Source organism: the organism of the source record quoted next, unplaced genomic scaffold (assembly GCF_019419815.1).
Source record: "Pyrus x bretschneideri cultivar Hongxiangsu unplaced genomic scaffold, Pyrus_bretschneideri_v1 Contig4, whole genome shotgun sequence".
In the NCBI taxonomy this organism is placed as follows: Eukaryota; Viridiplantae; Streptophyta; class Magnoliopsida; order Rosales; family Rosaceae; genus Pyrus; species Pyrus x bretschneideri.
This window is the reverse complement of record NW_025999723.1, coordinates 9,002,864-9,074,952: the sequence shown is the minus strand read 5'-3', so window position 1 is coordinate 9,074,952 and position 72,089 is coordinate 9,002,864. Positions and strand designations below refer to the sequence as shown.

Here is a 72,089-nt window from a genome sequence, read left to right as displayed (position 1 = left end):
CATTTGTAGTTTACATTACACTTCTAGAACAACATACTAAAATTTCATTTCAATCCCACGGTCGGATCTTCGCCAATCATAACATTCGAGTGGCGGTCGACGTTTTAATTTACTATCTTACAAATCCAATTCGGGAATATCCATACGTCAGATTCCGATCTATAAGTTCCTAAGGTTCCCAAATATTACGTACTATAATGTACTAAAGTTTGGTGACGATCCAAAGGTCGGATCGTCGATTCATATTTTGACCAAATAGTGTATCGTAGTGAATTTAGGTTCAAATGACCAAACTACGTTGTACGAATATCAAATCTGAAATCAAGACATCTAATTTAGCTTAAAATAACATCGTCGACCCTCTGGCCATGTGCCCCTAGGCCAAAGTCCAATTTGGCCAGGAAACACCTGAATTCTCCCATGAACGACCGGAACCCTAGGTGTGGGCGTGCTTCGATTCAACCACCACCGGTGCTCCGCTGCCCCCAAACCTGTTTGGGCTCTATTCCTGACCTCTAAAGGAGTGTTTTGGTGATGAGCATCGAGTGTATTTCATTCGGAATTGGCGGATTGCCACCAAGAGTCCCACGGTACTATCGCCACCGTACACCATGAAAAGGCCTCGTTGGTTTGAATTTTTGGATGATCAACTAAGGAGGAAGGACATGATGATATTTGCAGGTGATGGGGAGTCATGATTCGCCGGAAATAATGGCGAATATAGCCAAAATTGGCTCGGGGAGGTCCGGGTTCTCCTCGGGTCGAACGGGTCACAAGGATGAAGGGCACGAGTGTGGTGCGCCTCACTTCCCTCCTTTCCCTCCTTGATCTCCCTTCCTGATTGGATTCCCCCGATTCCCCTTTTTTTTCTTCTTAATTGGTTCCCCTTCTTCTTGCTTCCTCCCTTTTCTTTTCTGCCATCGGGCAGTTTTCTTTATTTATTTATTTTTTTTCCACCAAAACCATATAAAAAGGGTATTACATTCGACCCCATTAAAATAAATCTCGTCCTCGAGATTTCAACCATCGAAGAACGTAAAGGAATTTAGAATTAATCCCACCATTCCATTTATAGTGAATAAAATCATAACCTCTGTCTATGATTTTATTCAAGTTAAAAATAAATAACTCAACGAAGAAATCATTATGATTCTCACACATTTTCTCAGTTTTCCAACCACATTCTTTGGTAAGGAAAAATACTAGAACTTCTAGCCACACACATTGGCAAAATAAATATCAGAAATTCCAGTCACACGAATTGAAATTTTCAATCATAATTATTGGTAATACCACTTACCATTACTTTTGGCAACACCAATATCAGGGATTCTGGTCATAAGCAACATTGGCCAAATCAAATGTCAAATTTCAAGCCATGACTATCGTGGCCTAACAAAATATCAGAATTTCACGCCATAATTCATCAATGGCAAACAAATATCAAGATACCAAACCACAACTACCATTGGCTAAATAAATACTAACATATTTGACCATACTCATTGGCAAAACCACTTACCATCCCTGGCTATACACAGCCGTTACCTCGGTCTTGCCTAAAAATTTGTAGTTATAAGCACTAGGGATATCAACATCAGAAAATTTTGCCATTTTCATTCTTGACAAACAAATATCAAAAATTCAAACCATAGCCCTCATCGGCCAAATAATTATCACAATACCAAGCCATAATCATCAGTGGCTAAGTGCATTTCCTCATTTCAAGCCAAATCACTCAAATTGGTAAATCAAATATAAGAAATTCCCACCATATCATTGGAATTTGAAATCATAATCACTCGTAAAATCACTTACCATTATTGGCTATACACAGCCGTTACCTCGATTCCCTCTCAGAACTCGGGTGCCAACATAATCCAACGTGAGGACCGGTTCCGTGGCCAATTACCCTCATTTCAATCTGACCACAATAGCACGAAGTAGGGTAACGAGAGTGTCTATTTAATCCTACACCCCAGAACCATTTACCCTCCCCACGGGATATGGTACTAGTCTGGTCGTGTAGGCCTCTAGAGGTTTAGGGGATCGAAACCCAAGGCAGCGCGCGGTGCCCCTCACTCCTAGTAACTCTTAATCTAGGAGTGTCCATTTCCAACGGCCATACCACATAGACTATCCCTTAGGAGTAGTTTGACTATATAACACCCTCTAAAGTTTTAGGGAATCGAAACCCAGGGAAACCTCACAGTCCCTTTCACTCTCACATCATCCAAATCATCCATAGAACCTGCATTCACAACTCACAGGAACTCGTACTCACAACCACACAGGTGAGCAATCCACAATACATATACGTAACTCACATATTCATAGAAATTATGAAATATTGCAACCACAATGCAAAACATAATTTCCACTAACAAAATTCCATTATCTCCATGGAAATTGCACCAAATCACAATGCGCATCATATATGTATCTCACATATGTATCACACGGATGTCACTTTAATCACAAAAATTATGAAATATTGCAACCACAATGCATATCACAATTCACACCAACGAGAACTCAAGAAGGTTGCATAATATGGAGCAAGATCATTTGCTCTGATACCAATTTGTAACGACCCGAGATTTCTAATTTGAAAGCTAATTACTAAGATAGGCCCCAAATTCATTTTCTTAGCAAATTTTACTAAAAGATCAATCTTAGGTATTTTATTATGGCTGCATCTAGCCTTCTCATTAGACTTCCTACGTACCCTACTAAGGGATCAAGCCATTTGTAGTTCACATTACGCTTCTAGAACAACATACTAAAATTTCATTTAGATCCAACGGTCGGATCTCCGCCAATCAAAACATTCGAGTGGCGGTCGATGTTTTAATTTACTATCTTGCAAATCCAATTTGGGAATATCCGTACGTCAGATTTCGATCTGTAAGTTCCTAAGGTCCCTAAATATTACGTACTATAATGTACTAAAGTTTGGTGACGATCCAACGGTCGGATCGTCGATTCATATTTTGACCAAGTAGTGTATCGTAGTGAATTTAGGTTCAAACGACCAAACTACGTCATATGAATATCAAATATAAAATCAAGATATCTAATTTAGCTTAAAATAGCATCGTCGCCCCTCTGGCCACGCGTCGTCGTGGGTGGCGGTGAGCCGCCCTGACTCGTCTAAAAATTTCAACTATTTCTAAAAATTACCAAATTTTACAGGCAAGTAGATCTAAATGAGAGGAGGAATTTTCATACCTGGACCAAAGTCCAATTCGGCCGGGAAAAGCCAAAATTTTCCCTCGAACGGCTGGAACCCTAGGTGTGGGTATGCTTGGATTCGACAACCACCAGTGCTCCGCTGCCCCCAAACCTGTTTGGGCTTTGTTCCTAACCTCTAAAGGACTTTTTGGTGATGAAGATTGAGTGTATTTCATTTAGAATTCGCAGATTGCCACCAAGAGTCCCACGGCTCTGTCGTCGCAAGTATACCATGAAAATGCCTCATTTGCTTCAAATTTCTAGGTGATCAACTAAAAAGGAGGGGGTGTGATAATGTTTGCAAGTGATGGGGAGTCATGATTTGCCGGAAATAATGGCAAATATCGCCAAAATTGGCTCGGGGAGGTCTGGGTTCTCGGGTTGAACGGGGCCCAGGGATGAAGGGCATGGGTGTGGTGCGTCTCACTTCCCTCTTTTCCCTCCCTGATCTCCCTTCCTAATGTTAACCAATGCATTAAAGTTTCGACGTGCCAGGGCATATGTGGCATGGGCCACGTATCGTATAAATTGTGCACATGGTGTGTGACTCAACAAAATCGGACGAGTCATCAAGAAAAACACGTGTCAACACTTGGTGTACAGGAATTATTTGATTTTAATTAAATTAAATAAAATATTAATTGATTGAGACAAATCACGGACTGGCCCACAAATCGAGTCTTGGTTTTTTCGTCAATTAATCAAGCCCACAATCAAGCCTAAATTCATCAGTGAGCAAGGTTTTGAGAGTCTATCAATAGGAAGCTCCAAGGCAAAGAAAAGGGTCCAGAAATCATTTCAAGCCCAGATGTTGAAGCATTGAAATTTTGAAGCTCTAAAGCACCCAAACCCCAAAAACACTCAAACACTCAGGAAGACTTGGAAAATCCTTCGTGTTCTTCATCAAATCCTGTGAAGAACCATCAATCACCCCTACATGTGCCAATTCTTCCATTGCCAAGACTAAAACCTTGCGGCATTCGTTCATCCAAGATCAAGTTATCATGATCCCTAGATCAACAACACTACACATCTACACATTTTGGAGATCGAATAAGAAGATCAAGTTGTAAAGTGATTGTAACCTTACAAATTCATTAATACACCTAATTATTTTGTACACGTGTTCTTGTCTCATTTGTGGCAAGAAATTCATGTTTACAAATTTGGCACTCCCGGTGAGACTATCTCTACCTCTCATCTTTTTCTCCGTTTAGAAGTCAAGACATCCAAGCACATTCCAAACTCAATGGCATCAAAGAAGGGACAAGCCGTTCTCGTAACCAAGAGCCTGAGCATTTCTACTGCAAGTGGAGAATCCATTAGCATCACAACAAAGAGCAAGGCGAAGGCGGTCGCTACTCTTCAACATGCCACTTCAAAGTTGGTGTTGATGAGGAAGCAAAGGGAACGTCAGAGGCACGAGCCCGTTATCAGCCTAACCTCGTTAGGCACACCGAAACATGCTGCTATGGCACACACGAGGACACCTTAGAACAGAAAGCAAGGTTCGTTCATGTCAAAAGGTTCACGAGAGCATTCATTGTCACTAGCTTTGAACGCAGACTTAAGTGTGAGAGCTTATTGTGGATCACCAACCAACAACCACTGCACAGAGACTTCATCGACACCCTCGATGTTTAGAAGAGAGTCACATCCTTTGGTTGCACATCTTCATATCTCCTGTTTGCCGCAACCACACATATTCCATTCGAGTCCCTAATAACTAGGGATGGTTCGGTATGGAATCCCATACCGAGACCCTTGTCCCAATTCCCAAACCGAAATTTTTGGGAATCCCAATTTTCCGGAATCCTGAAATAGTTTTGGGATTTCGGGACAAATCGGGAATCCTGAAATGGTTTTGGGCTTTTGGTCTAAATTTGACATATTATGCTTTTGGGCTAAAATCCAACCTTTTATATTGAAAAATTGACATATAGGCAGGTTCTGTGATAACCACAAATCAAGAGTAGTGAAACTGTGATAGATCGAATGTCATGGTTCTGTCTTGGGTTTTGTTTTCTTTTCCCTTTATAGCTTTAATTTTTTCTTTTGTTTCAGTTTATAGAAAGAAAAAAGTCATGATCTTACATTCTTGACAAGTTTTGCAGGTTCAGGTTTCCCTGTTTCTATGGTCCGTGCCTTTTTTCTTTTCATTGCAGCTTACCATGGAATTTGTTACGAGCCAAAGTTTCAATAATTAAATTACAAACCAAAAGCAAAAAAGCAAAGCTTAAAGTTTATGAAGATTGTTGGCCTCTTTGGTCCCTTGATCTTGTTGATGCTTGTGGTTGCTCCCTTCTTGTTGGTACTTGTACTCTTCCCCTTGATGTTGATGGTTAAGCCCTTCCCCTTACAATGGGTGGTCGTGGAGGTAGTGATTGATTTTGACGTTGTTGAACTTGAACTTGAGGTGGTCGAGGAGGTGGAGGTGTCATTTTATTTTCTTGTGTTGTATTCTCCTCACCTCCCAAATTAGCCATGCCTAAAACAATAAACCACAAATCATTTACATTGAATTATAGACAAATAGATAATAAATACTAAGAAAATAAAAGAGGAAATTAAATTGTTTACTTAATTCTTTTTAAGCGTTCAAGCTCCTTGTAGAAATGGAATTCGTCAAGTGTAGGCTCCTTGTAGAAACAAAATTCCTTTCCTCTAAGCCAATCACTAGTACACACTAAAGCCTCAACCGTTTTAGGTGTTAAGGAAGTTCTAAAAGGATCAACAAATTTTCCACCAAGACTAAAGGCATTCTCACTAGTAACGGTGCTACTAGGAAGGGCCAATACATCCTTAGCAACTTTACTAAGAGTTGGATATTAAGCATAATTTCCTTTCCACCAATCCAAAAGATTGAAACCCTCATATGTTAGGCTTGGATGTGGATCATTGAAGTACATATTCATTTCATTGGCTATCTCATTTTGTTGTGCCTCCGCTCTCTTTCGTTGGATCTTCTTTGTCATCCTTGAAGCAACATCAATATCTATGATCAAACCCCCCACATCATCTAGTATCACACTTGATCTTTGCTCCACATTTGAGATAACACTACTACTAGTACTACTACTACTACTAAGGACCATTCCCTCCTTATATGCATTATACAACTTGGTTACATAGCCTTTAACCCTTACTTTTTCCTCCCTTATTTTGTCCCATCCATAGCTGAGCTCTTCTAGATTTGTCTCCAACATATCAAATTTGTACCTCGGGTCGAGTGTTTGGGCTATAAAGAGAATAGGATTCACCTTTTCAATGTGACCCCAATATTTGTCAAACTTGAGCTTCATTGAGGTAGCCGCACTTTGCAAAATGGCATTAGAGGCGTTTAAAATTTGTTCTTGTATCTCCACTTGCAAGGCAATCACTATGCTAAGTATTAAGTGTGACGTTGGAGTAAGGGTTGCACTCAATGTCAAGGCGGCATCATAAAACTTTTTAAGAAAGTGAGCAAAACTCATTGACCTTTCCCAATCATCCATCTCCGGAGGATCCACCCATTTGGCCTTTCTTGTCACCCCATCAACCTCTTTCGAGACCTTCTATTTAAAGTAAGCAATGAAATAGCCACACTCAAAGGCCATCTTAGAGAACACTTCTTTAAACTTCAAAGCACTATTAAGCATTTCATACGTGGCATTCCACCTTGTGACAACATCAAAATGATACTTGACATCCTATCAAATCTCAACAAGACACAATATTCCCTAAAATACTCCAACCTTGCCGGGGATGAGTGTATAAACTTCACACAATTTCTTATGGCATCAATATCACAACTAAGCTCCGTTATTCCATCCTTAACTATCAAATTGAGGATGTGACAAGCGCACCTCATGTGCAAGTGAGCCCCATCAAGTAAAAGAGTACCATTTGACTTGAGTCTTCTTTTCATGTATGCAATGACGGTGTCATTTGCACTAGCATTGTCAACGGTAATGCTAAACACCTTGTATATGCCCCCAATCATTCAAGTAAACCTCTAGACATCTTCCAATATCATCACTCTTGTGACAAGTAACTTGGACAAAGTTTAAGATCCTCTTATGCAACCCCTAATTAGTGTCCAAAAAATGGGCCGTGATGACCATGTAGTTTATCATTTGAATCGAGGTCTAAGTGTCGATTGTAATACTCACTCTCAACCCCTCAATCACACTTTTTATTTTTGCCTTCTCTTCAACATACAACTCCAAAACCACACCGCTACCTTATGTCTATTAGGAAGTTTGTACTTTGGATTCAAGTCATGAATAAAATCTAGAAAATCTTCTTGATCAACCACCCTAAAAGGCAACTTCGCTATTATAATCCACCTCACACATCTCCTATCAAGTCTTTTTTGATTGAAAATGTGAGTGATAACCAGACCTCTCATCATCGCTTGTGTCAATGTAGGTTGGTTCAGATCCACATTCTCAAAAAAACTAGAACCCGGGCATTTCCTTAAATGCTTAAGAATTCCCGCCGTCCTATGAGTTCTAGGGTGTGCCGGTACTAAGAGTTTGCAATGCTTGCATTCGGCCATGAATGATTTCTCCCCATGATTATCGATGATTGTTAATCTCTTAGCATCATTCCACGCCGGACTTGGACCCTTTATCCTATTGCCCTTTTTTTCGAGGAAGACCTTCCCATTGTCTCACTACTTCTTCTACTTCTTCTTCCCACTCTTCCCCCTCTTCCCCTTCTTCTTATATTTGTTCTAATGCAATATCCTCCTCCATATCCGAATCATCATCCCAACAATCTTCATAATAATCATTATGCAAATAATCTGGAGGTGAGGGAGTGCCTAGTTGAAGGGTACCACTAGGTTGGGTTTGTTTTTGTTTTCCTAATATCGAGACCATATGTGTACTAGATTGACTACTAGATCCGTCCATCCTAACAAATAAAATAACAATGCACATTAATATATCACAACCACAGTTCAGCATATATCCAAATTCCAATCAATAAATAAAATAAATGGTTCAAAAATTTGAGCATTCAACATAGAAGTATCATGTATTGGAACTAGGAAGCAAATAAAAACTAGCTCGTTTCTAAACTAGGAGAATATAAGTAGCCCCACCCCTACAAAGATAAATTAGATAATACAAACATGAAAGCTGGAACCTACATACAAGATTTTTCAACACTTACTTGTAGCGCTTGTATGCTAAACCTTTAAACGCTGCTCGAGCATTAGCAGGTTCAAGAAAAACAACTTGAAGAATAATAATTCAAGAAAATAATTAGTAAAGAATCACTCTTTAACAACACAACATCATAATAGACTAATATGATTAGTAATCTAGAAGTTTCTTCCTCTCTGCAGTATTAAAAGATTGGGAGAACAAAAGTACATAATGAGGCATGATCAACCAAGTGTCAAGGAGTAGTTGAAAAACTCAACTAATTAAAAAACCAAAAGCAAAGTGTCCAATTTCCTAAAACATTACAAAACTGCTCTCTTTTACTCTCCTTGCCCAAACCGCAGCTTAATCAAGTGTACCACAACACATTTCTTCAATTATTCTTCTCACTTATTAGTAAATAGTGGAGCTCTCGTATTTGGCATTAGTTAAGGAATGGAACCAGGAAACACGATTAATTTGCATTTAAATGTACATGATCGTAGACTAAATATTCATGTCATCAAATTGGTTTGAACCAAAAGCATCAGTATTTGAAATTGAATCATAAAAACTTAAACAGTTAGGGGCTAGCAAACCTACAGACTTTGTAATGTCATGTCTCAGTGACAGGATGCTATGTCAATTAGTTTAGTCATCTTGATGAGTAAGCATCTTATTTGTCAATTAGCTAACTAACAGTTAATTATGTGATTAGCAATTAGTTAATTCATGGGTCTTTAGCTGAACTTGCAGCCAGCTATATATAGTTGAGTTAAGTGAATGATATGCGAGAGTTCTTAAATGTGATTCTGTTTCTCTTTCAGTGTCAAGGTTTAAACAGGGTTCTATTATTCTACATAGCAAGCTATAATGGAATCAGGAAAGCTGATCATCTAAAACATTTTGACTAAACTAACAATATCGTTAGCAGTTAAAACTTAAAACCATTTGAAAACTTCAAAGCAGAATCTACCAACAAAAAAAAGACGCTACAAAATTAATTCCAAACCCTAAATTAAATTTCAAAAGGAAGACAAAAATTAGATTTCAAAACACTAAATTAATTACAATGAACGGTTGAAATAATTCTCTTATAATTAAAAAATAATATATATATATATATATATATAATATTTAATTTCGGTTTGGTTTTGGAATACCTAAAATATGGAGATGCAAAACCGAATCCCGTACCGAAAATTTCGGGAATTTTGGTTTAGGATCGGGATTTTTTTGGTTTGGTTTGGGATTTTTGGGATTTTTTTCCAGCCCTACTAATAACAATTCCCACTCTTCCGATCTTCAGCTTCTTGTCCCATGCACCATCCACATTTACCTTAAGACGTCCCGGGGGAGGCTGAGACCATCTTGGAACACCTGAACAGTGACCTGTCGTAGCAGGATTAGCATTAACACGCATGAAGTGCTACCACCAATCCATTGCCCTTTCCACAACAGCAAATGGAGAAAGGTTAGGATCATCCCCCAAGAATTTAAGGTTTCTTGTTGTCCAAATTGCCCAGAGTGTCATCAACAAACAATCGAAATCACTCATTTTGAGGTGTTTCGCCATAGTAAGAGCCCACTCTTTGAGATAACCCCTAAGGACGACCAGAGGTTGCAAGCGCAACGGTAGGCTCGCCAAATACCTTTCGCAAATTGGCACTCAGTCATTATATGCCAAGTGGACTCAGGTTCCACCCCACAAAAGGTGCACATCAGGTGTATGGGAACATGCTTATTACGAAGATTAAGCCCTGTGGGAATGATATTAGAAATAATACGTCAGGCCGTCATTTTCACCTTGGGAGGTACATTTGTAGTCCAGAGCTTGTCCTAGAAAGATTCAAAAGGTGGATCCCCATTAGAAGAGGACAAAGTGAACTTCACAAGCAGAGTCCACCTATGAGCTAAATGGTAGGCATTCTTTATTGAGAATAGCCCACGTTTGTCGTAGTGCCAGATTAGTTTGTCTTCAATTCTACGATAGCTCAAAGGAATAGATCTTATTGCCTCAAGCTCCCCATAAGAAACAAATGGTTGAAAGCCCTCAAGATTCCACCGTCTCTCAGCAGTGATGAGTTCACTGACCAAATTGAGGTTGCACGTCTCGAGTTTGTTCTAAAAAAGTTAGAACCGAGAAGGGAGTGGTATCCATCGGTCGTACCAAATATGAACTGAACTTCAATCACCAATTTGCCAATGTGAGCCTCTTCGGATAACTTCCCTTGCTGCACAGAGACTACGCCACATGGCCGAAGCATTAGTTCTTATAGATGTTTCCAAGAATGACGAATTTGGAAAATACTTAGCCTTGAGAACTTGTGCGACAAGAGATGAAGGATTGAGAATGATTCTCCATCTTTGTTTAGCAAGGAGGCCAAGACTGAAAGCATACGAATCTTGAAACCCAAGTCCCCCCCTCATTCTTAGGAAAACAAAGCCTATCCTAGGCCATCCAGTGAATTTTTCTCGAGTTTTCAGTTTCGTTCCACCAAAAAGACGCAATAAGTTGGTGGGGTTCGTCATAAAAGTACATATGCAACAAGAAGCAATTCATAGAGTACAGTGGGATTGCTTGAGCCACTACTTTGACAAGCAACTCCTTTCCGACAGCACTTATGCATCTACCTTTCCAGCTTTGAAGCTTTTTCCAAAGTCGTTCTTCAGTCGGTGTGTATATGTTTATATTTATATGTGGCACAAAGCAGCATGTGGAGTCTAATGCTCCAATTGGGTCTTTTAAATGAAGCCGGATTCTTTGCCTATAAATATTAGGCACTCATTGGGAGAGCAAAAAGGAAACAAGCCGAAGCCTGGATATCCAAAAATCTCTCAAACACCCAAACAATCGTGTTCTTCATCAAGCTCGTGGAGAATCAACAAGTATAACAAACACGTGCCGATTCATCCACCACCAAAGCCAAAGACCACCCACCATGTGAAACCACTCATGGTCTCATTTCATTTAGGATCAAGCGTCGACGACCCTTGAAGAAATCACAAGTCTAATTCAAGATCAAGTGTCCACCACCCTTAAATCAAATTTAGCTCCAAAGAAATGAAGTAAATTCAGACCTTTGGAGGAAACCAGAAAGCTCTCTAGCTAAAGCAAACACCTGTGTTCTTCATCAAGCTCGTGAAAAATGAACAAGTACAACAAATACGTGTCGATTCATCCCCAATAAAGCTGAAGATCATAGCCACTTGAAACTACTCGTGGTCCCAATTTGTTCAAGATCAAGCCTCGACGGCCCTTGAAGAAATCACAGGTCCAATTCAAGATCAAATGTGCACCACCCTTGAATCAAATTAAACTTCAAAAAGCTATCTAGCCAAAGCAAAAACTTGTGTTCTTCATCAAGCTCGTGGAAAATCAACAAGCACAACAAACGTTTGTCGATTCATCCACTACAAAAGCCGAAGATCACTAGCCACGTGAAAATCCTCGTGGTCCCGTTTCATTCAAGACTAAGCCTCGATGGCCCTTGAAGAAACCTCCAGCCCAATTTAAGACCAAGCCTTGACAGTCCTTGAAGAAATTTCCAGCCTAATTCAAGATCAAGCATCGATGGCCTTTGAATTAACACCTACATTGAGCGACTTCAAAGCATAGTCGTCAAATACATTCATGTGAGGGACTTCAAAACATATCTTATACACGTGACAAGCACATGTATATGACATACCTTAAAGTGGGGGCATTTGTAGACATCGAAATTTCAATGAAACAAATGTTCACCAATGCATTAAAGTTTCGACGTGACAGGGTATACGTGGCATGCACCACGTGTCACACAAATTGTACACATGGCGTGTGACTCAACAAAATTGGACAAGTCATCAAGAAGGATAAGTGTCAACACTTGGTGAAAAGGAATGATTTGATTTTAATTAAATTAAATCAAATATTAATTAATGGAGACAAATCACGAACTGGCCCACAAATCGAGTCTTGGTTCCTTCGTCAATTAGTCAAGCCCACAATCAAGGCCAAATCCATCAATGGGCAAGGCTTGGAGAGTCTATAAATAGGAGGCTCCAAGACAAAGAAAAGGGTCCATAAATCATTTCACGCCCAGACGCTGAAGCTTTGAAATTCTGAAGCTCTAAAGCACTCAACCCCCCCTCCCCCCAAAAAACACTCAAACACTCAAGAAGACTTGGAAAATCCTTCGTGTTCTTCGTCAAATCCCGTGAAGAACAAACACCCTTACACGTGCCGGTTCCTCCATTGCCAAGAGCCAAAACCTTGCGGCATTCGTTCATAAAAGATCAAGTCATTGTGACCCTTGGATCAATGACACTACACATCTACACATTTTAGAGATCAAATCGGACGATCAAGTTGTACAAAGATTATAACCCTACAAATTCATTAATACAAACAATTATTTTGTACACGTGTTATTGTCTCATTTGTCATAGGAAATTCGTGTTTATAAGGCATGTAAAATACCCTTACTGTAGCGAAGGCCACATAATGCTTGGCCTTGAAGGGAATTTGGCATGCAGGCTGGGGAAGGGAAGTGGATCTGATATCCAATTTCTGATCAGAGCCTATAGATCTAAGCACATAATGGGGGTGGGAATGGAATATCACTGCTAAGGAGGAGGGGTGAAGGAAAAGTAAAAGACAAAAAGAAGTAAAAACATGAGAAAAACTCCAGATAAGTGGCATGGGGCCCAAATCTGAGACAAGCTCAGAGAAATTGTGGTCAAGCTCAAGGAAAATTGAAAAAGGGAAGGAAGTGGAGGAGGGCAGAGGAGGTAAGAGGGAAAAAATGAGGGTGTAGCAGGCTACGAGGGGGGGAGGATGAAAAAGGGGTTGATGTAAGAGAAAATGGGCAAAGGAGATGGGAGGGAAAAAGGGAGCATCCAACGGGCTTCGAGGAGGGAAGGAGGAGAGAAGGGTTAGCACCAGCACCCAAGCCAAAGGCTAGGGCCAATGGCAAATGAGCTTCTAGGTTTGTCTGCAGAGAGAGACTTTTTTTCTTCACACATTTTCTCTCTAAGCTTCCATTTCATCTTCTGATTTGCCATCCGAACTTGTATGCTATTTTTACTTACCCATTCCATGTACATCCTAAGTAAAGGTGACTTCAGCGAGATTATGAGTTTAATAAAGTGTGCTTAATCGACAATGGATGCTGGCCTAGATTCTGAGGTTGCTAGTGTTAAAAGAAGATGATAAGAATTTGTCCACCGATATTGATCAGTGGTCATCATCTCAATATATGGATCAACTGGCTAATCAACTTAAGTCCACCGACCACTCATCTCATCTGTTTTCATTGTCCAGGGGGCAAAGAGTTCAAGTGAAAGAGGAAAGCACTTTTAATTTTGACATGGTTAGTACCTTTTGATCCTTATTCTCCAAGGGAAAGCTAAGCATAGCGTGCAAAAATTTTTTAATTGCTGATAAAACCACCCACATGTCATATTTTCCTACCCACCTGTTAATAAAAACTTTAATGACATATTTAACCACTTGTCAAAAGACTTTAAAAACCCTATTTAAAACTAAGTTAATATATTTTTGACAAAAAAAAAAAAAAAAAGCTAAAAAGTAGGATGAAGGTCCAGCCCGTTCTCTTCCTACCCCAACCCTAACACTGTCTTCCCCCTTCTCTCTTCTCTCTCATTTATCTCTTCTCCGTCCCCCTCTCTCCCCCAAAACTCTCTCCATCCATCCCTTTTTCTCTTCCTAATTTTCAATTGCAACACAAAATGTGGTAAGACATTTAGTTTTGATGTGGTATTGTGTTAAATATAGATTTGGTGCGGGAGACAGATAGAGAGCTAGGAAGACAAAAGAGAAATAAAATAGGTATGTCACTGCACAGGAGAAGCACAAATGCTTTTAGAAACAGGGAAGAGAGCATGAGATAGTTAAAAAAGCAACCAACACTTGTGAGTATGTGATAACCTAACACTCCGTAGTAGCTACCAATAGAAAACAAATCAAACCTAAGACCCAAAAGAGAGAGAGAAGTGACAAGTGCCAACCCAATGACGAGGACAATTTTCAAGCAAGACAAGATTTTAGACTCATCATTATATGCATTGAGTTGTAGTAGTTTTCTAAATATATGAAGGCGAGGAGGAACCACAACCTAAAATCTTGGAAAACCATGCTAAATGCCGTAAAAACAAAGGGCAGCATAAAAGAAAAGGAGCTGCCGCCAGCAGAGGTTGTGCCTGATTTGTCGTCGTCGGCTAGGGTGGGTGGTGTTGTGGCTGTTGGTTTGTATTTTTAGCTTTTTAGTCCTTTTGTTCTTACTTTTTACAACTTAAGCTAGTAGGGATAGTTTTAATTCTTTTAATGAATTTAGGTGTATTCAATCAAGATTTTAAGTGATTCTCTAAAATTTAATGTGTATTCAATCAGGATTTTAAGACAGTTTATTAAAATCCTTAGAAATCCGGATGTATTCAATTAGGATTTTAAAGAAGTTTATAACATTACAGGTGTATCCAATTAGAATTTGATTTTAAAGAATTTGAAAAGGTTGAGGAATTAGAGGGGAATTGAAGAGATTTCGTACTGTATTTTAAACATCCACAAATTTTACCTCTCTCCATGAGATTTCAAGAGAATTGAATCAAAGGGGGGGTGTATTCAATTAGGATTTTGAAAGAGTTTTAGGGAATTTAAATCTATAGAATTTGAGAGAGTTTGAGAGAAAAAAAAAAAAAAAAAGAATTCCCAGAGATTTTGATTGAATTAATTATAACTTCCAGAGAATTCACTTGAATTGTGAGAGAATTCTTTACATGGGGTTAGAGAATTTCAGAGTATTTGATCAACAATTTCCTTATCTTTACAAGCCAAAATCAGTTTTCATCCTACTAATACCAAATCACAATACCAAGTTCACATGCAAAGTTTTTAACGAGCTATCAAAGTGAAATTAAACATTGGCATCCAAAATCTTGAAAGTTAAGGCTTACAAAATAAACTAGCAAAGTTTTTCAAATATAAATTGCATACTCCAATCCATAAAAACAATTAATTCTCTATTTCTCATCTTTGAATGCTATCACTCATAGCATCTGTCCACATATTTGTAGCTATGCCAGCTCTCCATGCATTAGCAATCTGTCATTGTGGCTCTTGAGTTTGATTACCTAATTCACCATCATTTTTTTCATCTTCAGATTCATCATCTTCTAGTTCGATTAGGAATTCATCAGAACGACACTCCTTGCGAAGAAAGTTGTGCAACCCTACACAAGCTAACACTAACTCTGCTTGTGTTTTAATTGGAAATGGAGGTGCAGACTTAAAAATTGTGAATCTCCCATTTATAATCTTATTAGATGATGCATTATAATAAAACAATGAGACATGACAATAAAATCATAACATGATAATAGGGATTACAAGTCTAAGGAAGCTCAAAAATCATTCCAATCACACATTTACATATCAAGGTGAGTTCTGAATATTAGGACGATAGTTCAGAAGAATATTTATGATACCATAAAGAATGCCAATAAATACAAGCCCAAGTACAGGCTGATCAGGAATATCTATACATTTAACATCTATACAAACTTGAGAATTCCAAACCCTAGTTACAATAATTACTAATAGATTGACATATTATTAAAAAGCATAAATGATGTTGAATGTTTGATGTATTTTTCATATATGAAACCATTACACGATGCAACATATATGGGAGAAGAAAAACGTGAAGAAGAAAGGAGGACCATGGCATCTAAGCCAATCATAATGATGACCTCCAATCCCACTAATCTTAATCTATTATCTAACTTTAGCTTTACAGTGAAGAAGGGCCGAAAGCAATGGATAAAAACAATAGATGATGGAGGACCGAAAGCAACAGCTAAACACCAACAGCAGCTGAGCTGTTATCCACCCTACTTTTAATAATGACACATCCAATACTCCCCCTCAAGCTGGATCCAAAAGGTTGATAGATCCAAGCTTGCCAAGAAGAAGCTGAAACTGATGAGAGGCCAATGATTTTGTGAATAGGTCCGCAAGTTGATCCGAGCTCTTTACAAAATGCGTTTGGATAACCTGAGATTGAACTTGTGTACGAACATAGTGACAATCGACTTCAATGTGCTTGGTTCTCTCATGAAAAACTGGGTTGGAAGCAATGTGCATTGCAGCCTGATTGTCACAGAAAAGGGACATGGATTGATGATTGAAAACACCTAAGTCACACAGTAAACCTTTGAGCCAGATTAGTTCACACGCAGTAGATGCCATTGCCCGATATTCTGCCTCAGCACTGGATCTTGCAACGACAGTTTGTTTTTTGCTTTTCCATGAGACAAGGTTGCCTCCCACAAACGTGCAAAATCCCGTTGTAGACTTACGATCAATGGAATTGCCAGCCCAATCTGCATCACAATAACTTGTAATCTGAGTGCTTGCATTTTTCTTCATGATTATACCACGTCCCACAGAACCTTTTAGATACCGAAGTATCCTTTTGACTAGGTTAAAGTGCTCCATCGTGGGAGAGTGTATAAATTGGCTAACAATACTGACAACATAGGTAATGTCGGGCCTTGTGATGGTCAGGTATATCAACTTACCAACCAACTGCTGATAATAACTTATGTTTGGAAGAGATTGACCCTCTAAGCTGACCTTAAGTTTAATGTCAAGAGGTGTAGGGACCGGTTTAGCATCACTCATGTTTGCTTCCTTAAGGAGATCCAGAACATATTTGCGCTGGTTAAGGAAGAAGCCCTTGTGAGATGTAGCCATTTCGATGCCAATGAAGTATCTCAGAACACCAAGATCTTTTATTGCAAAGCGTTGCTGAAGGGAGTGCTTGAGTTCTTTGATTTCTTCAGGGTTATCTCCGGTGATGATCAAGTCATCAACATACATAAGAACAACCAATGTATCAGCGGTGCCTGAGCGTACAAATAAAGAGGAGTCCGCATTGCTTCTTCCAAAACCAACACTGATAAGGACTGAACTGAGCTTAGCATACCAGGCTCTCGGTGATTGTTTAAGACCATAAATTGATTTGTGCAGTTTACACACAACATCCTGTTTATGACTTTGAGAGTGACCCGGTGGTAATCTCATGTAGACGTCTTCTTCAAGCTCACCATGTAAGAAGGCGTTTTTTACATCCATTTGATACATAGGCCATCCTTTGTTGACAGCCACAGACAAGAGTACGCGCACTGTGTTCATCTTTGCAACGGGGGCAAAGGTTTCCTTGTAATCCACATCAAATGTTTGAGTGAAGCCACGGGCCACTAATCGTGCCTTGTGTCTTTCAATAGACCCATCCGAGTTGAATTTAATCTTGTATATCCATCTGCAGCCTACTATCTTCTTTCCTTTGGGCAGTGGCACAATGCTCCAGGTTTTATGTTGATCGAGTGCATGCAGTTCATCCTGCATTGCTTGCTGCCACACTTGGGATTGGTTAGCTTCTTGAAATGATTGAGGCTCTTCATGCGCAGATATATTACTCAAATAGGCAGTGTAATTAGGTGACAACTTTTGATAAGAACAGTAGTTGGATAAGGGGTGCTTGAGCTTGTACGTAACAAAGTCTTGCAGTCTTGCTGGTGGGTGCCTCTCACGAGTTGGATTTCGTCGAGGTATGGTAGGAAGAGACTCTTCTGAAGGTTCTTCAGGACCAATACTACGTAGAGTTTCATCTTCTACAGGCATGTTGTTGTCGTCATATGAATCCGGTTGATTTGGAGCCACAAGATCCATTGTGTGAGTTTGATCACCCGCATTGTTGAGTATCTCAGTCCTTGGCAGTGGAAACATGTCCAAGATAATCTCCCCCTGACTTGTACTATCTAGAGACTTACTGTAATAAGAGTTAGTTTCATGAAATTGAACATCCTTTGAAACAATTAATCTCTTAAGTTGTGGATTATAACACTTATACCCTTTTTGTGTGGACGAGTAGCCAAGGAAAATGCATTTAGTTGCCCTAGGATCAAGTTTGTCTCGATGTAATGACTGAACATGAACAAAACAGATGCATCCAAAGACTTTAAGGTGAGACAAGTCCACCTTTCTGTTCTTGACTATCTCCATTGGGGATTTGAACCCCAAAACCCTACTAGGTAATCTGTTGATCAGGTAAGCTGCTGTCATGACGCTTTGAGACCAAAAACGTTTTGGTACATTCATTTGTAACATCAATGCCCTAGTTTTTTCAAGGAGATCTCGGTTTTTTCTCTCGGCAACACCATTTTGTTGGGGTGTGCCAACACAGCTAGTTTGATGTATGATGCCATTGTTGCTCAAATATTGAGTCATGACTTGGGACATGTATTCTGAAGAAAAATGATTTTTGACAAGGTTGTGAAAGTCCTTAAACACTTCCATCACCTCACTTTTTGATTTTAACAAATATAACCAGGTGGCTCTTGAATAATCATCAACAAAAGTTATGAAATATTTATAACCATCAAAAGATTCATTTGTTGGTCCCCATATATCAGAGTGTACAAGCTCAAAAGGATGAGAAACTCTAGACATCGAAGACCCTAGAGGTAGTCTTGTTGCCTTTGACAAATGACAAGTTTCACAGTGGGTTGATTCTTTGCCTAAGTCAGGAAATAAGGTGGATAAGATAGGTTGAGATGGATGAGCTAGTCGTTGGTGCCAAAAGGTGGAAGCTTGAATGGAGGTATGGATGGACTTTGACTTGGCATGGAACCCACAGGAAGAGCTTTTTGATATGTAATAGAGACCATCAAGGTAAAACCCCTCACCAATCGTCCTCTTGGTTATACAATCCTGAAAAATGACAGTTTTTGGTGAAAAAATGGCCAAACAATTTAAGGAATTTGTGATTCTTCCCACTGAGAGAAGTTGAAATGGAAATGATGGGACATATAGGGCCATAGACTCTATTTGATCAGATATCAGGTGGATTTTTCCCTTTCCTACAATCCTAGCACCTTCACCATTAGCAACAGATACATGTGAAGGATTATGTAGTTTATCAAATCTATGTAACTTTGACATTTGATTAGTCATATGGTCTGTGGCACCAGAATCTACAACCCAAAAATCATGTAACTCATTTATTTTAAGAGCAGTTTGGAAAGCAGTTACGATACCTTTCAAGTCTGTCTGAGGTACATAATCAGCATCAGCTAAAAAACCTGCAAATTTGCCCATCAATGCAGTAGTACTTCCATCTTCATGATCAACCGATCCATCCTCTTTTCCCTTCTTTTGTTGGAGATACGCTGCGAACTCATTTAAAAGGATGGCAGGATTTGCAGTGAACTGTTGATAGGTATCAACATTGTTGATAGATGAAGATGTTGCAGTGTTGGCACGAGGGTGTGCTCGACTTGTCTTTGGTGCGGATTTATCCTTCATGAAGTCAGGTTTGAGTTCTGGATGTAGGATCCAGCACTTGTCTCTCACATGCCCGATGTTGTCACAATGTAGGCACTTTAAATGAGGGTTTTTTCCTTTATATCTTTTTTCATTTGTCAGGTAAGCCCTAGCTTCTGTCACGTTGGTTTTTATACCATTGTTCATGACTTTTCTCCTTACTTCCTCACGTTGGATAGTTGCACAGATACTAGTGAAGGATGGTAGCTCCGAGTTCATGAGAATGTGACTTCTCAAATCCTCATATTCTGAGCTCAAGCTAGACAATAATTGAAAATTTTTATCTTCTTCAGTTCTTTTAAGGAGCACAGAGAGATCAGTTGTGTGAGGTCTGTACACATCTAACTCATTCCACATGCTTCTCAAAGAACCAAGATGTTGAACAAAGTTTTTACCTTCTTGCTGTATGTTGGAGATATCCTTCTTGAGTTGAAAGATGCGAGCTGCATTGTTTTGATTTCCATACATCTCCTTCACGGTGGTCCAAAGGATGAGAGACGACTCGGAATAGCTGAAGATTTCAGCAATATTCATTTCCATAGAATTTAACAACCATGACATGACCAGTTGATCTTTACATAGCCACCCTCCATATTCTGGAGAAGAAGCATCTGGTGCAGGTTAACTGCCATTGATGAAACCGAGTTTGGATCTTCCACCGAGAGCAAGACTAACAGCCCTTGCCCATGGCAAATAATTAAACTCATTCAATAATACTGAACTGAGTCGTTGGTTTGGATTGATATCCATTTCAGAAGCGCTTCCAGATGAAGAAGCAATGATACTTCCATCTGCCATTGTTTTTGAAAAATAAACACAGCAGATTCGATATACAGAACTGGCTCAGGATGATGCCCGCTCTGATACCATGTTGAATGTTTGATGTATTTTTCATATATGAAACCATTACACGATGCAACATATATGGGAGAAGAAAAACGTGAAGAAGAAAGGAGGACCATGGCAGCTAAGCCAATCATAATGATGACCTCCAATCCCACTAATCTTAATCTATTATCTAACTTTAGCTTTACAGTGAAGAAGGGCCGAAAGCAATGGATAAAAACAATAGATGATGGAGGACCGAAAGCAACAGCTAAACACCAACAGCAGCTGAGCTGTTATCCACCTACTTTTAATAATGACACATCCAATAAATGACTATAAAGAAAGATTGAAAGATTGTTTCATATTAGAGTAAAGAAATCATCTCAACAGACATATTAAACAATCGAATTCCCAGCGTAATTACTCACCACAGTAACCAGAAATAATGATGAACAAGTGATGACACGGGAAACCCCTAGATAGATAATAGACAAACAACAATTGCGAATCATTATCCCGCACAGAACATATAAAACAATGCCAACCAAATAAAACCCTAAAAATAAACAGATCGCTAAAAAAAAAAAAACCCAAAAAAATAGAAACAAAACTCATCCTATACCCCAAACAAGTACGAAATCAATATTACAACAAGGAGACCCTAGAATCAAAGCAAACGAAGAACAACAAGACTGTCGCTGCATACGGGCTTACAATATTCGAAACAATGGGAAGAAGTTGCGGAGGAAGAAAGATTATAACTTCGCAAAGAGATTGAAACGACGGGAAACCCAAATCACAGAGAGAGACAGGGCGTCGGAGAAGACGCTCTCTAGAGGAGAGAGCAGCACGCTCAAAATCTCTCAAAGTTTCTAGGGTTGAATTGAGATTTGCCAAGCTCTTTGGTATTTATACATATCGCCTTGAAATCCTCCAAAATCCACCAAATCACAAATCCGTTCAAATCCAATTCCTTTTTCAATACACCTAAACTTTTGGAGACTTTCAAAAAGTTATAATTTAATACACCTAAATTTATAGGGAATTGTAAGAAGTCTTTAAGAATCTCAATTGAATACACCAAGACTTTTATAAAGTCTTTTAAATTCCTAATTGAATACCCCTGGAATTATTATTTCCCTGAAACTCTCTCAAAATCCTAATTGAATACACCCCCGAAATTTTACGTTGAATCTCTACAAATCAATTAAACTCCATAAAAATCCATGAATTTATAAATCCATTTAAATTTTATGGTGGGTGAAATTATCATATGGGTGGGGAAATAAGATAATGAGATGGGTGTAGTAGCACTCTTTTTAATTAGTAACCTACATATTGCCAAATACAACGCACATTAAAACTTATTATTAAATGACTTATATGCCCTTATATAAAATGACTATTTAGGCCCCATAAGATTTTAAAAGTAAATTAAAAATTCTAAATACACTCCAAATCACTTTCAATGTGTATGACCTAAGACTATTTTGTTTTTTTCAAATTTTCAAAGTCATTCTCATCCACTATTGTAGAATAAAACCCTAACCAATAAATTATAAACACGTTGACAAAGAAATGTTATTTTTCGACCGTGATTCAGTCTTTATTTGTTTGCACTTTGCACTCAAACGCCCAAATAGAAGTGAAAAATGCCTTGAATTCAAAAGCAATTCGAATTTGGAAAACCAGCTTCTAATTCTTGCACGTTTATATGTTATGATCTCTCAAACCCATATCAGATTCTCATTGCAAGGTTTAGACAATTTTGTATCTCATTGGTTTCTTATACCTTGGAAATATCAGATACAGGTGTAAACATGTAAATTTCGGTGAAATAAACACTCACCAACAAATTAAAGCTTTGACATGTTGGGGCTTATGTGGTGCTCACAGTGGATCACAAATTGCACATATGGCATGTGACTCATTAAAACCGGACAAATCATCAAGAGAGACTCATTCTTCAAAGAATATGATTAAGGTTGCTACTTAGTACTACAGTCTAATGGTATTCCTTTTCACTTGTAAGTGAGAGGTCTTAGGTTCGATTCTTACCAAAGGAAAATTTGAACCACATTATTACTAGCCCAATGTTAGGCTTAGTCCATTCCCCCACTCCCTTAGTATAGATAATATCATTTGTTAAAAAAAAAAGTGATTAAGGCTATCTTGATTAGGTCATTGTAACTACAAGAGGTTTTCCTTGGTTTTAATTATCTCTTGTATCAATGAAATGTATGTCCCTATTCAAAGGGCTCCATATGTAAGCTTAAGTTTTTGAATTAGTGATTTAAAAATTAATCTATGAAGAGAGAGATTTTCTCCTTAAAAAACAAGCATTTGATTTGGTCGTGTTGAGTGATTCCATGATTAACAACATTGTCAAGCACCATTGCCCATGGTTAAGTGATTCTCAGGTTCTATCCCCTGTCTCCTCGAGAAACATTGGTTTTCCCTACATCAAGTGGCATCAGAGCAGGTTTTCCGCTGCGGTTGAAGACCATGGTTGTCATTTACAATCTATTTAAAGAGCACGCTGTCGATAAAATTAGTTTCGCCGATTGGAATTCACCACCAATCGATGAGCATGTTGATAACGACGAAGTCGATCATCCTTCTGTAAATGAAGTTGATGAGGATGGTAGAGAGGTAAGCAAGTTATACTCCTCAAATCTGCATGATTTCTTAGAAGTTGATACTGTTATTCACTAGATCAATGAGATTTTTGAACGTAGGGTTGAGCACCATGTCAAGATTGTGTATGTGAAGGAAACTTTAGAGTTTATGAACGAGGTGGTAAATTCATACTTAAATTCACAACTTCTATAGTGAGCAAAAAAATCCGTACTTTGAAATTCATAATTATATATGGGATAAATTTCTTTATCGTGATGATTTTAGTTGAAAATATTTGAAGAAGAGAAGCCTTCCACACCTGGGTCATGCATGTGTCATTTCGACCATATCCATTTGAAGAAAGAATGTGGAAGTCTTCTATACATGATTACATTCTCTTCTGCCAACTTGACTGGTACGGGAGGTTTCGGGTCAGTTTATAAACAATTTATTTGATCAAGGTGAAACAACAATTGCCATCAAGGAATTCTGCCCCGTTTGATGGGAACTTCCAATATTTTCAAAGATGAGTGTGAGACGTTGAAAAATATTAGACACTGTCAATGGCGAAGTCAAAAATTATAGGGAGAATGACGAAATTTAAAAAGGACAAAAAGTAAAAAAAAAATCCAGACAATTAAATCATTTTAGATTATAGACGATACTAATGTAACAACCCGTTCCTAATTTTACGTTTTTATTCATTTTAAAAGCGTGAATTTACGAAAATGCCCTAGAGGTAAAGGTGTTGACTTTCATTGACCAATGTGTAGTAAGATGTACTAAATATTCTTTTAGTGTATTCCTGAAGTACTCGATGATACGAACACAAAAGCGCAAGCAGAAGTGAATTTGGAGTTACGGTTAAAGTTTTTCGGAGTTACAAACCGAATGTATTTTGAAGAAATAATTATTCTAAGTATATTATATTATTTTGTACTAAATGATTGGGCCATAGGGGTGGCTTAGAAGAGGAATGGGGGAGAAGAAGAATCAGAGGAGAAGAGAGGGCTGCTGCCCAATCAGGAAGAAGGGGAGTTTTAGGAGGGAAAGGAGGGAGAGAGAGAGGGAGGGAATCGGTCGGATTCCCTTGACCCGTTTCAACCCGTGCCTTCCACCCATTTTCTCCATAATTTCCGATGGTTTTTCATCAGATTTTTCACGAATTGGACCAAGCAAACATTCCCAAACATCATCTAGTCCTTCCCTCTTCCTTTTCCAACCCAAAAATTGATGAAATTGGCTTTGAAATCGTAAAGCTTGCACCAGTGCGTGCGGGAGTTCCTTGCCTTCGATCGAGCAAATCTGAAACAAATTCCTCCGATCACCACTACCCATAGCATCCTCTCAGGGCCTGAAACAAAGCCCAAGCAATGGTTGGGGTGTCGGAGCTTGTTTGGAGGCGAATTAAGGACACCCAAGTTAGGGATTTCAGACGGGTTTGTGTAAAATTGAGGAGTTTCTAGGCCAAATTGGCCTTGGTCATAGGTATGAAAGTTGCTCTACTCACTGAGATCTTCATTTCTATAATTTTTGAGAATTTTTAGAAATAGTTGAATTTTCCGGTGAGTGGGGGTGGCCGACCGCCCCTCACGGCGGTGCGTGCGGCGGCGCGTGGCCAGAAGGCCGTCAATGCTATGTTTAGGACAAATTAGATTCCTTGAGTTTAGTTATGAGGATCATAGGACGTAGATTGATCATTGGAACCTAAATTCTCTACAATGCATTAAAAGGTCATTATATGAATCGACGATCCGACAGTTAGATCATTACCAAACCTTAATACATTATAGTATGTAATATTTGATGACCTTAGAAACTTGTGGATCGGGAATCTGAGGTACGGATCTTTCCGAATTGGATTTGTAAGTTCGTAAAATAAATGTTAACCGCCACTTGGTCTGGGCAATTGGCAGAGATCCGACCGTTGGATCGTAATGAAATTTTAGTATGTTATACATGGTTGCAGATTGGAAATCTGATATGCGGATCTTCCAAATCAAGTTATACATGGTTGTAGACCTTACCGTCCATCTTCGATCGATGGTTGACTTGTAGTCAATGGGCCTCAAACTATTTTAGAATGTCATTGAAGATGTGTTTTATGTGAATTACGCATTCTATTGACAAGAGTTTTGAGATGTGATTCGATAATTATTCTAGGCGCCTATCCTTCGGGACGTCTCAAGGTGTGTGCTAAAGAACCATAACGTGGACTACATGTGAGTGGGTATTTTCCTTTCTATCATATATGTATATATATGATTAATTCTTCAAACGTTATAAATTTAATATTGCATATAATTACTGTGAATGCTTTGAACTACTAGTGTGAACTACGAATGGCTTGATCCCTATTTAGGGTACGTTGGCAGTCTAACGAGATGTTAGATGCAGCCATATAATAAATGAGACAAAATAATTGAGACAATAGCCTTGTTTGGGGAATTAAGCAATGTGAGGGACATTGGTGGAAAATGTGAGATTTAACCTTATGATTTGGTGGTTAAATGTTGGTCATAAATCAATGTGTGAAGAATCAAGAAATTAAAGTAAGGAAACATAAGTAATGATAAGGAAACATAAGTAATGATAGTTAATTAAACTAGTGTCTAGTTGGGCTTATCACCGATAATTTTTCCCGAAAATAAATAGTTTGGAAGTGGGGCGTTATAGATTATGCATTTCACGCCATGTTGTATATATATATTTGGAAACACTATGTTATGGTTGAGTATTAGATAACATCATGGCATATCCATATGTCTATTATCTGCACATAATTATTGTGAATGCTTTGAAGTGCAAAGGTGAACGCAAGACACATAGGTAAGTTCAAGTGAGTTTATGGTATTAGTTGAAATGATGGAGTTATGGCATGACTACATTTATGTTTTAGGCAACTCTGACATTGACGTACAGGTTGTAATAATAGGCAACTCCGACCTTGTCGTACAAGTTGCCCATGAGTCGTACATGTTATATTAGATGCAGTTAGAGCTCATAAACCTGCGCACCGGTGTTTGTGCTCTCGCCCGTAGCCAGGGCACAGTCCTTCACGTGATGTTCACCTCCCGCACCTTACGCCCACCTTGGATCCAAGGTAGGTGCATAGTGCTGTCGTATAGACCACAATAGGTGGTTCCGACTCGTAGGTGACCTGTGATTATTCGCACAGTCTTGATGTGATCGTAACACTTGAGCGTATTTATTTACACTCAATCCTGTCGTACAGACCACTTTAGGTGGTTTTGACTCGTGTGCAGGTATATTTATTGAGCTATTGGCTAGCATGTTATTGATCTATTGGCTAGCATGTTATTGATCTATTGGCTAGCATGTTATTGAGCTTTTGGCTAGCATGTTATTGAGCTATTGGCTAGCATGTTATTGAGTTATTGGCTAGCATGTTGATGAGCTATTAGCTAGTATGTTAATGAGCTATTGGCTATCATGTTATTAAGCTATTGGCTAACATGTTGATGAGCTATTGGCTAGCATGTTGATGAGTTATTGATTCAGCCGTACATGTCACGTGAGGTGACTCCAACTAGCATGTTGATGAGTTATTGGTTCTACCGTACATGCCATAATAGGTGGATCCAGTTGACATACCATTTCATATTGATTTATTTCACCTGGGTTTCTTATTCTTGTTGAGATATTTGACACGGCATAGTTGTGAGACTGTTATTTTGGTTATGGTTTTAAGTTATAGTCACGCCTGTTATTTTCTAGGAAATTATAAAAGTGTTACAGCGAGGGGTTACTACCTTTGGTAATTTACTGTTAAGTATTAGCATGTATGTAATAATCTTGTTTCCTTAGGTCACCAATTTGCCAACGTGAGCCCCTTCGGATAACTTCCCTTGCTGCATAGAGACTACGTCACATGGCCGAAGCATTAGTTCTGATAGATGCTTCCAAGAATGACGAATTTGAAAAATACTTAGCCTTGAGAACTTGTGCGACAAGATATGAAGGATTGAGAATGATTCTCCATCTCTGTTTAGGAAGGAGGCCAAGATTGAAAGCATACAAATTTTGAAACGCAAGTCCCCCTTCCTTCTTAGGAAAACAAAGCCTATCCCAGGCCATCTAGTGAATTTTTCTCGAGTTTTTAGTTTCGTTCCACCAAAAAGATGCATTAAGTTGGTGGGGTTCGTCACAAAAGTACATAGGCAACAAGAAGCAATTTATGGAGTACAACGGGATTGCTTGAGCCACTACTTTGACAAGTAACTCCTTTCCGGCAGTACTTATGCATCTACCTTTCCAGCTTTGAAGCTTTTTCCAAAGTCGTTCTTCAGTCAGTGTGTATATGTTTATATATATATATATATATATATGTGTGTGTGTGTGTGTGTGGCACAAAGCAGCATGTGGAGTCTAATGCTCCAATTGGGTCTTTTAAATCAAGCCAGATTCTTTGCCTATAAATATTAGGCACTCATTGGGAGAGCAAAAAGGAAGCAAGCCGAAGCCTGGACATCCAAAAATCTCTCAAACACCCAAACAATCGTGTTCTTCATCAAGCTCGCGGAGAATCAACAAGTATAACAAACACGTGCCGATTCATCCACCACCAAAGCCAAAGACCACACACCATGTGAAACCACTCATGGTCTCATTTCATTTAGGATCAAGCGTCGACGGACTTTGAAGAAATCACAAGATTAATTCAAGATCAAGAGTCCACCACCCTTAAATCAAATTTAGCTCCAAAGAAATGAAGTAAATTCAGACCTTTGGAGGAAATCAGAAAGCTCTGTGGCTAAAGCAAACATCCGTGTTCTTCATCGAGCTCGTGAAAAATGAACAAGTACAACAAATACATGCCGATTCATCACCAACAAAGCCTAAGATCATAACCACTTGAAACTACTGGTGGTCCTAATTTGTTCAAGATCAAGCCTCGACAGCCCTTGAAGAAATCACAAGTCCGATTCAAGATAAAATGTGCACCACCCTTGAATCAAATTAAACTTCATAAAGCTCTCTAGCCAAAGCAAAAACTCGTGTTCTTCATCAAGCTCATGGAAAATCAACAAGCACAACAAACGCGTGTTGATTCATCCACTACAAAAGTCGAAGATCACCAACACGTGAAACTCCTCGTGGTCCCGTTTCATTCAAGACCAAGCCTCGGCGGCCCTTGAAGAAACCTCCAGCCTAATTTAAGACCAAGCCTTGACACTTGAAGAAATTTCCAGCCTAATTCAAGATCAAGCCTCGATGGCCTTTGAATCGACATCTACATTGAGGGAGTTCAAAGCATAGTCGTCAAATACATTCACTATGCGAGGGACTTCAAAACACATCTTCTACACGTGACAAGCACATGTATACGATGTACCTTAAAGTGGGGGCATTTGTAGACATCAAAATTTCGGTGAAACAAATGTTCACCCATGCATTAAAGTTTCGACGTGCTAGGGCATACGTGACATGCACCACGTGTCGCACAAATTGTACACATGGCGTGTGACTCAACAAAATCGGACGAGTCATCAAGAAGGACAAGTGTCAACACTTAGTGAAAAGGAATTATTTGATTTTAATTAAATTAAATCAAATATTAATTGATGGAGACAAATCACGAACTAGCCCACAAATCGAGTCTTGGTTCCTTTGTCAATTAATCAAGCCCACAATCAAGGCCAAATCCATTAGTGGGCAAGGCTTGGAGAGTCTATAAATAGGAGGCTCCAAGACAAAGATAAGGGAAAATCCTCAAACACTCAAGAAGACTTGAAAAATCCTTCATGTTCTTCGTCAAACCCCGTGAAGAACCACCAAGCACCCCCACACATGCCGGTTCCTGCATTGCCAAGAGCCAAAACCTTGCGGCATTCGGTCATAAAAGATCAGTCATCGTGACCCTTGGATCAACAACACTACACATCTACACATTTTAGAGATCAAATCGGAGAATCAAGTTGTAAAGAGATTGTAACCCTACAAATTCATTAATACAGACAATTATTTTGTACACGTGATCTTGTCTCATTTGTCGTAGGAAATTCGTGTTTACAGGGGCATGTAAAATACCCTTACTATAGAGAAGGCCACATAACACTTGGCCTTGATGGGAATTTGGCATGCTGGTTAGGGAAGGGAAGTGGATCTGATATCCAATTTCTGATTGAAGCCTACATATTTGAGCATATAATGGGGGTGGGAATGGAATATCACCGTTAAGGAGGAGGGATGAGGGAAAAGTAAAAGACAAAAAGCAATAAAAACATGAGAAAAACTCTAGATAAGTGGCATGGGGCCCAAATCTGAGACAAGCTCTGAGAAATTGTGGTCAAGCTCAAGGAAAATTGAAAAAGGGAAGGAAGTGGAGAAGGGCAGAGGAGGTAAGAGGGAAAAAGTGAGGGTGTAGCGGGCTACCCCCGGGCACGGCGGGGGGGGGGGGGGGGGGGGGGGGGGGGGGGGTGGGTGGTGGGGCGGGGCGGGGCGGGGCGGGTGGCGTGGGGGGTGTTTTGGTGTTGTGTGTGGTGTTGATGAGTTCTTGATGACAGTCGGTGTGCAGCTTTGGCTCCACCACAGATACGGAATACAGTTTGATGTGGGGCTGCACATGTAGAGTGTGGGAGGTATGAAAGTGCCCATGTATTAGGATAAATTTTAATTAAAAAATTAGTTGTAGAGTGGATTCAATATGTGGGTGTATTCAACATTATGTCGAGTGTGAATAAACAACCCAAAATATAATTCTCGTCTCATTCTTGTTTCGATTCCAAGTTTGGTAGAAAAAATGAATTAAACATGAAGAAAAATCAGAAATATTTCTAACCGCCTTTGTGAGAACTTTCCGTCTAATAGCAGAACTATGTAGCAGAAATTGGAAACTCAAATGCATATGCATATGAAAACTCTTAAAATGGTACGGATCCTCTCAAACGGATTCGGCTTCCCTTCTAATAACCTTTAAATTTCAACCATTCATATACATTCAGTGGTTGATTCATAGTATTTTACAATTTTTTGCCTTCTTAAAAGTAAATTATTTTGGTGACAAACTCTAAAGTTAAGAAAGGAAAAGAGGTAAACTGGGAATAGTGCAGCCAATCGAACTCTAAAAGAGGATACAGATGAGATTATGTTCTCCATACAATAGTTAGGTTTTTCAATCGTGATTCATTCTTTGCACTCAAACGCCCAAATAGAAGTGAAAATTGCCTTGAATTCAAAAGCAATTCGAATTTGGAAAACCAGCTTCTAATTCTTTCACGTTTATATGTTATGATCTCTCAAACCCATATCAGATTCTCATTGCAAGGTTTAGACAATTTTGTATCTCATTGGTTTCTTATACCTTGGAAATATCAGACACAGGTGTAAACATGTAAATTTCGGTGAAATAAACACTCACCAACAAATTAAAGTCTTGACATGTCAGGGCTTATGTGGCGCACACAGTGGATCACAAATTGCACATATGGCATGTGACTCATTAAAACTGGACAAATCATCAGGAGGGACTCATTCTTCGAAGAATGTGATTAAGGTTACTACTTAGTACTACGGTCTAATGGTATTCCTTTTCACTTGTAAGTGAGAGGTCTTGAGTTCGTATCTTACCAAAGGAAAATTTGAACCACATTATTGCTAGCTCATTGTTAGGCTTAGTCCATTCCCCCACTCCCTTAGCGTAGATAATATCGTTTATTAAAAAAATAAATAAAAATAAAATAAAAAGTGATTAAGGCTATCTTAATTAGGTCATTGTAACTACAAGAGGTTTTCCTTGGTTTTAATTATCTCTTGTATCAATGAAATGTATCTCCCTATTCAAGGGCTCCATATGTAAGCTTAAGTTTTTGAATTAGTGATTTAAAAATTAATCTAAGAAGCGAGTGATTTTCTCCTTAAAAAACAAGCATTTGATATGCTCATGTTAAGTGATTCCATGATTAACAACGTTGACAAGCACCATTGCCCCTGGTTAAGTGATTCCCAGGTTCTATCCCCTATCTCCTCGAGATACATTGGTTTTCCCTACATCAAGTGGCATCAAAGCATGTTTTCCGCTGCGGTTGAAGACCATGGTTGTGATTTACAATCTATTTAAAGAGCACACTGTCGAAGAAATTAGTTTCACCGATCGGAATTCACCACCAATCGATGAGCATGTTGAAAACGACGAAGTCAATCATCCTTCTGTAAATGAAGTTGAGGAGGATGGTAGAGAGGTAAGCAAGTTATACTCCTCAAGTTTGCATGATTTCTTGGAAGTTGATATTGTTATTCACTAGATCAATGAGATTATTGAACGTAGGGTTGAGCACCAAGTTATGATTGTGTATGTGAAGGAAACTTTAGAGTTTATGAACCAGTTGGTAAATTCATACTTAAATTCACAACTTCTATAGTGAGCACAAAATCCTTACTTTGAAATTCATAATTATATATGGGATAAGTTTCTTTATCGTGATGATTTAGTTGAAAATATTTGAAGAAGAGAAGCCTTGCACACCTGGGTCATGTGTCATTTCGACCATATCCATTTGAAGAAAGAATGTGGAAGTCTTCTATACATGATTACATTGTTAAGAAGAATCAACTAATATGTCAGAAATTTAGAAAGTGAATGTGGACCTCTCTCTGGCAGCTAATCATTGTCCATTAGTGAACTAGTGAATTAAAATTTATCTAAAAAGAGAGTGATTTTCTCTTTCAAAAACAAGCATTTGGCTTAACCGGGTTGAGTGAATCTACAATTAGCAATGTCAAGCAAGCTCCGTTATCCTGATTGAGTGATTCTTAGGTTCTATCCCTATCTTTTCGAGATACCTTGGTTTTTCCTTGCATCATTTTCCAACACTAAGAGACACTTATTGGGCATATTTTTCTTCCACTAACCAAATTTGGAATTAGATACAAATTAAACCTCGTAGAAAATTACTCTATTTTGATATCTAACTTATCTTCTTTTACTTGTTTAAGTATCTTAATTGCATGAATTTGGAATACTTATTGAAGAAAGAGTTCATACTATTACCACTCTAGTTTGAAAACGTACATGATCACATAATATGTCAGATTATTTAAACAGAGATGTTTTTCATACGAAGATATGCCCCTTTGATACACAAAAATCTCCCGTGAGAAAGAGGGGCGAAGAAAGTTGTCAGGATTATGATAGATGTTGATATCCATCTTATCTCTAGACTAGTCAACTCACTTAGTCTAAGAATTCCATTGATGCTTTCTTTGTCAGTTGTACTCTCTTAGTCTAAGGTTGCTTCGAGTGATTCTGAAAATTTTCTAAAGTTAGTCTTTGCCAGAGTCTTCTTAAAGCTACTGAAGGATTCTCTTCTGCCAACTTGACCGGTGCGGAAGTTAAAAATTTATTTGATCGAGGTGAAACAACAATTGCCATCAAGGAATTCTGCCTCGTTTGATGGGAGCTTCCAATAGATTCAAAGATGAATGTGAGACGTTGAAAAATAATAGACACTGTCAGTGGCGAAGTTAAAAATTATAAGGAGAATAATGCAATTTAAAAAAGATAAAAAGTAAAAAAGAAAAAATTCAGACAATTAAATCATTTTAGATAGTAGACGATATTAATGTCATACATAATTTGTCAATAGAAACTAACTAATTATATTATATTAAACTATATCCATATAAATTAATCTAAATTAAACTATATAAATTAATTTAAATTAAACTAACAAAAATTCATATCAATCATCAATTAAATAAAATTAGGAATTTAAATAACTAAAATTTGGAAAATCAGGGATTGGTGTTGCATGCTCCGCAGACGTGCCTGGGGAAAGGTCGGACATATCGCTCATGCTATGGCTGAGATGTGTCGGATCAAAAACAAAGTTCGAGCAGATAAAATGTTGGATTAGAATAAGCAAATTGATTCTATTAAGTATTAGCATATACGTAATAATCTTGTTTCCTTAGGCCATCTCCAATTGATCATACCAAAGGCTTATAGGGCCGAAAATAACCTGAAATAACATGAAAACCGTCTCTAACCAAGGGCTAGGCTAAAGAACTTGTGGGCCCCACCGGGCCAAAACAAACCAATCAGGCCAGCGGGCTAGCCATCTCCAGCCAGCCCACTTTTTTTTTTTTTTTTTTTCTGTTCTTTTCCATTTGCCTAGCCGACTTTAGGGTTTAGGGTTTAGGATTTTCTTTTGCCCAACCCACTTTTTTTTTTTTTTTTTTTTTTTTAATTTCTAATTTTTTCCTACACCATTTCTCACATATTTTTCACCATTCCATACTATAACTTTTTGACCCTTGGTTGGAGATGGTTTTTTGTCACAGGGTTGTGCTTGGCCTATGGCCCTCTTGCCTCTCGGTTGGAGATGGTAAGAAATATGACCCTGCATTGTTCATTAAAATATTAATTTCTTGGAGGGACAGTGGGCTAAAACGAGCCATCTGGCCCTCCTTCGGTTGGAGATGGTCTTATGTGAAAGTAAAAGTTTTCAGATTTTCTTAATCAATATAAACAGTACAGTTGATAACTTGTCTGAAGTCGATTTACTATTTCGTCCAGTTGAGTCGTTATACTTCTATGCCTTTCTATGATGAGTTTGTTTGCCAAGAAGGGCTACTTCGGTGAGGTTTTCCCCACAGACATAGCTACATACATTTTGAAAACTCAAGGTTTGGGGTGGATGGGAAGAGCAGATTTAGCGAGTTCAGTCCCGATAAGCTAATGAACTCGCTAATGAAGCAGGGGGTTTATATGAACAAAAATGCTATTTTTACCAACTAGTTGGACAATCTCTCTAATAAAGATAGAACTCACATGTGTTGGCCACCCCTATCTATATTAGAGATATGGTATAACTAAGTGGTAAGTGTAGTGTTACTCTTATCTCAATGTGGTTGTGTACAACACCTTGATTAATGCGAGAAGGAATACTAGCCGGATTAATTGACGAAGTAAACAAGCTCTTTGTGAACTTTTCTTTCATTTTTTCAAAGGGAATTGCTATTAACACTTCAAAATCTCATTATGCATTCCAACTTTTTATAATTTGAAAGAAAAATACATTTGTAAAGAGTATTGAATGAAATTTTTAGAGTATTAATAACAATTTCCTTTTTAGAACTCTGAAATATAATTGAGATTTGTTAAGCAATTATTTGTTCTTTCTGCAATTTTGAAAAGATGTTACGAATATATTTCCTATCTAATTACTCTTTGTTTCGATTCTAACTCGATCAAAATAAAGACCGAAACATGAAGAAAAATCTGAAATATTTTCAACTCAAATTGTAATTAAGAACTTGCCATCTAATTGCAAAACTATGTAGCAGCAGACATTGCAAACCCTGACAAAGTTTGAAGTAGATAGCAAAGTCATGCAGAAAATATTTTCCAAACGCACTAGGTCGTTAATGGTTGATTTAAAACGCAATGCATGAAATTTCCCAACACCAAGAGAGAATTATTAGGGCATATTTTTACTTTTACTAACGAAAGTTGGAATTAGATACAACACTATTTAGAAAGACAACATCAAAGTTACTTTGTTCAACATACAAAATTAAAGTAAAATTCTGTTGGCATACGGGACAACATATTTAAAAACAAGTGCACACTATCACTGTTTTAGTTTGAAGGCGTGATAATATATAACATGTATGACTATCAAAAAAAGTTGATTTCCTACAAACCCTATATTTTTTTCTATTTTTATGAAAAAAAAATGCTTCAAACTCATTTTCTATATACACCTTGCGTTGGCTCTTTTAAGAAGGGAGAAAAGACCTGGATGTCCCCGAAGCTATGTTATGATTCTTGAGAGTATTAATTCCACATCGAGAAAATGAGGAACCATGCAAACGCTTAAAAGTAATTTAACTACTTCTCATATTGCCAATTGATTTTTTTAGTGGAACTTCAACTACTTTCTGTCAAAAAAAGATTGCGAAGAAAACTAGTCAATTCTCTTAGTCAAGAATTCCATCTTAGCTCTACACGTCAACTCTCTTACTCTAGAATTCCAGTAATGCTTTGACTAGTAGTCTGTACATGTTTAAGGAAATGATACACGCACATCCGTTTTAGCCTCTCACTGCCAATGTTTAATCATATTCATTGTTTGTACTTGATTTTTCTAGTTCGATGACTGGAAATAAATAGTGTGTTTGAAAATCAGCGACCTTCATTTACCGAAAGATGCATGCTTATAAATTGGGTTATCCTCAAGCCGCTAGACAACCACAGCTTACACACTAGACAACCTTAGCTCACCCAAACACACCATGGGGATTTACAAGTTCATTTCATCACTTCTCTTTTTCTCATCTTTTTGCATCCATGTTGTTGTTCTTACCTCATGTCTTAATTCAGCCCTCGCCGGATCAAATGAGACAGATAAACTGGCCTTGCTTGAATTCAAGGCCAGGATAACCAGTGACCCCTTTGGTGTCATGACTTCATGGAACGAAACCATCCACTTTTGCCATTGGTACGGTGTTACATGTGGTCACCGCCACAAGAGGATAACAATGTTGAAGTTGCGATCCTTGAAACTTGGAGGCTCTATATCACCACATGTTGGAAATTTGAGCTTCCTCAGAGTGTTTAGTCTCATAAACAACAGCTTCCGCCATCAAATCCCTCCAGAAATTGGCCGTCTGCGCAAGCTACAACATTTGGTATTGCAAAATAATTCACTGAGTGGAGAAATTCCCGCTAATTTGTTAGGTTGCTCAGAACTCAACCGGATATGTGTTGGCTTCAATTCGTTAGAAGGTAGTATCCCTAAGGAGCTTGGCACCTTGTCAAAGCTAAAAGAATTTGTTATTGACCTCAACAACCTTAGAGGAAGAATCCCTTTCTCTTTTGCCAATTTGTCATCTCTTGAAGTGATTGGTACACTTTTTAATAATTTAGGTGGCAGTATTCCAGATATCTTTGGTCGACTGACCAATCTTTATTTTCTTGGATTAGATGAAAATGAATTTTCTGGTATGTTCCCTTCCTCGGTTTTCAATCTCTCTTCTCTCGAAACCTTTGCTGCCGTAGAAAACAAACTCCATGGCACTTTTCCTTCAAACTTAGGCATTGCCTATCCAAGACTGCGAACCTTTGCCATTGATTTGAATCAATTCAGTGGAACTATTCCCGTTTCAATATCTAATGCCTCTAATCTATTTGAGCTAGCACTCGGATCTAATCAATTCCATGGAGAAGTTCCCTCTTTGAAAAATTTACGCAAGCTCGGGAGGTTTGATCTTGCTCGTAACCATCTTGTAAGCGGGGGAATTGGTGATAACTTGAGCTTTCTCTGCGATCTGACTAATGCCACCCTTTTACAATCTTTGTATATTCATTCAAACAAATTTCGTGGTACATTGCCTCAATGCATAGCCAACCTATCTTCTTCTCTTGTATCTTTTGCTATAGCCGAGAATGATATATTTGGCACTATCCCAAATGGGATGGAAAATCTGCATAACCTGGAAAGCCTAATGATGTTCAGCAACCAGTTTTCAGGTCCCATCCCCCTAGAAATAGGAAAGCTCCCCAAATTATATCAAGTTGCTATGGCCATGAACCATCTCTCTGGGAATGTTCCGTCCTCTTTCGGAAATTTAAGTCGATTAACTAATCTATATCTACAGGATAACAACCTTCAAGGCAGCATCCCTTCAAGTTTGGCCGGGTGTCACAACTTGGAGATCTTATCTCTTGGTAGAAACAATTTAAGTGGTACCATATCTCCTGAAGTCATTGGTGGTCTGTCTTCTTCGTATATTTTTGTGGATTTATCTCGAAATCATTTGACTGGCTTTGTTCCCAAGGAAGTCGGACATTTGATAAATCTAGAGCATTTTGATGTTTCCGGAAACATGTTATCTGGTGAGATTCCAGTAAGTCTTGGAAGTTGCAAAACCATACAATATCTTGACATGCAAGAAAACTTCTTCCAAGGGACAATTCCATCAGATATGAGTTCACTAAGAGGTATTGAATTCTTATCTCTCGCTCGCAACAACTTGTCAGGCACAATTCCAAAATTCTTGGAGCAATTTAAATTTCTGCAATCTTTGAATTTGTCTTGTAACAATTTAGAGGGAGTGGTACCAACCGATGGAGTTTTTCAGAATGCAACTGCCACATCAGTCCAAGGGAATACAAAACTCTGTGGGGGCATACCAGAGTTTAAATTGCCAAAATGCGAATTTCGACATTCCAGCAAGAGAGGGTTGAGCCTAACCTTGAAACTAGTAATCTCTCTCCTTTGTGGGCTTTCTGGAGTCACTTTTTCATTGGCGTTTTTGTACGTTTGTTGCTTTCAGAGGGTAAAGAAGGAGCATCCTTCAAGTGATTCTGAAATTTTTCCAAAGATGTCTTACCAAAGTCTTCTTAAAGCTACTGATGGATTCTCTTCTGCCAACTTGATTGGTACAGGGAGTTTTGGGTCAGTTTACAAAGGATTACTTGATCAAGGGGAAACAACCATTGCCATCAAGGTACTCAACCTCATTACTCATGGGGCTTCCAAAAGTTTTACAGCTGAGTGTGAGGCCTTGAAAAATATTAGACACCGCAACCTTGTGAAGGTACTTTCTGCATGCTCAGGATGCGACTATCGTGGTTGTGATTTTAAGGCTTTAATTTATGAGTACATGGTGAATGGGAGCTTAGATGAATGGTTGCATCCAACTCAGACAAATATTGAGACGAATGAGAGGCCACGGAGCTTAACTTTTTCTCGAAGGTTGAACATTGCTATAGATGTTGCAATGGCAATGGATTATCTCCATCATCAGTGTCACGTGCCAATAGTTCATTGTGACCTCAAACCCAGCAATGTTCTTCTCGATGGTGATATGATTGGACATGTCGGCGACTTTGGGTTGGCGAGATTCCTTCCAAGAACTCCTGAAGATGGTTTTGGTAATCAATCAAGCTCCATCGAAGTAAAAGGAACAATCGGGTATACTCCTCCAGGTGAGTACTTACTTTCTTCTCACTTTTCTAATCTTTTGTCCTTAATATTTTAGTATGGCCTTGAGCAGATATTTAGACTGTTAAACAAATTGTGTAATGCAGAGTATGGTATGTGACATGAAGTGTGGACACAGGGTGACGTGTACAGTTACGGCATCCTCTTGCTGGAAATGTTTACTGGAATGAGGCCAACCAGCGACGTGTTTCAAGGAACTTCAAATCTTCACAACTTTGTCAAGGCAGCTCTGCCTGAGCAGGTGGTAGAGATTGTGGATCCTGTTCTTGTTCAGGAAAAAGAAGAAGGGGAGACAAGCGCAGACCAATGTTTTACTAAGGCTAGCACAAAGATCCACATCAAAATTGAAGAAAGCTTGATTTCAATTTTGGAAATCGGCCTTGCCTGCTCTGCGGAGTTGCCTAGAGAAAGATTGGACATCACTGATGCTGTTGCTGAGATGTGTCGGATCAGAAACAAACTTCGATCAGATAAAATGTCGGATTAGAATAAGCATATTGTTAATATGTTGCATTAGCATGTAATAATTTTATTAATCAGCACTGTGTTATTAGCACTGTGGTCGAGACGTTGCATGATAATAGGAGGAATAGCCCGAGGAATTCTATCTTCATGACGATTCTAGTCTTAGAATTACACATAGCGATTTGAAACTGTTAAGTCTCTCTCTGGGAATGTTCCATCCTCTTTCGGAAAGCCAAGTGAAACTGTAAAGTCTCTTCCAAACCCGAGCAACCGGCCTTCTTTGCAGGAAGATCTACGACTCACCGACATCAAACAAGTGCTCATAGTTGGTCTCTGCAAATGGTTTGACGATTCCAGAAGATGTCCCGCGTTGAGAATTTGATGGGCGACGATGGCTTGCACGATCAACGCAAGCCACTGTCACCAATTGTAGATAAACAGTGTGTAGTATAAATGACAATCAACCTTTTTACACCATTTTTCTGGGTCCTGTTTACCATATTTCAGAATGCACTTATATAGCATACAAACAGTACATTTACTCCCTTTTTTTTCATAGATTTCGTTTATTGTCTGTTACGTTACAAAGAAACAAATGACAATTTCCTCGCCAGGATTTTCACAACTTTCTCATGCCTAGTTTCTTGCCTATAAACTCTCCCTGCTTACTGTCTGGCTTGTGGTCGTTACTCAATTACCGCCAACAGGTTTCTTTCTACGCATACCTGTTCAATATAGATGAAATAAGAAAATGAGATGAAGCGGGCAGACAGCATGTGAGAAATAGTAATGCATTTTGATCTTTGCGATAAGGATTAAACCGTAATGACAGTTGAAGCAGTGGATACAGTATTTAACACGAATCATCACTATCGTAGATCAAGATCAGATGTTTCCAGTTTCTCTTTTCAGATTTCGAGTGAGAAATGGGGAGAAGGTGTTTGGTCAAGATGGTATAGAGATGTATGAGGAACTAGGCTCTGTGTATAAGGGATTCCTTTAGCAGCAAGCAACGATGGCTTGTGATCAACACAATAAGGGAAGTTGAGAAGCGGAAGAAAGAATTTTAATGTTGTATTATTGTGGCAAAGCTGCCGGACAGATAAAAACACAACTCTAGATCCAGTATCACATAAGCATGGGATCGAACAATTTACAAGCTGTTCAGAAACTGCAAGTTTTAGTGAACGGGCAGAAGTTATGAGCAGTAAAACATCTCCACATTGACAAGCATAAAAGAATTATCCATGGAATGAAATCAAGTAAAAAGCCTACATGGATGCAAATGCATATTTAGTCAATGGATCCCTGGAATCCATGCCACAAGCTTTTTACATTGTTATGTTATGCATAAACGTAACAGAGACCACTTATTATGTTCCTAGAAGACCACTTATCAATGTCTAGAAAGAACTAGGAATAGGGCAGTACTGAAATTTTTCGTGCTCCTTTAAGGAATACGTACCCACAGAGCTCTTGCTCCAGAGAACCTGACCATCGATAGCAGTGAGGTGCTCATCATCAAGGCGCTTCCATGTTTTGATGGACTTGACCGCTCCCCAACCTCCCTTAACCGTTTTCTCTAAGTTTGCTTCCACCACCCTTGCTCTCCTATCCCATCCAGCCTTCCCATAAGCATGGTATCCAAATCCCCCAGCATAACAAAGGTTTATACCAGTTAGCTCCCCACAGAAGTCATTGAGGTGATCATGGCCTACGAATGCTGCCTTCACATCTCCTGCTGCAACCATGGTTGTGAAGAAGCCCGAGTTCACAGAAGCAGAGCTAATGCCTTCTTGTTTCACTCCTGTAAAGTTTGATGAGTCAAAACTAGCAAATTCCGGCAATGGTATGTGAAAGTATGCGAGCCCTGGCGCAGGCGCTTTCTGGGGTAGGGGCTTGCTCATGTATGCTTTCTGCAGGGAAAAAGACAGTGTCATCAGAACTAATTAGAAATAAGTTACTTGCTCAATGTGGATTTTAATCATCACAAATAAATATTGTGCAAGGGTTGATGGAAATGACTAGTTTAGGTAAATGTGTGCCATAAAAAAAGAACGGTGAGCAAAGTAGCGCGGCTAGTACCTGAAGCTTTGCAGAAGTTTGTTCAAACCAATATTGTTGGGAGGGTTTGATCCAACCATAGCGACGTATGGAGGGAACCGTGGAGTAATCTCCGCTGTCAAGGAAGTAAAGATTGAGAACCGATTTGTTTTCAAAACCAAAGCCCTCAACTCCGGCGACCTCTAGGTTATAGTTCCCAAAACCATCAATAACATCTTGGCCTAAAGGATTAACTTGAGCCAGAGTGTTCTTCAACCCAACTATGTGTTTCATTACCCCTTCCCTCGAGAGGTCGGATTGCTGATCATGGTTCCCCAACACAGCTGCCCACGGGATGTTGGACGCGATTGCTGGGGCGAACGCCTCGTTCAAAGATTTAGCAGCATTCGTGGCATCAAACCCGTATATGTTATCTCCTGTTGCACAAAGTTCAGATTGGAGAACCAATCAGAAATCCTAGTATCATAGCTAAAATCAAATCTTTGCTAAACAAAATTCAATGCTCATCAGCTGAAACAATGTCCTATCCTAAACCAAATCCAATGCTCATCGTGTCCTATCCTATCCTATCCTATCCTATCTAATCCCATCCCAACAACAACACATAAACATAAACAAGAACAATGAAAGGGGAAGAACAAATACCGGTGAAGACAATGAGATTCGGCTTCTCCGCCTCGATCATGCGGCGGACAAAGGCGGTGGTGTTGAGGTCAGAGCAAGTTGCAAACTGGGACGGCAGCACATCCTTACAAGGCGTAGTCTTGCCATTGCCGTAGTGCATATCCGCCACTTGCAGAATCTTAAACCGCCCATCTGTCCCAAACCTCAGCTTCTTCTCCCCAATTCCTCGGTGATGGTGGTGATGCTGTTGTTTTGCAGCAGCCAAAACCCATATCGGAAGCAGCGCCGCCACCACAACCCCCGCTAAAAATGGACTCCTTAGCACCTCCCTGTCCCTCTTCATCCTCACTGCACCACCTCATCTCCCAGACCACCGACCCTGAACCACCATTATAAACTCACGAGTTGCACCAACAAAAACCTTCTTTTTCTCATTTTTTTATTCCTTCAAAGTTTTGACTTTTTCTCGGCAACCAAACAAAAGTCGGTCTCAGTCTGCCTGCCATTAATTAAGCAATAAATACCAAAAACAAACAGAATTCCTGTGTAAGCATATTTTCCAGCCGATCACAGATAGGCATCAATGCACGAGGCAGTTCTCCATTGGATCCCACCGGATCCTTTTCTTAGGATCAGAGGATCTTGTGATCGTGATCGTTTATCGTATATCATGCGATTAGAAATCATTTAAAATTTAAAATTAAATATAAATAGTACCTAACGAAAGCTGACCGCATAATATACAATTAACGATCGTAGCCACGGAATTTCCGAAAAAAAAAATTCGCAGAGAATTTCAGTTCAGATTTTTGCTAAATCAAATCCAAAATTAATTACCAAATCAAATGTCTGTAATTTATTAATTTGATAAACGTAATTGTAGGTTTTCTTCGGTGTTTAAAAATATAAACTTTGAAGTTAGTGCGAATAAAGTAATGAATTGGAATTAGAATAGAACGAAAGTTCCGTTCCATTCCCTCTAATATTTAAAAATAAATAAACACTTGGACAAGAGTTCCGTTTCCTCCAACATGATAAAAAAAAAATCAAAAACTTGTAGTAGCACGTTGTAAAAAAAATCAAAAACTTGTAGTAGCACGTTGTATATGTCTTGACTTCTTGTTACAACTTGAGAGTCTTAACATTATCATTATTGTAGTCAATACATGCCAGCTATTTATTTTGCATTCAGCCCTTCACATGTTATTGAGAGTCTGAACATGATTTTTATATAATCTCAATAGTTTTTGTGAATTTAAAATATTAATAGGTTCTTAAAGGATCGGAGGAGCATATTGCCCGAGTAAATTAAAAAACTATCATTCTTTAATCTAATTATCTTACGGTAAATAATATTAAGGTAGTTAAACCAATATTTGATTGAATTACCCTTTTATATATTAGAGAAATAATTTAGGAGTAGATATTACAAATCCTACTCTTTCATCAGATCAGATCAGATCATCATCCTAATTCCAGCCAACCGTTGGATTGTTTCAAAACAGATCGTTGGATCTGCAACAGCAGCTTCTGGGCGCCAACAAACAGGCTGGACATCTGGCCAAGCTTTGACAGCTCGATAGCGCTTTTGGCCTGGTGGGTTCCCCTAAATCTTAGCCCAGTTTTCAATTGGAGATAAATTTTCTGCAAATCAGGCCATATTTTGACATTTTTGACATTTTTGCCCTTTATCCCTCTCCATTAGAGATAGCTTAAGAGCATCACTGTGGTGGGCAACGGCTATTGGAAGGCAAGGGCAACAAAATTGTCTCACTATTCACTTTTAATAGTAATTACCATTGTGCAAGTCTACATGTTTGGAAGGAGGAATGGCAAGAGCGATTTCTATTCACAAATTTTTTTTTTTAATGTTTTCTTTGTCTTATACCTACATATTATTATTGCCATAGATTGTTGGGTAATTCTAAATGTTTAATTTGCAATTGTGTTGAACTTTATAAGATTTTTAAAGTGTGAATTTTGTATAAAAAAATAAAAAATAAAAAAATAAAAATAAAAATTGAATTTTTTGGTAATTTTTATGATTTTTTTTTTTTAATTTTGAGTTAGATTAATCATGGCCGTTGAAGCAATTTTTTAGAATCCAACGGTCCTAATTCCCCTATTGTTGCATCAACATTGAGCTGTTTCACTATGCTTCTCAATCATGGCCGTTGAAGCAATTTTTTAGAATCCAACGGTCCTAATTCCCCTATTGTTGCATCAACATTGAGCTGTTTCGCTATGCATCTCCACTCGGCGCAAGCTCTTGCAAGAAATGGCAGGGCAACTGCTCTTGCAAGAATTGGCAGGGCAGCTGCTCTTCCAACAATTGCCCTCCTATTTTTCCACCGGTGGAGCAACTTCTTTTGGGCAAGAAGGCAATTTTACTCAGTTACAACGGCAATAAGGACTAGTGGAAAATTTATCCAATTTGACCTCAACCACCCATTATTTACTCTAAAAATTCTAATAATGACATGCACGGAATAAATAAAGGCATCACCCTTAGAGTTAGATGTGCGGCCAATTAACAAACTAAAGTTTAAACGGCTAAAAATTACATACACACTCGAAAAATCTTATGTATTTTGTCATGTAAAAAAAATTGATACACAAAATGCAACAACTACTTTATGATAATTGTTGGGGAAGGGCAATCTAGTAAGGCAAAGTTTCTCTTTTCTTTTTATTCCACAGAGCAGAGTGCGCCCCAACAAGCCTAATAGGCTAATATGCTCATTGAATCACCTCCCAGTAAAATATTCTGAACTTACACAAAGGTTTTACCTTTTTTACACTTTCATACAAGGTTAAGCTCTCAACTGTTTTTTAAACCTTGAACTTCAGATTCAGGGGTAAACGCTCTAAAACAATACTCAAAGGTTTCGTCTTTGAAACCGTCCTAAATTTACGACATTCGTAAAAATGAATCTGTACCTTTGTTTTTCCAATGCTTGTCTTGTTTTCTCCTCTAAATCAGTGTTCTCTGAAGGAAGAACATGATTCATTAGCTTAATTTCACAGTGCACATATGGTTAAGCACATGGCAGGACAGCCACAGCTCTTCTTTTGCAAGAGATCCATCAGTGGGATTCTTGGACTTAAAAATGAAAAAGGTTCCTACTTCCTACAAAATTAGGGGCAAGGGGTCCTGTAACTGTATCTTAGAACACTGGCAAAGCTAACGTCTACCTGTCCCATGAAAATAGACAAAAGCTACGTAAGTTATGGTGGGTCAAGCTGATTCCACTTTTACAGCTGTTATTCCAATAGATACGGACTCTCATGAAACGAGTTTACTGTTGTTGTGGCGCTGTGATCTAATAATACTATGTTTGTAGGTTTCTCTTTACACGACATTGCATTATTAAATCGGGACATCACGTGGCGGAATAACTATATAACACAACGGTTCATCCAAGATTCCTTAGGGAAAGAAAAAAAAATGACAATCTCTTCATCTATACTGTTTTATTGATCAAGAAAATCTCCAACTCACACATCAGGAAACAGTATTATTACATGCTTAACACAATGTATATTTTATGATCCGCTCGAATTTTGTTTCTGATCCGACACATCTCAGCCATAGCATCAGCGATGTCCAACCTTTCTCCATGCACGTCTGTAGAGCAGTCAATGCCATTTTCAAGGATTGAAATCAAGCTCTCTTCAAATTTGATGTGAATCGTTGTGCTGGCCTTAGTAAGACGTTGGTTTGCGCTCATCTCCCCTTCCTGTTTTTCGTGAAGAAGAACAAGATCCACAATCTCAACCACCTGCTCTAGTAGTGCTGCCTTGACATAGTTGTCAAGATTTGAAGTTCCTTGAAACACGTCACTGGTTGGCCTTTTTCCAGTAAACATTTCCAGCAGGAGGATGCCGTAACTGGACTCGTCACCTTGTGTCCACACTTCATGTCCCATACCATACTCTGCATTTATACAAGTTTTTTTAACAGTGTAAATATCAGCTGAAGGCCCTACTAAAATATCACGAAAAAGAATTAGAAAGTGCTCACTTGGAGTACAACCGATTGTTCCTTTTACTCTGATGGAGCTTGATTGCTTACCAAAACCATCTTTAAGAGTTGTGGGAAGAAAACTCGCCAACCCAAAGTCACCTACATGTCCAATTAGATCGTCGTCGAGAAGAACATTGCTGGGTTTGAGAGGTCACAATGAACTATTGGCACGTGACACTGATGATGGTGGATATGTCCAATGCCTTTGCAACACCAATAGCAATGTTCACCCATTGAGAAAAAGTCAAGCTCCTTGCCCTCTCATTTGTCTCATTACTTGTCTGAGCTGGATGCAACCATTTCTCTAAGCTCCCATTCACCATGAACTCGTAAATTAAGGCCTTGAAATCAGAATCACGATGGTCGAATCCTGAGCATGCAGACAGTACCTTCACAAGGTTATGGTGTCTAATATTCAAGGCCTCACACTTAGCTTTGAAACTTTTGGAAGCTCCACGTCAAACAAGGTACGTTGAGTACCTTGATGGCAATTGTCGTTTCACCTTGATCAAGTAATCTTTTATAAACTGATCCGTAACTTCCCAACCAATCAAGTTGGCAAAGGAGGATCCATCAGTAGCTTTAAGAAGACTTTGGTAAGACATCTTTGGGAAAAATTCAAAATCACAGGAAGGATGCTCCTTTTTTTTACTCTGGAAACTACAAAGGTAAAAATACGCAAATGGAAAAGCGAGTCCAGAAAGCGGGAATTTCCCCATTTAGTGAATTATTGTGCAATACCAAAGTTTGCAGCTTACGCAGACGGCCAATTTCTGGGGGATTTCATGGTGGAAGCTGTTGTTTAAGAGACTAAACACTCTGATGAAACTCAAATTTCCAACACTTGGTGATATGAGCGTCCAAATTTCAAGGATTTTAGCTCCAGGTGATCCTCTCGTGGCGGTAACCACATGACACACCATGCCAGTGGCAAAAGTGGTGGATTCATTCCACGATCTCTCGACTCCAAGGGGATCATTATATATACTAGCCTTGAATTCAGGCACGGCCAGTTTATCTGTCTCGTTGATCCGGCGACAGCCGAACTAAGACATGAGTTGAGAACGGAATGCATGCAGAAATATGATAAAAAGTGAAGTGATGAAATGAACTTGTACATCCCCATGGTATCTGTTTTGCAGCTTTTGCTTGAAACTTTAATTTGGCCAAGTCTTGCAGCTTGAGGAGAATCCAATTTTGAGAGATTAAAGAAACATATGCCACTAGACAGACTTCTGAATGTGTCCTCAATATTCAAAGATTGCACTTTGCAGAAAGCACTTTCAAATCTCAATACTTTTGAAACATAGAGCTGCGTGGGACTGGGACCCCTACACTTTGAGAAGGTTAAATGCTAAGCTCATTGAATCACCTCACTGTAAAACATTATCTTTATAACTAACTCGAACATCTTTTTTAGTATTTGGATACAAGGGTAAACTCTGAACTTCGGATCAAGAGTAAACGCTCTAAAAGAATACTCAAGGGCTTCATCTTTCAAAACAGTTCTTCTAATTTTACAAGGCTCATAAAGTGAATTTCACTTTTTGCAGATGTTCATCCTATTTTCTCCTAGAAATCAAGAAAGCAACTTGGATGGAATAGGTTCACCGCTACGTGGTGTCTAGGTCCTATAATGCAACGACAAGTGGACAAAAACTTATATATGGTTTTGTACTAGTGGGTTGGGACATCACAATGAACCCGTTCTATATAAGTCGTTCTCCTAAACTGGAGTTCTCTGAAGGTCTACATGATCCATTAGCATGGTTTCCCAGTATTCATATATAGCTAAGCACATGCCGGGACCACCACACCTCTTCCTTTGCAGCAGATTTATCAGTGGGATTCTTGGGGTTTAAAAGAAAAAGGTTCTTACTTCTATTAAAAAAAAGGGACAGGTGTCCTATAACTGTTTCTAAGTGCACTGACAAAGCGAACAGCTAGCTGTCCGTGAGAAGTCAAATATGTGTATTGTGTATTTGAAAACTACGAAAATTTTGCTATGTTTCGGTGTATGATTTGCACCGGATGAATGAAGTGTTGGATGTGCAACCAAGGATCCAATAGTCAAAGATCTAACGGCCAAACGGCCACACATATACACCGATGCATACTAGAAATCCATGAACATAGAAAGCTAAATAGGTGATGGTGGGTTAAAGCTGATTCTACTTTTGTATCATATATTCCAACACGACTATTTCAAATGAGTTGACTAACTACAAAAACAGAATGGTTCATCCAAGATTCCCCAGAACAATGACAATTACGCAAATGTTAAAGTGGAAACTTGCCTACCCATGTAACTTGGGATCCCATTCCCAATGGAAGTTTTTCAAGTTTCACAAAAGTAGGCAAATGATGTCCTGGTTTAGTACTATAATTATTACTGAAGCTTGTTGAGCCTTGTGCATTTCAATTGAAGTAAGTTCTGGAATGAATCGTGTCTTCGTGATACAGTTAACTCTTTAAGCTACCATCTTGTGCTGTTATATTTAACAGTACAGATTTCGATCTTATGTTTATCGTAACACAATGGAATTTAAGAACAAAGCCACATCTCATGGAAATTCCACATTCTAAACTAAAGGCAACTGTTTAAGTAAATTCTGAACAATTTTGTACAATTTCTTACTACTACTAAGTAGAGAGATTATCACAAATAAAATCCAACTTGCATTCATTTCTTTCAAACAAATACCAGTTGATGACAACTTTTGAACATAGGACATTATAAGACACGAACACAGATTATGGATAGATTGCAGATAAAAATAACTAGCAAAGCGTAACACACCGAAAGGATTATCAATTAAGCGTTCTTATCTTTTCCTCCTGGAGATGACTTGAACCAAGGTATCCACACTGAGGTTGTCTTCTGATACCGCCTGTATGCTTCTACTCGGTAATCTTGTTTCAGCATTCGGCGTTCGACAAGTATAGTCACATAAGCTAAACACATTGTATTGACCAGAGACCCAACAAAGGCCCATCCATGTCCCAAGTTCCATGCAAATATGACTAATCCCCACCACCACAATTGCTCTCCGAAGTAGTTGGGATGCCGCGAATAGTGCCACAACCCTTCGTCAAGATTCGGAACAACGGGCTTTCCAAGCTCTTTCAGCTTGTTGTTTCGGCTCACAAAGTCATGGAGCTGCGTGTCAGCTAAGTATGCTACAACAATGCCAGTAATGCAGACTATGACGGCAACAAAATCCCATATGTTCAGTGGCACATTAACTGAGTGGATTACATAGAATGGAAGGCATATCCCAATTATAAAAACCTACAAAGGTTAAAAACAACCATCAGAAAACCAAAAGCGACCATTTTTCACATTTTTCACCAGCTTGGAAGCTCATTGAGGCAATTCGACAAACACTTAGAGCACTACCTGTTGAGAGAGGTAAACGGCGAAGAAGGAAACCCACCACCAATGTTTGCCGTACTGTGAGCTCATATCTGTGAACCGCCAGTCCTCCCTGGCACCCCATTGCCAATTTTCCCGCCTAAAGTAGTTGTGGCTAAGCCTGAGGCTCCAAACCCAAGTCAGCGAAATTGCAATCGTCGACCGCCACCGGTTGTAATCAGCCAGAGGATGAGATCCATAGTAGTGAACGAGCATTACAGGGATCACAGTCCAGTACAAATCGATCATCTGCACCAACCCAATTCATAAAAAAAAATTCAAATTTGCAATTAAGACCCAAAAAGATCAGATTTTGAACGAAAAATCAACGTACCCAGTGGCTGGAAAGAGCTTGGCTGATGACCCAGAAGAGGACGTTGATGTTGAGGAAGAAGAAAACGTTGGCTAGGAGAAGAGGGTGGTGATAGCACCATGTCCAGAGAGGAGAGAGGAAGCTCTCATTAGTTTGGCTATGGTGGTTGCTGAGGAATATGAGGTAGAAGAGAATGGAGGGAAGGGGAGCGAGAAATGCTATCACTGCATTCTTCAAGTTGCCTCCAGCCATGGCCGCAGTAAATCCAATTACCAATGAAGGAATAGACAATAGAGGCCTAGTTTTATAGTCTAGTAATGGAAGTATTAGTTGCTATTAGCACTGGCTGGCTAGCTTTTCTTTTTGTGTTATTTTTGAAAGAGAATAACGTGGAAATAATTTTTCAATTAAAAATTCATGACGATTAATTATTTAACTTATTAAAAAGTATAGTTATGTTTTTTTTTTTTCATCAATTTCATTAGAATTTCGTTAAAATAACTCATGTTGAGAGAACCATTGCTACAATTGGGTTAACGTTTAGAGATTATTACTCTAATTGAGTTAAAGTTGATGGATCATTTCTCTAATTGAGTTAAAGTTGAAGAAACAAATCTAATTTTTTTTTTCATTTGGTAATCTATATTTGCACCTTGATTTAGCCTCATGTGCCACGCACATGACTCATTTTAATGGAAGTTTTAACTAAGTTGACAAAACAATCATAGTTACGCAATTTGATGAATTAAAGAACTTATAGTCATAAATTTTTAATTAAAAAATCATCGTTCTAATTGAGTTAAAATTAAAAAAAAAATTATTGCTACAATTTTCTCAATCTCAAAAATCAAAGAGGGAAAAAACAAAGTATGCATGATTAATTCCTTGTCCTTCTGCTTGGTGAGTTGGTGGGGGTCCGTGAGAAGCCCTCTCCAAATAATAATCATTAGAACGCCGGTTATCATGTCAAATCCCACTCAATCAAAGGTCTTCTTTTGTAACTTTAGCCACCATTTTTTTAACCTTAATTTAGCAACTTTGTTGTGAAAGAGTTTTATACTGCGAGAGATGTGATTAATAATGTAAACAGTAAATGAGACATTTCGTACTACTTGCTAAATTCGAGAAGAAAAATACTTAGCAATGTGCTAGAGTGATGGTTCATAACAGTTATCAGGTTCATAACAGTTATCAGCCAATTCATTTTTAAGAATCAGAAATATAGTTACTTGATTCCCCCAAGCAAAAGCTCGACCCTCCCTTTTCGAGACTCCTCGAGCAGTTTTTAAACCCTCCTTCGAGTGGTTAAAGTTCTAAAAGTAAGAAAAATTGGACTAAGAGTCTTTAGCATATCCAAAAGTTTTGAGAAATTGATTAAAATGATTAGAAATCAAATCTCAATTGTTGAATTAATCAAAATCAATGTCGACAATATATCAATCAAATATCAACGTTATATCAATTAAATATTGATGAGGTAACAATCAAATTTAGACGATTTACAAAAAATTGATCATTTTAACCATTGAGAAATGAAATGTACGTCTTGATTTCAGTCGAAGTGTGTCATGAAAATAGTCATAATTTTAAAATTTCCCACAAAATGACAAAAGAGAGAAGGGTAATAAGGACTAAAGATAGTTTGAAGACGGTTATTGACACTTGAACTTTTACCCTGCTTAAGTAATTAATCAAAGTAATATTAATCAATCATAAGAGGCGTGCAAACATGCACACAAAATATGTAATAATTATGAGAGATGGTTAAACATGGTGTTTGCAATGATTTGCTTTGCAGCCTATAATTGTGGTGCAAGCAATCATAAACACTCACATGCCACCCCACATTGTATACAAACTTAAATCCCATAAACCCTAATTGGTGTCCCCTACCCCCACCCCCCACTCTTCCTCTGAGAATATTTTTGCTAATCATCTTCAAGTGATGATGATGTTCACTACTCTATTTATTACCGTTGAATGAGTTCAAATTTCAAGATTTATGTAGATCATCTACACAAATCACATAAATTAAACTATCTCATAAACAAAGTTGTGAGCTTTACTACCATTAAAGGATGCTGAGCTAAAAGGCACTTCTGTTTCTCTTCCAAATCTCTCCAAATTCTTCCACAATCTGCGCCGGATGAGAAATCAAAGCAAACATTTTGTACGGCTGCATGCATGCCAGCTACTACAATGTCAATGGATGATCATTTCATTTTATATATGAACATATAAAAATCACAATTCATATGGTCCACAGGGGAGCTAAATATATATAGCTTTTACTTCTTTTTATAATGTCTCCTTAGCATGCAGAGCGTCGGATACAATACAATTATACAAAACACCCTTTTGCTTTTGGCATGCTCTTCTTCATTGAAAAAACTCAAATTGACCACAATGATTTTACTAGGTTACAAATCCAGGCATGCAATATAAACCAAGATGTTCGCTAATGCGATGTGACATTAATCGTACAACAAAATACAATATAACTTATATATGAGATATTGCATTTTTAATATCATCGAGGTTTTTTATAATAAACTTCACACATAACAATATATGGTTAAGTATGAATAGTATCAATGATATTTATCATTAAATATTGACCTAATTGGTGGTCGATTGCCAAGACGTTTTGCACTTTTTTTTTTTTGTCAAAAAAGTTAATTTCATTGAAGGAAAAAACTACTACAATGTAAGGATAACTCAAAAAGAGTTTAAGATGGTAAACAAAAGCCGGATACCACAAAAGAAACTTACAATGAGATAGGAGATGAGTAGCCCATAGCAACATGCAATCAAAAAAACCTAGACTTGAAAAAGTAGAGCATCCACCTCCATCAAATAAGCTGCACAACTACCACAAAGTCGCTGTCGCCACCTTGAAGAGAGAACAAAGAACTAAAAGGATGAAAGAAAAATAAGGGTAGCAAGCCACTGTGCTAGAGCGCTCTTATAATCCTATCAAATAATGTAAATTGCACTTTAAATGCTACCGCACTCCGCTGGAGGAGGTTCTTGAAGGAGACACTCGTTTACTACCAAAAAAGTATTATTAGGTAGACTAAATTTATAAACCATGTAATGTATCACTAATAAAAAAAAAGCACGTTAATTATAATCCATCAATAATCACGTCATATAATTTACAAAACTTAGTTTAAATAGATGTGACAAGTGGTGCAGCTGTACAAACTTCCATCTCAGAGGCTCAGGCAGGTAAGAAATTGGCTCCCACAAATCTACCTCCGGTGCTAAATTATCGTAACTACCAAGAAGAAACCATCCTCCACCGAATAATTACCGAAAATAAAATTAAGGAGACCAAATTTTTAAACTAAATTTGTAAACTAAATAATATGTCATAGATAAGCACGTTAACCGACACTTAATTATAATTCAATCATCTACACCCATATCATTTGGTTTGTAAATTTAGTTTAAAAAAATTTGATGTTCCTAACATTATCCTAATATTAAAGGTGGAACAGAATTAAAAATGAATTAATTATCAAATCAGCAAGTACGTGGCTTGAGTAATATTAGGAGCGGTTTAAGGCTTTACCCGCCCCTAATTAGTATTTTGTAGCTAATTTTCCATTAATTGAAGTTTTAGGGGCAAATCTAACTGCCACTAGTGCTTTCTATCTTGGTAGTGGATGAACTAAGTAGCATGGGTAGATGGTTGAGAATTCGCGGTAAGGAACCATATTTGGAGAGCAACAAGGCATAAAAACTAGATATGAGACAAACTCATAGCAAATTGAGACAAAGCTCAGAGAACACCGAGATACAAAACGCTCAGAACAATGCCATCCGAAAAGTAAGGCCATGAAAAGATTAGCAAAATGGAGGAGGAGTTGGGAAGGAAAGGAGACAACATGACCATTTGCTACCACCGTCCTGAATAGGAGGAAGGGGCCGACGACTAAAATGAAAGATGTTAGGATTTTTTAAGCTGCAGGTGTTGTTAAGCGAGACTTTTTTCTGTTTTCCTTTTATTTAGAAAGCACATGCAAAGACGTCTTACGTTTAAGTTGAAACTTTACATGAAACTAAGCCTTGTGTCGACATGTATCACAACACACGCAAAAGGTACTTTGGCATTTGTAAAAAGGAAAATTTTATTTGGACTTAGCTATCTTATCTCTACACGTAATTAAAAAATTTTCTCTACTAAACTTTCAAGTTTGCCCTTAAATAAATGAGAACAAGAAAATAAAAGAAAATAAACATTGATGTTTTTACCTCTACACCCAATAACTCAAAAAAATGGCACACCACTGCACTCCTCCATTATTTCCCCAAAAACACCCAAATGATAACAAAATATTCTCCCAAGTTCATAAACAAGTAAGCTTGCTAGAAACCCTAGCGGCCCTCATTTATAATTTCAGCGGAGAAAACTTCTTACAAATTCGTTGGACATGAAACAAATTCCTGCAATATGAGAAAAATGCTTCCATGTCAGTGTCTATTTAGAAGAGATAGCAACAAGGGTTTCTAGCAAGCTGACTTGTTAGTTTAATAATTTATGCAAGTAGCCAACTCCCAGATAATGGTTCAAACAAACAAACAAACGTATCAATTGAGAACCTACGCTGAAATAATAAATGAGGGCTAATAAGGGTTTCTAGCAAGCTAACTCGTTGATGAACTCGAGAGAATACTTTGTTGTTATTTGTGTGGGTTTTATTGGAAATAATGGAGGAGTGCACTAGTGTGCCAGTTTTTGAGTTATTAGGTGTAGAGATAAAAATATCAATGTTTATTTTCTTTTCTTTTCTTATCCTTATTTATTTAATGGTAAACTTGGAAATTTAGTAGATAAAATTTGTTAGTTGGGTGTAGAGATAAAATAACTGGGTCCAATTATCTAGAGAAACCCTAGCTAGCCTGTATCGTGATATTCTTTAACTTTGTGTCGACCTATATCACAATACACCTAAAAGGTTAATTTGCTACAAACTTAACTTAAATCACAAACATACAATTCTCGCAAAGCATATTACGGAACTGATTATGGGAATTAGGGTTTAGGGTTAGTGTTTTACAAATTTCATCAGTTGCTTATACAACAAACTCAAAGAATGAAATTGACGAAAATAGTGAGACAAAGCTTGTCAAGCGTTGCTGGTTTGAGTATCTTACTTTATCCATGTTAACAACATTGTTTAAAATTACTAGTAAGTTATTATAGCTAACCACTTTATCACGCAGCAAGCTCTTTTACATTCTCCCAACAAATGAAATCCGGGAACCCTCTTCAAAGGAGAAAAAACAACATCAAAAGCATCAAAACGCCATAAATAATAGTGATCCAGTCCACAATTTGGATTAACTTAAAAGAAGAATATCAATATAAAAAATATTGGACAAAATGAAAAGGACAAATTCTATGGGTGCACACATTTTTTTCTCCCCTACACTAGAGGTGTGCATAAGGAGAAAAGCGACGTATCGAAATCATTTCTCCATTTTATGTTCCTAATGTATGTGTTAAATAATTTGGACTTAGTTAAATTAGCTAAAACAGTGTACTTCTACACCAAAGTCTAAATCTTTGTCCCTACAAATTTCAGATAAAATATCGCTGTATGAAAAAAATAGTTTGGATCGGGGGACATTTTAACAATTGTTTGAAAAACCGGCCTAGGCACTAGGCGGAGGCCGGACTTCTCAATTAGGGCCTAGGCATGCAAGAATCAGTGAAGCCTCTAGGCGGCCGCCTAAGCGGTCAAGGCAGCCCCAAGCGATCCTAGGCGGTTCAGCTTTTTATATATTCATTCAATTGTACTTTAAAATTTATATATCCTTAAATTTTACATTTATGTTTCCAAATATATATGTAACAACCCATCTTTAATTTTACGATTTTATAAATTTTAAAATTGTGAATTGACGAAAATGCCTTAGAGGCAAGATTGTTGACTTTCGTTGGCTGACTTTTTGTGACGCATGCAAGCTATTATTCTACCGTATTCTTGAAGTACTCAATAGTACGAATGCGTAGCCGCAAGCAAAATTGAATTCGGAGTTACGATGAAGATTTTACGGAACAATGAATCCAAAAAATACTTTCGTAAAAATTACTATTTTATATTTTATACGGGAATTGTTATTAGCACTCCAAAAATCTCATTCTACACTCCAAACTTTCTATATTAGGAAAGAAAATTACACTTGTGAGGAGTATAGAATGAGATTTTTGAAATGCCAATAACACTTCCCTTTTATATATTTATTTATTTATTCAAACTTTTATAGTATTATATCATTATTTTAATATTTTTCAAAAAGGATATTTTGTTATTATAGTTATATTTTTGGCCTGTGCGCTTACAAATCACACTCTCTCCTCTCATCTCCTGCCACGTGGCAGTTCCTCCCCCATTGTTTGGGGACCCTCTCGAACTCTCCCATTTCTCTCAACTCTTTCTCAGACTCTCTCTACTATCCTGTCCCTCAACTCTTTCACCTTCTCTCTCGTGCCGCGTACCCCACAACCATGACCACTGCACCACCATTCGCCACTCCCTCTGGTGAGTGTCACAACCCAAACTATAGATGAAAACTCGAGCCTTGGACTATTACTTTCTCTCTCTTCTCTCTGCACAGTGGCACCACCACTGTTCAAAATTATCTTCGGTGATTTCTCGCTGTTCCTAGCGAAGGTAAGCCTCAAAATACTTCTTAAATCTTGTTTGGTGTATGATTAGGGTACATTTGACACTCCCCAATCCCGATATTCCCCGAATACCTGGATAGGCACGTGTTGGCCGACACCCTAGGGTGACGAAAGCCATTAATTGATACAAAAGCTAAAAATGAGAAATAAATAAGGGTTATGAATTGAAATACAATGAATTAACAATTTTGGAACGTGTTCAGAGCATACAACTAATTAGAACACTAAAAGAAATAATATAAAATTTAATGAATAAAGGAGTGGTTCCTACATCGAGAGGGCTCGAAGATGCCGATGCTGAAGTGCCTCGACGCCGGGATTGTATGCCTCGATTCTAATACTTGAATGGGGGCGCAAAACAAAGGTGAGTGGACCAATTGATATATACAATAATAATAAAATAGTTATCAAGATACTAACCCCCATAGTTTATATATAATGAAAACTACTAGCGTAATAAGTGATAGCTTTCCAGAAAACTCTAGCATGCCATAAAACATCTCAAAAGACATATCGTGGAAAAACATCGCGGAAATCAAAATATCAATCGTCTCACAGATCGTCTCGTAAGCGCGGTGTGCTGCCAGTAAGATCACTGAATAAATATAACTTCCGTCCTTATACCAGCACCGTGGTCTCTGCGCCCGTAGCCAAAGATTACTAACTCTCGACCCAATGCTTGTTCCGTGTCCCTTAGCCCGTAGCTAGGGATTATTTCTCCCGGCCTAATTGCCAACACCAGATCCTCGCCCTAGGTGGCATAGTGTCCAGTAGGTACGCACAAATAGTTACGCCTCTCATAAATAACCACTTCATAGTATAAAGTCATCCATTGTCTATACTATAAAGAGGGGTTTCTAAAACATGCTCTAGCATCCTATCGTCATCCATCAAATAGTCTACCAGTTCATGGTTTTTATAGAAAAATACGATATATTAAAATATAACTCAATATAGACCAACAATTAATTCCTTACAAAATAACGAGATGATGATCAACATTTCAATAAACATGTTTAACATAAAATCAATCCATAAACTCGTAAGGCATGCTTTTCATTTATGCAATTAAACTATGAAATCATGTAATTTTAGAAGGGGTCCACTCACAGATACTCCGTAGCAGCAGAGTTATGTGAAAAGGATTAAGGAAATTCCCACTAGCAACTTCACCTAAGCACAAAAATGTACAATTTATCAAACTAAATCCAAACGATAGAATTCCGAGAAATGGACACCAAAAACGGATTCGGAACGTCAAAATTGGCCTAGGAGAGATTTTGGGTTTTGGGTCCTAAGGTTTTTGGTTAAAAAGGCTTAGGGGGAAAAGGGGTGGTTTGGGTTTAAACCCAAACCCACACAAACATACACACACACGGCACTGCACACACATACACATGTATGTACCATACACACCACACATGCTTACACACACACACACACGCGCATACACACTCACACGGACGCACATACACACACCACACAAACACACACGCATGCACACACTCGGCCCGCAGGCCTAACTAAAAATAAAAGGGCTCGAGCCCAAGTTTAATAGGACCCAGAGTATGGGTTAGGTCTCCAAAAGGTTATTGGGCTTAACTTAAATAAATGGGTTAGACAAATTTGAATAAGGTTATGGGACTTGGACTGGAAAGGCCCAAAGGCCTTGGGTTTGGTGGGTCGCTGGATTCCAAGGAAGGAGAAGGCCGGATTTCGGCCGGAGAATTCCCAAGCTCCGATGGAGCTCAAAAATCCACCAAAACATGTCATTCAATATACCAAATTGAAGCTCCGAAGGTAAGGAATCGAAATATACCCTTGGTTTCCGTCATCATGGCCGAAGTTGGGCGGAAAATGGCCTGGAAGCCACGGGTACCCACCAGAATCTTGGTTTAACACACCCGAACTGATTTCAAGTCCAACCTTCACCAAAACAGGTATACATACTCAGAAATTTGTACCAACACCCAAATTAAGATAGGGTAAAATGATTCTGAGCCTCACCTACTCGAAAATGGTGGAGTTCGACGAAGTTCGCCATTGCACCCTCCCGGTGCTTGCCGTTGGGGAAGGAAGAGAGAAAAAGATATAGAACGAGGGAGGGGAGATCCTAGTGGGTCACGGTGGTGCAACGTCGACATCAGGGTGGTTTAGGTGTGCGTGGGTCGACGGGAAGATGACAGTCCGAGGGAGAGAGTTAAGGGAGGGTGAGACAAAGAGTGACAGAGAGACGACGAGAGTGAGAGAGACATGGAGATCGGGAAAAGAGAAAGAGAAGGGGAGTTGGGTGTTTGCCACGTGGCAACGTGGGGGAGAAAAGAAATCAAGATAAAGGGTCCGGATTATATTAAGATAAGGGACCAAAAAGTAACTTTCAAAAACCTTTTGGGGAAAATATGAAATTTGCAAAATAATTGGGGGTGGGGTGTAACAACATTTGAGATGTTTTGGCGACATTTTCATGCAGAAATGCCTCGGGGGAAACTTCCCTAGTTTTCGAAGGAGATCCATAGGCTTTCGAGCACTTTTCCGGCCAACTCCGACCATGGTCGAGGAACTCAATGGTATTTTTCGATTCCTTGTTTATTAGGCTTCAAATTGATATATTGGATTGCTAGTTTTAGTGGAGATTTGTAGTTGTTTGGAGCTGTTGAAATTTTCTGGCCAAAAGCCCAGATCTGGCTTTCTCTTTTGTTGGGTTCGGTGAGTGCTGTGTGGCCCATGAGTCCAACGGGTCAACCCGACCTGAGAAAAAAAAAAGGCATAAGCCCAAACCTTTTGGCCATTGTTCCAGCCTGACCCAGTTTCGAAATAGGCTCAGAAAATTCTAGGAATATTCCTTATGTTGACTTTTTTCAAAAAAATTTCAAAAACGCTTCAAGGCTAATTTCAGCACCCCGAGTTCATTTTTGACATCCATTTAGTGAAATTCCAAAGTTTTAACATAGTTGACCGACTCGGCGTCTTGATTGTCTTAAGGTCGATCGTTGACTTTTTACGAAATTTGCCCGGGACCCTTCTTAGCGTAATTCGACGCTCTGATTCCAAATATGCACTCTATTTTGCCAAATTTAGTTGGTTTAGTTGATTTTTACTAACAGGCCTTAAAATATTATGCTTTTGTGCGATTACTATCGGAGATTCCGGCCTTCTTAATTCGAACGGATGTGACATCGCAAGAACATGTGACTAGGTTGTAGTTATCGAAATTTCGGTGAAATAAATGTTGACCAATAATTAAAATTTCAACGTTCACGTATCACATAAATTTTACACGTATCATGTAACTCAACAAAAAATCGAACAAAATCAAAAAAGTCATCAAATAGGACATGTGTCAACACCTAGCAGAAATGATTTATTTCATCTGAATATTATATTCAAAATTAGGCCTTGAAAAAGTCTATAAATAGAAGCCAATTTCATTCATTTCACTTCACCAATTCACATCACACCAAAACCTTGAAGCTTTGAAACTCTAAAGTTCTCAAGTAAATCCCGAAGGATCAAGAAAGCCCTTTTCATTCTTCGTCAAATCCTCCTTCAAGATCAAGCCCCGACGGCCCTTGAAGAAACTTTCCTCAACCTTCGAGATCAAGCCCTGACGGCCTTTGAAGAAAGTGTTCATCGTTCATCATCCGTTCATCCTAAGATCAAGCCCCAACAGCCATTTGGATCAACAACATCAATAAATCCACACGCCCATTCTTTAAGATCAAGCCCAAAAGCCCTTGAAGATCCGTTCATCAACTGTTCATCTAGATCAAGCCTTGAAGGCCATTGAAGATCCGTTCATCCTAAGATCAAGCCCTGACGGCCCTTTAGATCAACAACATCAACAAATCTGCACAACTGTTTATCCCTAGACCAAGCCCCGACGGCCTTTTGGATCAACAACCCATCCATAGATCTACATTTACGAAGATAGAATCAAAGGATCAAATTGTAAAAGAGATTGTAACCCCAAAATCGATACAAAATATTATTTTGTACATGTGTTCTTGTTTTAGGAAAATTCGTGTTTACATAGGTCTTTTCTTTTATGTAGTGTGTGTGTGTGTGTGTGTGTGTGTATTTGTTAGTTTCCATTTATATATTTCATAAAGAATTTGCTATGATACACCTAGATTAGCTTGACGTGTATAAGAATTACCGCATTGATAGAAATTATGAAATTATGCTACGTCCTACGGGATGCACATATATGCGTATTATTATTGATGCCTTAATTATATTTATGGTTGTGAATAGTATTATGGTGACGTGAATTATCAATTTCCACTGTATGATTTTATTTACGCTATCTGCTCATCGTGTGCTACACTGGTGTTAGTACTCGTCCAGGCCAGGGCCAAATTTTCACGTGTATGTTCACATCACATCGTATGCTCACTTTGGATCCTGTCCTAGATTGCTATAGGCAATTAGGACTTGTGTGTGATGCGCATAGCGCCAGTCTTCACATGATTGTAGTAATATAGCGTAAATCATTATTACACCGAGTCATGTTCATGTCAGAATATTTGTGCATGAACTTGTGTGTCAACATGTGTCGATGAGCACTCGATGTGATATGTTTATTTCTGCGAGATATTGTGATTACTAGAAGTTATATGCTTATTTACAAATATATGATGTATTGAATTCTTGAGATATTGCAGGCTATGGTAAGTATTTTCATACTATACGTAGTATGTATGTTTTGGAAACTATACTTGTTTTACGGCGAGGGGTTAATATGTTTTCAGAAAGGTTTTTACAAAGCTTTATTTTTAGGCTCACTTACCCTTATTTTTCGCCCTTCCAGGTTTTAGTGGTAGATTTTGTGTCGATGAGGATTGCTGGCATAAAGTAGATATTAAAGACTACTTCCAATGGTATAATTCTCAATCTACTCTACTGCTTTACTTATACTCTGACATCACATGTGGAATGGGTTCATTCCCGCTCACTAGCGCACTCTTACATTTAGACACTTTTAGGTTTAAATTCGCTCACTTTTTCCACATCACTACATTTTATGGCTTCGTCACCCTTCCGGTGACGACCAACACAACTCGATTCGGAGTCCAAGTGGACATGCCGGGTTGGGATGTGTCATATATATATTTATATGATAAATTTATTTAAAATTAAAAAAAAAAAAACCCTGGGCTTCTTCTCGGCCACTTGACTAGTGCCTGACGCTTTTTAGAACTTTGATTTTAACAAACTTTCTTAAGAAATACTAAGAAGACTCTCAAAAGTAAGACTCTTTGTGGACTCTCTGCCACCTCATATTTTTTGCACAATACTTTATAATGTTAGCACGATAATTAACGTTAAATTGTGAGGTGATAGCAGTGGCGGAGCCAGAAATCGATCTTAGGATGGGCCTTTAAGCCATATGAAAGAAATTAGACAAAATATAGCAACATAATTAATTGGAGAAAAAATAAATTTTTTTTTTCACATGGAAAATGTTAATCAAACAAATGTGATGGATCTTTAAAATTTGTATGAAAATTTTGGTATTAAGAAGATTATATTATAAGAAATAATTTCTTTATGAGTTTTGATAAAAAAGGATTAGGTTTGAACAAAAATTTAAGGTCAAGAATCAAAACTATTCCTATGAGATTTTTTTTTTCAACATAATTGGATATTCTTCTAAATTGTATAGACCTTATTTTATATGAACTGACCATAAAAAGAAAATAAATTGTTTTATGGTAAAACAGAAGCTTAGTTATAAGGTTGGATTTAAAACAAACAAAAAAATTTTGTATAATGGTTTTAAGAAACAAAAGGTTCTAGGTTATGTTTTAAAAAAAACCCAAAAGTTAATAGGTCCGATGAGTTTCAAACCCTAAACCCCTCTACGATTGTCAAACTTATACAACCAATAGACCCAATGCTTTATATGGTTAAAACCAGTAGACAACATGTATATATTGTGAAATTTCATGATAGGTCTGACCCTACCCTATTCTTCATGTGGCTTCATCATTGGGTGACAGAGAGTCTCACTTTGAGAGAGTCTCCTTAGTATTTCTCAACTTTCTTATGGCCCACTTCATAATGTATTTCAATGATTGAATCATTTATCTTTTAGAGCAATTCCACTGGGGAACTGATAGGTCGGCACCCAGCCAAAACAATGGCCCGGCAACCAGGTTTTCCACCCCAGCTTAGTAGATAGGCTGGCACCCAACCCAAGTTGGTCTCCAGGTTAGCTCAAAATTGATAGAGGCATGGATCGCCCCGATTGACATCATCTCACGCTTACACCCTCAACCTTCGCTAAAGCCAATCATGTCGTCCCTCTCCCAACCTCCCTCTCCAAATCCCGAATCCTAGCTCTGGAATCGTCCTGGGTTTTCTCCAGCTCCAGAATCCTGGCATGGAGGTGGCCAATTTCTTGATGGGCGGCGTTGATCTGGTGTAGCAACCGTTTCTCCTCGGCTTGCCAAGCTTGCGGTGGTTGGTGAAGATCTCAATGACCCTAGTGTTGGCTTTAGAGTCCTCTTTCCAGCGAGAACTCATGAGCTTGACTTGCTCTTCCGCCTGCCACAGCCGGGAAGAGAGCTCGCCCACTTGGGTCTGGAGCTCCTGGAAGTTGTCGAGAGCTAAAGCCAGGAAAATGCCTAGGCTCAGGCCAAGGTAGGAGCACAATAGCTTCTTCTGGCTGCTGTTGTTGTAGTTTGTGCTCGTTCTCAGCCATGACTGACTAGAGAGACATCGAGAGAGAAAGCTTTTGGGATTGTGTTGGATTGGTAAGTGAGTCGCTTTTGGGTGTCCGTGCGTATTTGTGACTGAGAGGAAAAATAATAATATTTTAATAAAATTGACTAGGCAATTTTTTGTTAGGGGTGGAAATGCATTTGGTCTATTACTGTTTATTGGGATCTATCATTGTTCACTGAGTGGATAAATGCGCTGAGTGCTGGTGCATTTATGTTAGGGGTGGAAGTGCTCTTAGGTATTTCTCAAATGACATCCTTACCAAAAGTCACTCTAATCCGCAACCATATGACCATTGAATTAATTAATAGAATTTTAATATTTCTTTATAGAACTGTATTCGTTAATTTGTTTCACTGCATAATGTCTTATTTATTTTGAATTTGTCTAATTTTTTACAATGTATGATTAAATGCTGGATTGAAATATAAATAGTTAGGATTAAGTTTCTAAATATGAACTATAAATAAGTGTGCCAAAAAAATGTGTGTCGTCTAATTCTTAATAAGAAATGTTAATGACAATACTATTGTTTACGTGGCAATTTGAGCAAAGGAGCACCGAAGTGATGTCGTTTTAGTCTTCCCGTCTCCAATTGGGATAACCAGTAATCGAATTCGGCCTCGAGCTCTCGTTTTCTTGGCAATTTGGGTTTTATTTGCTGGAAGGTGAATCACTGAAGGCTCAAGGGCTGAAACTGATTTGATTACAAAACATTGAGAATTTGAGAGAATCGAGCTTCGGATTACTTCGACGATGTCCGGTCGAATGCTGAAGAAAGTTTTGAGGGAACAAGAAGAAGAACACGGACACGTAATAGAATCCGAATCAGAAGGAGAAGAAGAAAGCCAGCAGCTCAACGGAAAAGCTAAATTCAATCCCTTCGATCTCCTCAACGACGACGGGGACAACGACGACGACCACCAGGTTCACTTTTTTTAATTAAATTTTAAAATTTTGCTTTTTTTAGTGGATTTAAGAATTTGAACGAAGTGAAATGGTGAAATTTTGTTGATTTTTGCGTTCAATTTTCTGAGTGATCATCGAGCTGTGATGGGTTTGTGTTGGATTCTGTAAAAGGGTTACACTTTAGAGAAAAACACTTCAAGCTCGAAACTTTGGAAAAAAAACCCCAATTGGATTGGTAATGGGAGGTTAAGAATCAATTAGAGCATGATAAGTGGATAGACGAGAGGATTTTTTTTCTCGATTGAGCTCGTGAAGTGTTTTTGTATAAAACTTGTAGTTGTGGGGTGTATTGACTAATTTTCTAATTTTTTTTATGGGGTTTTGGGTGGTTGCAGGGGGATGAACCTGAAACTGTTGATGAACACTTGGTTGTTGTGCCTGAGCTGAAAACGAAGGTCGGTGTAGCGTCAACCAACAATCAGAAATCAAAGAAGAAGAAAAAGAAGAAAAACAAAGAGGCTTCTTATTCTTCTTCGGGTGCTTCCAATGTAGAAAAGCCCCTGGATGTGATTCTTGAGTCGATCTCTTTGGATGGCCCCGAAAAAGCAGCCAGCGGAAAAGGTTGTGAGAATTTGACTAAGCCATGTGCGCCCTCTGCGTTACAAGTGGATCCCAAGTACTTAAATGCTGAAAATGAGCTGCGGAGAATCTTTGGCTCTAAGGTGGTGAAGTCCTTTGAGAAACATGAGCGAAGTGGTGGCAGTTCTAGAATGGTGCGTGGTGGAAGACGTGCTGCTCATATTCCTAGAAAAACTATACTTGTCACTGCATCAGAGCATTGGCATCGCTGGGATGGTTCTTTGTCCATGGAATTTCTTGGAGTGATTGATGGATACCACCACTTTCGGTAAGATCATTCTCTTGTCTTGGTGTTGTATTTTAAAATGAGTACAAAAACTGTTAGTGCTATCAATTTTTTTCTGCACATAGAAGAAAGTTGGTTCTACTGATGGGCTTGAGCTCAATGTAGAGAGTTGTTAACCGTTGTCAAGAAAGTAGTTCTCAAATATGTAATAATTAATACTTTAGCAGAACTCTAATTAACGGGTGTTGTAGACAACTGCAGTTGATGCCAGTATGAATTGAATTGTAATGTGGTTGAATTGTGTTTGCAAATTGTATTCATGGGGATATTGTTGTGTAAGTTGATGGAACATTAAGATGTGCATATATGTGTAGTCCCAACACAAACTTTTTTTAACATAAATTTCTTATGTGACTGAAAGTTTGAAACTATATCAGTTACGTTTGGTAACACTTGAATGTCTACCTTGTACTGGACAAACTAGTTGATGATTGCGTGAAATTATAAAGAAGCACACTCGTTACTAAAATGTCTTTAGTACCATATAGTCATAAATTTGTCATCCGTCATCCAGCTATGTTTTATGGCTGGCATCCTGCTCTTTAAGCAATTATGGCTGTCCTTTTGAGTCAAATATTCAACACTCTTGTTTCCTTTTATTTTTTCAAATTTTAGTTTCTCCTATTTTTACATTGTTTATGCTCACAGCTTAGAGTTTCAGACTAGGATTTATGATATTTGTCCTGCGTCCTTTTGGTTTGGTTTTGACTCATGCATTGTAATCTGGATTTTGATCTTATGTGCAGATATGTACATTCCTCATCCTACCTTCAAGCTCAGAGGGCATTTGAAGCTGCCAAAGCTACACATGACATCAATGGAATTGCAAGTATTTTGTTATACAGTCCTTATCATTTGGATTCGCTTATAACCATGGCAGAGTACTATAAGTTTTCGGGTGAACATCAAATATCAGCAGAACTTATCTCGAAGTGCTTATATGCTTTGGAATGTGCATGGAATCCAATGTTCACCCCCTTGCAGGGCAATTGCCAACTAAAATACAGCCATGAAACAAACAAGCCTCTGTTCACTGTACTTTTTACTCACATGAGAAATATGGATAGGCGTGGTTGCCATCGATCGGCTTTAGAAGTTTGCAAGTTGTTACTTTCACTAGATTCTGATGATCCAATGGGGGCCATGTTCTGCATTGACTATTTTTCATTGAGGGCGGAGGAGTATGCATGGCTAGAACGGTTCTCTGAAGAATATAAAAGTGATAACTCCTTGTGGTTGTTTCCAAATTTTTCATATTCCCTTGCCATTTGCCGTTTGTATCTTGAGAAAGAGGAATCTTCAAAAGGTGCACCAGAAAATGCTAAGTCCACTTCGGCTGATCTTATGAAGCAGGCATTGATGCTTCACCCCTCTGTTCTAAAGAAATTAGTGGAAAAGGTGCCTTTGAAGGACAAGGTGTGGGCACAGATACTTAAAAATCCATATTTTCAAGCAGATCAAGTAGGAATCCCATCCTTGGATCACCTAATAAACATATATGTCGAGAGGAATTTTCTTCTATGGAGGCTTCCAGATCTGCAAGATTTGCTGAGGGATGCTGCACAGCTTGTGATCGAGACACTAAGACATGATAGTAGCGAGAAGAACGATTGGGCATGCGTGAGAAAAGAGGCATTCTCATCCGAGAAAAACGAGTAAGCATGCAGTTACAATTTTACATTTCGGCAACACTTCCTAGTGTTTTGTTTATCACTATTGCGTAAATTCGCGAAGCTATAACTGCGGATGTTAAGCCTGAAGTTGGTAAATGACTGACTGCTTTACTTGTTTGCTATAGGTACGCCCACTTGTTAGTTTCAGATTTCTCTTTGTCAGTGCCAACTGCCCCACCGGAAGTTTTGCAACAATTTTTGGGTGATCCAAGGGAGGGCGGTCATGCTCCCGGTAACGTTGCAAATGTTGGCAATCCAGTGGAGGGCGGCCATGCTCCACGCGATGTTGCAAATCGAAATGCAATCGCAGTCTTGTTGGAGTCATTTCTACCATGGGCTCATTATGGAGATAGAAACGGAGGCGGTGAGGAGGAAAATCAACAAAATGGACAGGGTCCAGGCAATGGATAGTTTCGAATTCGAACGGAAGAAAACGATGTAGGAACTTTCGGGAAAGAAAACTGTTGTTGAATGACACAATCGTGTTCCGTTGCTGGCGACTTCTGAAAGTTTTGCGGATTTTTTGTTAAAGTACTATATTTTTATGTTTTTTTGTCTGCCTAACAGGACCAATTGAACCTTCCATTGAATCTAAATACCATTTGCACTTCCATTTCTATGTCATCACTTTTCTCGTGAAAAACAGCTGAAATTGTGTATCTTATGGAGCTATGATAAAATTTTAAATGCTCTCTTGTCGCATAATATGACATCACAAGGTGTTATAGATCTAGACTCTTTATTGGGTTAGCTTCTTTCAGAATTTGCGGTTCGAATCACTATCTAATAATATAAACATCTTTGTGTGTTTTAGATAAGTCTGACGGAAAAGTGTTCTGAATTCTATAACAAGTGAGCGTAATCACATTGATTAAAGTTGATATGCTATATCTATACATTCAAGTTTGAATCCTCGACCTAAAACAAAACGGTACTAGGAGGCTGGAGAGAAGCCCACTGGACATTGCAAATTTGCAAAGCTCCATAAAAAGGCTTAAAAAGCACACAATCATATGCATGAGCAAATTTCATTGCTACTCCCTCCAATTTTCCATTTTAGGGCCTTTGGGGTTGGGAAGCCATCCATCCACCCATTCATCATTGAATCCCATGTGGCATGTTACCTATCTCCTCTCTCGTTTCTTCTTCCATCCCCATACCTCCCTCTCCTCTCCTCCATCCAAAAACTAATATTGCTCCACTCTCTTCTCTCTCTCCTCCCCATTACCCAATTCCACAATAATCCAATTTCTCTCTGCTTTCTAGGGTTTTGAAATTGGAACCAAAGCTAAAGCTGATCACCTTCCTCTGAATACACACATACCCAGATTTCAACAATCAGGAATCCAATCCAGTCCAGTCCAATCCAATCCCACCTCACTTTTTCTTTTTACAGAGGAGAATATCGAGAAAGGGGGACAAAGGAACTCTCTTCCCATCCAAGTGATGGTCTTTGCTCTCCTCCCTAGGCTTTTCCTGTAGAGAGAGAAAATGGGTTTCTAGAGAGAGAGAGAGAGAGCTCAACATGTAGAGAGGAATTGTGGGAGAAAAGATAATGTTGGCAATGGAGAAAGATTTTGATGCTAAGTTGAAGATTCAGGGGAATTCTTCGAATGGCGCCAACAGCAATGTTCCGAGATCCAAGAGCTTCGCTTTCAGGGCTCCCCAGGAGCATTTCACCATTCAAGACTTTGAATTGGGCAAGATCTATGGCGTTGGTTCCTACTCCAAGGTCCCATTTTTCATCCAGTTTTTGGGAATTTTATTGATTAATTTGTTGTTTTAATTCTATTAAAATGCTCGTTTTTCATCTGGATTTTTCTCTCAGATTGGGGATTGTCATGAATTGGATGCCTAGTCGCGTTATTGAATGATGTAATTCATTTGTAAACTAATGGGTTGCATATGCTGTAAATTTATTGAAAAAAATTATAATTGCTTATAGGTTGTAGAAAATATCAATTGTTGCAAAAGAACTCACCCTGTAAGGCATATGGTTTGATGGAAGTCCTCATTTTCGCCAAATTTTTGCTACTTAGTGTGAACTGGCCGATAAAGGGATTATCTTTTACAATGTAATGGACGGGCAAAAAGAAGCGTCATATGGGTCGATCAGTTGTAAGTTGGGATGCTTGTGTATGGTGTGTTCCTGTTCTTTACTCTCGGGACTGGTGGAGCTTCAAACCTGCAATTGGTTGGTGTGAGGTTGTGAGCTTATAGTAAATTTAAGGACATAGGATTTTTAGCTAGTTAATATGTTATGAACTGGTAGAAGAAGTTTTGAGATTACAAGGAGAGTTGGGAAACGAAGATTTTGGGCTCTCTATGGGGTTCAGTTCCAACAGAAATTAGAGATAGTTCTCTGCCCACTATTCTTATAAATGTTTTTTTGATATCGTATACATATGGTTTCTGAACTATTTGTAATGCTTAAACTTTGCTGGGTTCTTGTCTCTTATTACCAATAATTTCAGGTTGTGAGGGCTAAGAAGAAGGACACGGGAACTGTCTATGCATTAAAGATCATGGACAAAAAATTCATCACCAAAGAAAATAAAACAGCTTATGTGAAGTTGGAACGTATTGTTCTTGATCAGCTGGATCATCCAGGAATTGTGCGGCTATTTTTTACATTTCAAGATTCCTTTTCATTGTGTAGGTATTCTGGTTGTAACCTCCCCATGTCTTCTGTACTTGTTTCAGATTCACTTATTCTTTCAGGTTCAGTGTTTTTGTATTCTCTGTTGTTTATTGGTTGTTTCCAATTCCGGATCTTATTGACACTGGTCTCCCTACTTTTGTACGAAGACATGGCGCTTGAGTCCTGTGAAGGTGGAGAACTTTTTGATCAAATAACTAGGGTAAGCTTTAAGCTTATAACATGTGTTCTTCATGTCATTCTGAAATTACCTCTGCATTTACTTTTTCATTGAGAATAATTCATTTGATGTTGTAACTAATATATTTTATTCTTGAATTGTGTGCAGAAGGGTCGCCTCTCTGAGGATGAAGCTTGCTTCTATGCAGCAGAAGTTGTAGACGCCCTTGAGTACATACACAGTATGGGATTGATTCATAGAGATATAAAGGTATTCCCTTAAGACTATATTTGTGCAATTTAACGTCGTATGAAATGCTGATATATTTTTAAATGGCAGCCAGAGAACTTGCTACTTACATCAGAGGGTAATATCAAGATTGCTGATTTTGGGAGTGTAAAGCCCATGCAAGATAGCCGAATTACGGTTCTTCCGAATGCAGCATCAGGTATCTTATAATTGTAGTCATGGTGAAGTCTCTATGGCTCTGTGCTTAAAATTTGAATAATATGATGAGATTGTTCTCTGGATGCCTCGTGTAGATGATAAGGCCTGCACATTTGTGGGGACAGCTGCCTATGTTCCTCCCGAAGTCCTGAATTCTTCTCCTGCAACTTTTGGGTAAGTGACATATGTTTAGTCACTGGGGGTTGTACTATATTTCAAATGAATTCTTAAGCTTACCCTAAAACTTGTATACTTTTTACTACTTTTGACAAGTATTTTGTCTTTTTTTTTTCCTGTTTATTTTTTCTGTTCTTAATAGTATATGATCTATGTAGTATAACACTGTTTTTGCTCGTTTGAACATATCAAAACAGAAATGACCTCTGGGCACTTGGCTGCACCTTGTACCAAATGCTTTCAGGAACTTCTCCTTTCAAAGATGCAAGCGAGTGGCTTATTTTCCAAAGAATTATAGCAAGAGATATTAGGTTTCCAAATTATTTTTCGGAGGAAGCTAAAGACCTTATTAACCGGTTATTGGTAAGCTACCCACTTATACTTGTTGCAACCTAGCTTTTATTAGTGATTGTGCTATTGGTAACTAGCACTCCCTTAGGATGAGGCAAATAACATCCATATTTTTAATTTCTTATTGAAATTCTTTCCCTTAAGAATGCCATGGAGTTATGTACCACTTGCGTTTTTTGAGAAAGTGTAGTTCCTTTTTAATATTGATCAACTAGTGTTGTGCAACTGTTGCAGGATTTAGATCCCAGCAGGAGACCAGGTGCTGGGCCGGACGGTTATGCTGCACTGAAGATGCATCCATTTTTTAAGGGAGTTGACTGGAAAAATGTACGAGGACAAACTCCTCCAAAACTTGCATTAGAGACAGGGGTATGGCTTTCAATTTTTTGTTGGAGTATTTATTTATGGAAATCAACTGTTCCTTATATTATTCCTTTTTTTACTTGAGCATTTTTAGATTGTTAAACATTGGTTTTTATGCTTTTGGTGTTCAGTCAGTTGAGGGTGATAGCCGTGATAACTCATGGAACCCCACACACATTGGAGATGGTGCAGCAAAACAAAATGAGGGTAACAGTGGTGCCACATCTTCTTCCGAAGGATCTGGTCATGTAACTAGGCTCGCTTCAATTGATTCGTTTGATTCAAAATGGTATTCTCGACACCCTTGCTTCATGTTTATCATCACTTATTTTTACTTTAAGAACTAGATATTTTTGCTTACAAAGTTTGTGGTGAACTTCTGTGTAATAAGTATAATGTTATTCTTGAAAAGTGTCTCAGATCCAAATATATGCTTAAATGAGATAATTTCACTTGATTGGAGGCTAATTGTTTTGTTCTATTTTCTTTAGCATTTTTAATTACGTCCTTTATCCCGGAAGTACTTCCCAAAACCCCTGCAGAGAGTTTATGATATTGCATTTGCTGCTTCTGTTATGAATTCCACATCGATGTTTTAATCTGTGTTTTACCATGCTAACAGGCAACAATTCCTTGAGCCCGGGGAGTCCGTTCTTATGATCTCAATGGTGAAGAAAATTCAAAAGCTGACAAGCAAGAAGGTGCAGCTTATCCTCACCAACAAGCCGAAACTGATATATGTGGATCCTGCAAAGCTAATAGTGAAGGGAAATATAATTTGGTCCGACAACTCTAATGACTTGAGCATCCAAGTCGCAAGTCCATCACAGTTCAAGATTTGTACGGTATGCCCTTACTACTCTTTCATATCTCAGTCACATATTATCTTCAGTCGGTTTTCCCTTAATATTTTGTGGCATGGCTTTATTACTGAGTGCTTTCCAATGTATTTACGATAATATGACATTGAATTCTTTAGTGCCGTGAAATGCGATGCTGTAGCGTTGAGTTGATGAAATTGCTTCTCAAGTTTTAAGTAGTTGCATTATCCTTATTTTTCCTTTTCTGATTTCAAGTTATGTAAAATTTTCAGCCGAAAAAGGTACTACAATTTGAGGATGCCAAACAAAGAGCTTGGCAGTGGAAGAAGGCAATTGAGGGGCTTCAAAATAGGTGAAATCCGTGCGTGGTTTTCAGAGTTTTTTTTTTTGGATATCATCATAGTGTGGAGGAACAAAGATGTGCCCTGGGTAATTATTATTTAATGAAAGAGGTCGGCGTCTGCGGATTCATCTTTTTCAAGGTGCAAAGCTCCCGTCCCATGCCTAGAACTAAGCATGCGATAAGGGTTTTTCGCCCGTTTCATGCTCTGTGTGGCATAATTTTGTACTCTCTGAGGTCCTAAGTTGTAGGGTCTGTAAAGGGGTTGAGATCATTACTTGCATATTGTATTTAAAATTACAATCCAGTTAATGAAATTTTAAATATCTTTGCATTGAAAGATATGATGTCTCTCTAAAGAAACCAAATGAGATGTGAAGTTGTTGCATTTTGTTCATAACTTTGAGATGGATGCTGTTGCAATTAAGTGTTAGAAACATCTGCGCCCCATAAGAGCAGTTCCACCGTGGGCAATAGCCCAATGGATTGGCTCTCAAATAGGGCTAGAAAGCCTGAGCAACTTGGTCTAGCGTGTATTGGCGCTAGAGCCCGAGCGGGCTCGAGGGAGAGGCTTGGCAGGAGTTGCCAACCCGAGAGCCTGAAGGGCATGTGACGCAAGGCTGACGTCTAGACGATGTCAGCCACGTTGTGGACGGGCCTGGACAGATTCGAAGAGCGGCAACACCCTGATGCAGTGGTGGACTGGTCTGGACAGCTCTTCACAGAGGTCGATCTCGCTGGTGACGTCGATATCCC

At 38.5% G+C, this 72,089-nt stretch overlaps 4 protein-coding genes and 1 pseudogene across 4 annotated transcripts; 3 read left to right on the top strand and 2 right to left on the bottom strand.

Annotated features, from left to right (window-relative positions):
- The first annotated feature begins 35,460 nt into the window (after positions 1 to 35,460).
- Positions 35,461 to 38,926, top strand: LOC103941493 (annotated as a pseudogene).
- A 143-nt stretch (positions 38,927 to 39,069) lies between these two features.
- Positions 39,070 to 41,780, bottom strand: LOC103934075 (probable inactive purple acid phosphatase 29). Its single transcript, XM_048565674.1, has 4 exons — positions 41,349 to 41,780; positions 40,725 to 41,119; positions 40,105 to 40,555; positions 39,070 to 39,364 (listed from the first exon to the last, which is right to left on the bottom strand). The coding sequence occupies exons 1-4, from the start codon at positions 41,668 to 41,670 to the stop codon at positions 39,330 to 39,332; spliced, it is 1,203 nt and encodes a 400-aa protein (XP_048421631.1). The 5' UTR covers positions 41,671 to 41,780; the 3' UTR covers positions 39,070 to 39,329.
- Positions 41,781 to 48,010: 6,230 nt separating this feature from the next.
- LOC125468728 (uncharacterized protein C594.04c) lies at positions 48,011 to 49,399 on the bottom strand. The gene is made up of 3 exons (XM_048565028.1): positions 49,104 to 49,399; positions 48,755 to 49,018; positions 48,011 to 48,646 (listed from the first exon to the last, which is right to left on the bottom strand). The coding sequence occupies exons 1-3, from the start codon at positions 49,332 to 49,334 to the stop codon at positions 48,170 to 48,172; spliced, it is 972 nt and encodes a 323-aa protein (XP_048420985.1). The 5' UTR covers positions 49,335 to 49,399; the 3' UTR covers positions 48,011 to 48,169.
- Positions 49,400 to 63,199: 13,800 nt separating this feature from the next.
- Positions 63,200 to 66,639, top strand: LOC103934085 (transcription factor 25). The gene is made up of 4 exons (XM_048565505.1): positions 63,200 to 63,435; positions 63,813 to 64,324; positions 65,089 to 65,997; positions 66,141 to 66,639. The coding sequence occupies exons 1-4, from the start codon at positions 63,265 to 63,267 to the stop codon at positions 66,424 to 66,426; spliced, it is 1,878 nt and encodes a 625-aa protein (XP_048421462.1). The 5' UTR covers positions 63,200 to 63,264; the 3' UTR covers positions 66,427 to 66,639.
- Positions 66,640 to 67,181: 542 nt separating this feature from the next.
- On the top strand, positions 67,182 to 71,673 carry LOC103934447 (3-phosphoinositide-dependent protein kinase 1-like). The gene is made up of 11 exons (XM_009344197.3): positions 67,182 to 67,747; positions 68,490 to 68,670; positions 68,824 to 68,876; positions 69,003 to 69,104; positions 69,174 to 69,282; positions 69,377 to 69,455; positions 69,656 to 69,821; positions 70,044 to 70,178; positions 70,304 to 70,461; positions 70,795 to 71,017; positions 71,266 to 71,673. Exons 1-11 carry the CDS (start codon positions 67,571 to 67,573, stop codon positions 71,347 to 71,349), a joined length of 1,467 nt encoding a protein of 488 aa, XP_009342472.2. The 5' UTR covers positions 67,182 to 67,570; the 3' UTR covers positions 71,350 to 71,673.
- Positions 71,674 to 72,089: the final 416 nt, after the last annotated feature.

Bases quoted from the DNA above. Each gene is read 5' to 3' on its own strand.
- LOC103934075 (XM_048565674.1), bottom strand. From the start codon at position 41,670: ATGAAGAGGGACAGGGAGGTGCTAAGGAGTCCATTTTTAGCGGGGGTT. The intron at 41,120-41,348 runs GTATTTGTTCTT...TTTGTGCAACAG, and splicing joins GAATCTCATTGTCTTCACCG to GAGATAACATATACGGGTTT. The intron at 39,365-40,104 runs GTACGTATTCCT...TATATTGAACAG, and splicing joins CTGGAGCAAGAGCTCTGTGG to GTATGCGTAGAAAGAAACCT.
- LOC125468728 (XM_048565028.1), bottom strand. From the start codon at position 49,334: ATGGCTGGAGGCAACTTGAAGAATGCAGTGATAGCATTTCTCGCTCCC. The intron at 49,019-49,103 runs GTACGTTGATTT...GGGTTGGTGCAG, and splicing joins AAGCTCTTTCCAGCCACTGG to ATGATCGATTTGTACTGGAC. The intron at 48,647-48,754 runs GTAGTGCTCTAA...TAACCTTTGTAG, and splicing joins CCGTTTACCTCTCTCAACAG to GTTTTTATAATTGGGATATG.
- LOC103934085 (XM_048565505.1), top strand. From the start codon at position 63,265: ATGTCCGGTCGAATGCTGAAGAAAGTTTTGAGGGAACAAGAAGAAGAA. The intron at 63,436-63,812 runs GTTCACTTTTTT...GGGTGGTTGCAG, and splicing joins ACAACGACGACGACCACCAG to GGGGATGAACCTGAAACTGT. The intron at 64,325-65,088 runs GTAAGATCATTC...TCTTATGTGCAG, and splicing joins GATGGATACCACCACTTTCG to ATATGTACATTCCTCATCCT.
- LOC103934447 (XM_009344197.3), top strand. From the start codon at position 67,571: ATGTTGGCAATGGAGAAAGATTTTGATGCTAAGTTGAAGATTCAGGGG. The intron at 69,456-69,655 runs GTAAGTGACATA...ATATCAAAACAG, and splicing joins TCTTCTCCTGCAACTTTTGG to AAATGACCTCTGGGCACTTG. The intron at 70,179-70,303 runs GTATGGCTTTCA...TTTGGTGTTCAG, and splicing joins AACTTGCATTAGAGACAGGG to TCAGTTGAGGGTGATAGCCG.